This window comes from Solanum verrucosum, unplaced genomic scaffold, assembly GCF_900185275.1.
Source record: "Solanum verrucosum unplaced genomic scaffold, falcon-dt-bn FXZP01000278.1, whole genome shotgun sequence".
Lineage (NCBI taxonomy): Eukaryota > Viridiplantae > Streptophyta > Magnoliopsida > Solanales > Solanaceae > Solanum > Solanum verrucosum.
Genome location: NW_026020332.1, coordinates 6,345,352 through 6,417,440, shown reverse-complemented (window position 1 = coordinate 6,417,440; position 72,089 = coordinate 6,345,352). Strand labels below are relative to the sequence as shown.

Genomic DNA, 72,089 nt, shown 5'->3' with positions numbered 1-72,089 from the left:
CTTATTCTATTTTTTAAAATTCGATCTCGAGCCACTAAACTAAATAACCCATTTAATTTCAACCTATTTGTAAAAAACATTTCGCTCGTTTCTCAACATGAGAAAGGAGAAGAGAGTTGTCTGTGAGTGAATATCACCATGCTAATATAATTTATTTTTAACTCGTCTAATTAAATATTGTAAAATTGTCATTTTCTAATTATCTCTATTCGATTATGTGTAGTTCTGTTCCTCTCTTATAAGATTTTTGAATATTAATGTGTTAATTAGGATTTGGGGTTTAACTTTTTAAAGGATTTCTATGTTATTTTTCGTCTAAAAGTTTTCATTTCTTGCTAAATTTTGAAACACCTGATATAAGTTGTTTTCTTAATGTGTTAGGATTCTCTATCAACTGCTAGCTTTAAGGTTTTCTAAGTTTGTTTTCCGAGTTAGAGTTTCTATTTCTTGCTAAATCTGACAATTATGTGTTAATATATATGTTATCCCTCTTTGATTATGTGTATTTTTGTTCTTCTGGTAAGAAATGTAGTATTTATAAACATGATATAAGTTGTTTTCTTAATGTGTTAGGATTCGCCATCAACTCTTAGCTTTAAGATTTTCTAAGTTTATTTCCCAAGTTAGAATTTCTATTTCTTACTAAATCTGACAATTATGTGTTAATATATATGTTATCGACTTATCCCTCTTTGATTATGTGTATTTTTGTTCTTCTAGTAAGAATTATAGTATTTATGTGTTAATTAAAATTTGGAGGTTAGCTTTTTAAAAGGTTTCTAAGTTATTTTTTTACTTAGAATTTTCATTTGTTGATAAATCTTGAAAACACTTGTTAAAATACCTTATATTTAGTTGTTTTATTTATGTGTTCTTTTTTATGTTAACTATTTTAGATTTTTCTAAGTTTTTATTTGTAGAAGTTAGATTTTCATTTCTTGCTAAATCAAACAATTATATATGTGTTAATACATATATTATTAATTGCATATTGTGTTGCGCTGCTATTTTTTTATCTTTTATTTTGCATACGTGACTGATTTTTATATGTTTTTGAGTCCTAATAAATTTATATTTAAGAGTATAAGGATAAAATTCTACATTTTAAGGTACAAGGAGCCAAGGCACTCTCCAAAGCCCTTAATCAACTTAATCACAAAGATGATTTCAAAGGATTTTCTATGAGCATGAATGGGCCTCAAGTCAATCACTTATGTTATGCTGATGATATCGTCTTGTTTTTCTCCATCAACAAGAAATCTATCAAGCTTATCATGAGAGAACTGAAGAAGTACCAAGATTCCTCTGGTCAGGAAATCAACAAGGATAAAAGTTGTTTTTATCACTCATCAAGATGTCCAGTACAGAACTAACAAGAAAATCAAGACGTGGACTGGATATAATCATTCTACTTTTCCCTTTCACTATTTGAGGGTGCCCTATCTATACTGGTAAGAAGAAAAATAGTTTGTTCATTGATTTGGCTACTGAAGTCATCAATAAATCTAGTGGATGGCAGAATAACTTCCTCTCTCCAGGTGGTAAGGCTCTTATCATTAAGCATATTTTACAATCCCAAACGCTTCATACCTTTGCAGCTCTTGAACCTACAAAGACTATTCTTTATCAAATTGAGGACTATTTTTTCAAATTTATTTTGGGGAAAGAGAGACGGTAAGAACAAACATCATTGGTCTTCATGGAAAAATATGTGTTATCCTACCAAAGAAGGTGGTTTGGGCTTTAAAAGACTTTTATAACTGTAATGACCCGAAAGGTCATTTTGATAATTTTCGTGGAAATGACTATTTTTCCCTTTCGGTAGTTGCCCCGAGTCCCATGTTTTGTGGTTGTAAAGTTAGTTTGAGGAAAAGTTGGTAAAAAGTTGAGTTTTTGAGAAGTTGAGTTTTTATGAGTTAAAGTTGGTTAAGAAGTGCTTTTTCGAGTTATTTGGAGTTTCGGGACTCGGATCATATTTTCGTCGATTCGGGCAGTTTTAGAATGTCGAAACGGGTCTGTGTGAAGTTACGGAGTTGAATTTGGAGTTGAAACGAAGAATTGAGGTCCTAAGTTGCTAAAGTTGTGAAATTTTGATGAAGAGTTGACTTTGGTCAACATATGAGGTTCCGAGGCTCAGATTGAAATTCCGTGAGTACCGTTGGTTTCGGGAGGCGATTCTAAGTCTAGAATGAGTCTTGGTTGAATTTTTAGACGCTCCGTTTGAGTTTCGAATTTTTTTGGCGTTAAACTAGTTTCTTGGCATCTTATTGAATTTCGGGTCAAGGAGTCCTCGAATTCAAATTCTGACGGTTCCATTGAGTCCGGAACGTCGAATTTAGTGGGGGTACATATTTAGTTTGTGTGCACGAGATTCCGAACGAATCCCGAGGGTCCAACGGGGACTTAAACTTTGGTGTTATTGTTATTTCAGCTGCTGTGTTTTTATAGCTGCAACAACAGTTTTTTCTCTTTTTTTAAAGCCAAAATCAGTAGCTAAATTCCCACAACTTGAAAATACCCATTTCTCCATTTTTAGACTTTGAGAGCTCGAAAATAGGCGATTTCAAGTGGTTTTTCGCAAGGAATTCATTGGGTAAGTTATTTCCAACTTATATCTTTGATTTCCATCGATTATTTATGGATTTTAACATCAAAATTTGAGATCTCAACTGTAAAATTTGGGGGTTTTTGTCTAATCCGAATTTAATAGAAAATTTGAGTTTGTGAACTCATTTCAACTCCTTTTTCGAAACGGTTTTCACTATTGGATTCTAAATTTCTTGGGGAACATTTTTCACTAAAAATTTCCAGATTTCGAGAATATTTTCCGGAACGAGATTTTTTGACCATTTTACCCTTTTTCTCCAAATTTCACGATATTGGTGTTGTTAGATTCGTATTGATTGTGGGATTCCATTTATGAATAGATTGTGGTGATTTGGAGCGTGCTCGGAAAGGTAAAACTCAAATTTGAGTTACTAGTTGAAGTGTTTTGAGGCAAGTGACTTCTAAACTTTGTTAAACTCTTAGACTACACATGACTACTTTCCTAATTGTGTTGGGGAGTAATGGGGATTGAGGATGGGTTTTATTTGTTGATTGAAATTGTTGTAATTGAAAGATGGGGAATAAAACGAGCTAAATGTGTTATATGTGACTTGAATTTGTTGAATAAGTCATGTGATAACTGATATTGAGGGGATAGAAGAGCATGAGTAGGCTATGATTGATACAGACATTGATGTTGAGACAGATAATGTGTAATACTATGATGTGGTCGTGATATGGTTGTGATTGAGACAAACGATGTGTAATACTATGATGTGGTCGTGATATGGTTGTGATTGAGACAAACGATGTGTAATACTATGATGTGGTCGTGATATGGTTGTGATTGAGACAGACGATGTGTAATACTATGATGTGGTCGTGATATGGTTGTGATTGAGACAAATGATGTGTAATACTATGATGTGATCGTGATATGATTGTGATTGATGACATGTGCATATTCATTATTCATCCCATATGTGAACTATCTGTTGCATGAGTTCTGAGACACTGATATGAGGATGGATGGATATGAGACACAGTTGAGACTAGCTCCGACTAGAGATATATGAGATGGACTAGCTCCGGCTAGCGATTTGGATGCCAATGGGATCTGGTTCCGGCGGTGATACATGGTCCATGTGTGGCCCCCATGGGTTCTGATTTGAGTATTCAGCGCGGTCTGATTACGTCAACAGATGTGTATCTTAGGACAGACATGCATCACGACTACATGACATCATTATTGCATTTACATCGCTTTTGACTTCATCTTTGTCTATAGTGTGTAGATTTTTCCTATTTGCCCCTCTTCATGTGATATATGATCTATTTGCTCTTACATGAGGATATGAGGTTGATGTTGAGACACTGTTGGATATATCTGTTGATTATGAATTGTGTAGTATAGGTTGTTGGTTCGCTGTTAGAATGAAGTTTCGGTGGTTCGGTTGGGATTGAAAGGAGTTGTTTGTAGCTGCTAGTTTAGCTTAGTTTAGTGTTACTTGCGAGTACCTGTTGCTTTTGGTACTCACCCTTGCTTCTACACAGTTGTGTAGGTTGACAGCTCTATCAGATCTGGCTTATTACTCATCTTCAGATTAGAGCTTCCAGACTTACTTGAGAGGTAGCGGTTCATTCCAGACGTGCCCTCAAGTTATCTATATTTACTGTTCTGTTCTATTCTAGAACTTTACTATGAGACTTGTATATTTTATTCAGATTTCGTATTAGAGGTTTGTACATGTGACAACCAATTCTGGGGTTATGTTGAGTTTATTTAAAGACTTCCGCTTATCTTTCTATCTTATTCTTGTTTTATTAATTCCGTAACGTCGGATTTTTGGGTGTTAGGCTGATGTGTCCGGTGGGGTTTGGGCACGTGCCATCACATCCGATTTTGGGGTGTGTCAATAACATTTGCAAGGCCTTCAATGCCAAGAGATGGTGGAGGATGAAGACCATGAATAACTTGTGGTCCAACTTTATGAAGGCCAAATATTGTCCTAGAACCAATATGGTGGCCAAAGTTATTAACTCAAAGAATTCCAATGCTTGGAGAAACTTGCTTTATATTAGGCCAATTGTGGAACAAAGTATCAAATGGGAAATCAACGAAGGTAATGCATATTTCCGGTGGGATAACTGGCCTAATAAGGGTCCTTTAGCCAATAGAGTCCGATTACAAAGAAAACCTGGCAGCAACACGGTGAGAAAAAAGAACCTATGTATAATCAGATTTGGGGAAAAGAAATTCCATGTTCTTTATGTGGAGAGTTCTGAAAAGAAAACTTCCCATTGATAGTATTATCAGAAGTTTTGTATTCAAATGGACACGAGGTGCTCCTGTTGTAGGGATACTCAACTAGAGACTCTTGATCACTACTAGTGATTTGGCCATTATTAAAGTCTGGAACTATGTGACCAGACCACTTGGTATTACTCATAATGCCAATACTGTGCAGGGGGTTCTTGATTATTGGTGTCAAATAAACGCTAGGAATGAAGTACACAAGATGCTCCTACACGTAACACCATTTTTTACCTTGTGGGAAATCTGGAAAACAAGGAATGCCAAGAGGTATGACGGTAAAAATATCTCTATATATGTTCAAAATATATAATTAACCAAATTTTATTTAATGTGCAGGTGGCTATTTCCAAAAAATACAGCAAGATGGACAGTAAATGGGGATGGAGTACTATATGCTTGATTGCTGAAACTTATAAACCAAGAATCACTAGCATCCTGGTCTATTCGACAAGACCTCAAGGAAATATATGGAAATTGAATACAGATGCTAGCTGGACAAAGATTGGCTGGAATCGTTAGGGAAAAAAATGGAAAGATGTTCATGGCTTTTGCTAAATCTACCCAATTTTCTACTAACAACTCTTGTGAATTGCAGGCAGCTTTACATGGGATTGAATGGTGCCATGACAACTCAAATTCTCACATAATTTTGGAGATGGATAGTCAAATAGCAGTGAATATGATCAAAGGATTGACTCCAGTGCCTTGGACTCTAACGAAAACAGTGAGAAAAATCCAAAAGAAGATACAAAATATGAACTATCCATTGCTTCAGGGAGGCAAATTGTGTAGCTGACGCTCTAGCAAGACATGCCGCCACTACGAGGGACATGGATTATATATTCTCAAAGGAAGAAAACATGCCACTACGACTCAACTGTAAGACCAATGAGAATATATGGACAGACTCAATCTTGCTTCATTTAGGTTCAAAAAAGAAAAACACTCGGGATTTCATTTCTTGATTCCTTATTCAAACATTGAATGTAATTGTGAATGAACTCTGAATTATTTTTTTCAAAATGTGATCCAGATTTTATATTCTTGTTTCCTAAAAAAAAAAAAAGAAATAAAAGACGTGTAGATGAATCAACTCATCAATTCTCATTTTATTCTATTGTAAAGTCAATAGAATATATCATACATTTATTTTTATTTAATTTCCTCTGTTAAATAAACTTAACAAATACTCCCTATGTCCCTAATTACTTGTCCTGTTTTCCTTTTTTAGTTGTTACTAATTATTTGTTCATTTTGACAAATCAAGAAAGGACAATTTTTTTTACCTATTATACCCTCAATTAATTATTTTGAAAAAAGGTAGAACTTCTTGAAAATCTTAAATTTTTAATTCATCCACTTCATAATTAATAGGGGTAAAATGATAAACTCACTATGTTAATCATTATTTTCTTAATAGGTGTGTTAATTCAAAAGTAAACAAGTAATTAGGGACAGAGGGAGTATATCTTAATTCTAGGATCTCTCCCAAATGTGTACTCGACTACTCACACATTAAATTACCACTATGATTGAGTTTCTTTTATTTTCGAGTTTATATATGCTAAATCTAACAATTATTTATTTCTTGCTAAATGTGACATTTATATGTTGATACTAGGGGTGTACATGACAGAGTTAGTTTGGGATTTTCAAATATCAAATCAACTTATTTGTGTCGGATTTTTAAATTTATAAACTAAAACAAACTAATAAAACTCGGGTTTTTCAACTTCGGATTTTTTCGAGTTTTTCGGTTTTTCGGGTTGTTTCAGGTTTTTCCAGTAAAGTATTTATACAAACATATAATTTACTTGTACTTCAAATATTTCTTTAGTCCTACCAAAATACAACTATCTAAGGTATTTCTTAAAAAATTAACACAATATGATATGAATAATGACACTAAAATATCCAACAAAAATAATAATAATGAAATCGTGTAAAATAAATATTGCAAATTAACAAGTCATAGTGAAAATGATCATAACTTAAAAGTACTAAATCATGCTAAAATAAGTTTAATAAGTATTAGTTACATGACTAAATATTAAAGGAAATTAAAATTAGATTATGTATTTTAATTGTCTAAACCAATGTAAAATTAAAGAACAAATATTCAATGGTATTGTCATTCTTAGTGTTGAATTGATTTTCTTTTTGCATTAGTATTAATTTGATTTTGATTTAAGCAGTATAATAATTACCAACATCTGTGGACTATAATCTTTATTGGACCATTCATAATTCTAAGTTTCAAACTTGAAATAATATATTAAAAGATAAAAACTATGAAAAAGTATAAGAAATATTTAAAAATTATATCAAAGTAAATATTTGTATGTATAAAATAAAATTTTAAAATTATATATATAATGTCGGGTTGGTTTTTTTTAGTTAAAGCCAAACCAACCCAAATATAGTCGGATTTTTTTTTCAATACCAAACCAAGTCAAACCAAACCACTAGTCGAGTTTTTTTTCGGGTTGACTCAATTTGCGATTTGATTCGGTTTTCGGTTTGATTTTGTACACCCCTAGTTGATACATATGCTATTACTAATGTATTGTGATTGCTATTTTTATGTTTGTGTGTGTATGATTATTATTTTTTAGGTTTCTAAATCCTAATAAATTTGTAATTTAGGGTTTAAGGATAGAATTTACATGTGGTTTAGAATTTAGGGATGAATTGATTGACGATGTTAGATCTCTTTCCGTTATTGTAATGTGGATTTCATTTTTTGATGCTAGGACCACAACATTGCGGAAGCCTTAGGCGCTCAATTTGCGACAAAAATTGTGAAGGACAAGGGGTACGAGAAGTGCACCATTGAGATGGACTCCAAGATTATAGTTGATATGATGCAAAGCAGTAACTCTCAGAACCTTAATTTGAGGCCCATTATGGAAGATATTATTTGCCTCATTGATAAGAACGATATTAATTTCATTCACTGCTTTAGAGAAGCCAACAAAGTAGCGGATTATCTGGCAAAATGGGCCACAACGATTAACACAACGATCATCTACGACAATTTTAATGAAGTGCCGGAGGGTGAAAAAGGTCCATTCTTTCTCGACAAAGTGCAGATGCCTAGCTTTAGGTTCAAATATGACAAGGCCAATTTTTTTGTAAGCTAACTAACCTATGTATATTAGAGAATGGGTGGCCTTATTAGGTAAGCATTCTCTCTTTTGTTTTTTGGCTGATTGCTTGCAATCTAAGATGTAACTAAGGGGTAAGGCTTAGTCCCCCTCTCCATTCAATGAAATACATCTGCCAGGGATACTACCTGGAATTTTATTTTTAAAAAAAAACTCCCTCTGTCTCTAGCAACCTTACCGAACGAGACTTCAACCATTTTCTAGCTTACTTAATTCAAGATAATTTTTAAAATAAAATCGCCATTCATTTCCACGTCTAGTGACTACATTACTATCTTCAACTAATTTTTGCACCAATTATTGTTTATATATTTCAAAGAAGGAAATGATAAAAAGTGTATAAGTGATTAAAAATGAATAAAGTTGTCTCGGAAATATAGTGCTATGTAATCTCTATCTTTTCAGTTTCAGGCATATGATTATTTTAAAAAAAAATATTTATGGTCATTTTCTATGAGAGTTATTTTATTGTTTACCTTATTAAATTCAACTGTCCAATTATGAACTACTCCCAAATAATTTTATTTTTGTACATCCAAAATTTGATTACGAAGAAGGCATATCCTTTAAGAGAAGATTCTCTTTTTCTTAATAGTTTCTTCATTCATAAATATTCTAAAGTTCACGAGTTAGTATCTTCAATGGTCACTCAACTAAGGAGTTTTTCACAGAAAGTCACTCAATTTTTATTTTTATTCCAAAATCATTTTCTTATAAATATTTTATTTATAAAGTCACTAATAATTTATATACAATGATTTTAATAAAGTGTCAGATGGTATATATTAAAGGCTCATTCTTCCTGAACAAAACGTAGATACCAAAATTTAGAATCAAACATGGAAAGACCAAAAGTCACTTTCCCTTAAATTGCTTTACTCCACTATCAATCGAATCGCTTTACTTCACCATCAATTCCCTCTGTCTCTACCAACCTTACCCAACGAGATTCCAACACCTATCTAGCTACTTAATTCCTTAATGCAACTAGTTTTTCCTACTAATAATTAGCGTCCCCACTATTTTCCCCAACCCCATTGTCCACAATTTCTTCTCCATTTCCTCAGTTCTGACAGTAGTCAAGTCGTCTCACTTAATTTTTGATACATACACGATCCTTTTTCCGCCTCTTAAACTCTAAATTTGATATCAAGAATTCAAGTTGGATGGTATATACTTAACTTGAAAATTTAAGTGAGAATTTTCAATCAGTTATCCCCAAACCCTAAGATGTAAATAGATTAACTTTAACACATTATTGTTCAAATTTAATTAGCAAGCAATTTATACCCAAACTCGGAAATCCTTAAAATCGTCAACTAATCCTACTTTATTAACCCAAAGGCCAAAACCATTGTTGCCAATTTATAGGAAACATATTTATTTTTCCTCTGGTTTATATTAAGTGAATCATTGAGATTTAAAAAAAATTATAATAAGTGAATTATTCAAAGTTTAAGAGAATTGTTGAGACTTTTTTTATATTTAGTTCATCCTTCTTTTAGTGACGATCTTAACTACTTTATATTCTATCGGGGAATAGTTTGAAATTTATCATAAGAGCAATAGTGAAAAGTAGCATTTTGGTTATGTACTAAAATACTTTTCTTAAAATGTCCACTTAACATGGACTAGAGAAATATTAAGTTGGAAAAACTACATAATTACACAAATATTCCTCTCATATTAACTAATTATTTTCCCTATATTAAAACAATTACATATTGTCTCACTAAGTAATAATTTTACATTAAATTTCAAATCAAATATATTCAGATACATGATTTTTTGCTACCAGATATACTTTAAAATATAGATATGAATAAGAGAAGAACTTTGATTTCTATTCCTCTAGAATGAAGGAAATCTCCTTATAAGGTTAGACGAAAACTATACATGAAATAATAAACATGGTAAGTACTATACATGGTAAATAATTAAAGAAAATCTTATACTAATATTATGTAATCAACTATATATGGTAGATCGAAACTGTAATTGATGGTAATATGTAAATACATTTGGATATGGTGTATATGGGAAAAAATTACACCTAATTTTAAACCTCATGTATCTGAGATACATGTAACTAGATATACATGCATCTGATGACCGAAATCTGGCACGATGCTAATTTTGAAAAATCATGAAAATGCACGTATTAGACCCTAAACAAATAAAATTTGTATTGTTTACCCTATAAAATTCAGTAATGTTGAAAGTAAAAATCATCGGATAATATAACATTTAATATATTTGACCAATAAAATATAGTAGAAAAATACATTTAACCTTTTTCCTCTTTTTAAAGTGGTCAAAGAAAAGTTATGAATTTATAAATAACATGTGTCACTATTAAACAGTTACTTCTTGGGTTCAATTTCCAAAGTCCTTGTTAAACCACGTGGTCAGGCTATTCTTAGAACAATCATGTGTCACTTTTCAAGGGCTATTTTTTCATTTTACTAAATTCATGGAAATGAAATACCTCTTCACGTTTTTTCTACCTTCCCACCTAAAAAAATTCTCCTTTATAAGCTTCCAAATGGCCTAATAATTTCTCCACACTGAAACGAGTTTTTCTTTTTCCAGTTTATAATTTTTTAGTTTGAAATTCAATAGCTTTTTCAGTTTTTAGATTTTGCTAACATGGAGAAAGCTGAAGAAAACATAGGAACTTCAAATGTGGAGAATGAAAATGTGGAACTGAATTTAGGGCTTTCATTAAAAGGTAATTTTGATGTTCACTCGAAAAAAATGAATCGTTTTTTTGTGAATAACTAATGGAAAATATTCTTTGATATTTTCAGGTGGATCGCAAGGAAGTATTGCTTCAAGTGTAACTGAGGTTCAAACACAACAACCACCTACTCAAGGTATCAAAATTTTACGAATTGATTTATATAGCAAGTCAATTTGAATTTGTATCAAAATTAAAGTAGAAAATAATTTTTTTCCTTTAATTTTCGATGTGAAATCATCTTTCGTTGAACATAAATCATCTTTATATTACTAAAGGGAAGATCAAAAACTTCATGCTCAACCATATGACTATTGTTTTCACAAGAGGTGAAGGACAAAATGGAAAGAAGATTAAAGGACTATTATATTCGTATAAGAAGAAAGATGAAGTGGAGATAGTTTGTCTTTGTTATGGTGATCTTCTAAATGCAGCTCAATTTGTCGAACACGCTGGTGGAGGTTATGTAGTAAACCCTCTAAACCATATATTTATTTATGGAAAACAGATTATGCAGCATTATTAGTGATGTTATTTGATTATTCCTTTTGTTGTTGTACCGAATAAATTCAATGGTTATTGCCCAAAAAGGCATTAGCTTTTGTATCGTTGTTATTTCATCTTTCTTTTTGTTGTTCTACTGACTAAAATTCCTCCCATCAATGTTATATTAAGGTTATTTTCCAATGATTCGGCTTATTTTTTTCTATGCAATGCTTTTCTTTAAGTTTAATTAATTAGAAGCAAGTGATAGTTTCTATTCTAATAAATATTGATCCCTTATTTTATTTTATTTTTTAAAAAACAATCTCAAACCACTAAACTAAATTAACCTATTTTTAAAAAAGATTTCGCTTGTTCCTCAACATGAAAGAGGAAAAGATAGTTACGTGCGAGTGAATATCACCGAGCTAATATCATCTATCTTAACTCATCTAAATATTGTAAAATATGTCATTTTTTAAATATCTCTATTCGATTATGTGTAGTTTTATTCCTCTCTTGTAAGATTTTTAAATATTAATGTGTAGATTAGGGTTTGGGGTTTAACTTTTAAAGGGATTTCTATGTTATTTTTTCACTAAAAATTTTCATTTCTTGCTAAATACAAGTTGTTTTCTTTAAGTGTTAGGATTTGCTATCAATTGCTAGCTTTAAGGTAATTTTCTAAGTTTATTTCCCGAATAAAATTTCTATTTCTCGTTAAATCTGACAATTATGTGTTAATATATGTGTTATCCCTCTTTGATTATGTGTGTTTTTTTCTTCTTGTAAGAATTGTAGTATTTATGTGTTAATTAAAATTTGGGGATTAGCTTTTTAAAGGGTTTCTAAGTTATTTTTTCACTTAGAATTTTCATTTGTTGATAAATCTTGAAAACACTTGTTAAAAGACCTTATATTTAGTTATTTTATTTATGTGTTAGGTTTTGTGTCAACTATTTTAGATTTTTCTAAGTTTATTTGTAGAAGTTAGAATATTTATTTCTTACATATGTATTAATTGCATTTTGTGTTTTTTGTTTTTGCATATGTGACTGATTTTTATAAGTTTTTGAGTCCTAATAAATTTATCTTTTTTAGGCTATAAGGATAGAATTTTACGTAGGCAATTTTGGGTATGTATGAACTGACTGAGTTCCTTATTCAAAAATTGAATGTAATTGTGAATGTATTCTAAATTTTTTTTAAATGTGATCCAAATTTAATATTCTTGTGCTTTAAAAAAAAAGTAGAAATGAGGGACGTGTAGGTGAATCGACTCATCAAGTTCTCATTTTATTCTTCTGTAAAGTCAATAAAATATATTATACATTTATTTTTATTTAATTTCCTCTATTAAATAAACTTAACAAATAGTATATCTTAATTCTAGGATCTCTCCCAAATGTGTACTCGACTACTCTCGCATTAAATTACCATTATGATTGATTTTCTTTTATTTTTCGAGTTACGGCTTTTATTTTATGCTAAATCTAACAATTATTTATTTCTTGCTAAGTGTGACATTTATGTGTTGATACATATGCTATTACTAATGTATTGTGATTGCTATTTTTATGTTTGTGCGCGTATGATTTTTTTAAGGTTAAAAAGTCCTAATAAATTTGTAATTTAGGGTTTAAGGATAGAATTTTACATGTGGTTTAGAAAATTTAGGGATGAATTGATTGACGGTGTTAAATCTCTTTTCGTTATTGTAATGTGGAGTTCATTTTTTTATCCCCTATTTGACAATTAATTCCTTCTGTCTCTACCAACCTTACCGAACGAGACTTCAACACCTTTCTAGCTACTTAATTCAAGATAATCTTTAAAATAAAATCACCATTCATTTCCTCGTCTAGTGACTACATTACTATCATCAATTAATTTTTGCTGTTTATATATTTCAAAGAAGGAAATGATAAAAAGTGTACAAGTAATGATTAAAAATGCATGAAGTTGTCTCGGAAATATAGTGCTATGTAATCTCTATATTTTCAGTTTCAGGCATGATTATTTAAAAAAATAATATTTATGGTCATTTTCTATGAGAGTTATTTTATTTATTTATATTTATTTTAAAAAAAAACACTACAACCTAAAAGATATGATAATATAAAATATAAATATCATTACACTAATAATAAGAAAAATATTATTCAAGAAAAAATTCTTTTCAAACAATAAAATTCAAAATTAATATCCAATGCGTACTTTTTACACCTCAAATTCTAGGCATATGTATGTCCTATGAATCTACGCTTTCAATTTGAAGATTCATTCCGAAAACGTCTTTGAAAATACTGATTGTGAATGTGCATACCAACCTCAAGGTGCAAACTCAACTGTCCAATTATGAACTACTCCCAAGTCCCAAATAATTTTATTTTTGCATATCCTAAATTTGATTATGAAAAGGCCTTTAATTTATGTACAATAATTTTAATGAAGTGCTAGATGGTATAATATTAAAGGCTCATTTTTCCTGAACAAAGCGTAGATGCCCAGTTTTATGATCAAACATGAAAAGGCCAATTTTTTGTTAGCTAATTTTTTTTTGTATATTAGAGAATGGATGTTACTCTTCTTCATTCGTCTTTTGGGCCTCAAATAATTTTGACGTGAATTTTTTGACTAAAAAGGCCCTCAACATTAACCCTTCAGCTCATATTTGCCCTTTTTTAACAAATTTCCTAAGTAAAATCATTAAATATTTATCTATTATGTTTCCTAATTTGGTGAGTCCAAATTTAAACCCTTCTCAAATAAATAATAAAAACCACATAAGATTCATAGTTCTACCCGATACGCTTGAAAATAATCTCTAAAAAATTATTAATTTCATTATATCTTCCTATTAGTCTATATTAAATTAATCTCAATTTATTATAACTCAATTCATAACTGGGATCCAACTAAAATTCATACTCGATCTCTGTGATTGTACTCTATCTATCAATTATCCAATTGTCTTGTTCATTTCCTCTTTTTATTCTTTTTTTTAATCCATATTCTTAATTAGGATATGAGAGACTCAAATTTAAAATGAACTTACATATTCGTGTTCTTTTAATTTGTATTATTATCATGGTGAGGTGGGGGTATGGGTTGGGGATAGGAAAAAAGTTATTTTCATTCTTTTATTTTAAATTTTGGATACACACAAAAGAAAAATGTAATATATATATATATATATATATTATATATATATATAGTTGCTTAATTAAATCATTCTCTATTGAACTAATTATTTCTATATAAATGTTATTGTTATTTTTCAACTTTTTTCTCCCATGGTTTTTCATAAGTTGAAAAAAATAAAATTTAAAAATGGTGGACAAGGCACAACAAGGCAAACAAGTGAAAGATAGAGGAAGTGAAGGTGGTGGGAGGTGAGTTTAGAGAGTAGAAGACTAACACTTTTTTATTTTTAATTATTATGGAACTCAAAATCAGGTAAATCATATGAGCTCATGCATATATTAAGTAATTTCAAATTGTTTTAAAGGAGAAGGGTCTAAAATGTCCTAAGACTAGGGATTTGGTACAATATTGTTCTTCATCCACCTTATGAGTTTGGGTTGTTAGAAATAAGAGTATTTTTAGCCAAAAAGTTTATGTGAAGGGTATTTTGGGACCAAAAACCGAAAGGTGAATGTAGGGTAATTTTATACTAATTCAAATAGTTGAACATTTTAGGCTCTTCTCCATAAAATAAAATTAAAAAAAAACACTTGATATTGGTTGTTCTTTTTATTTGTTAGGGTTTGGTGCAAGTTTTTTTTGGGTTTTCTAAGTTCTAAGTTTATTTTTTGAGTTAGAATTTTTCTTTTTTTGCTAATTATGATAATATTTTATGTCTTAATATATATGTTGTTATTGTATATTGAGTTGGTTGTTATTTTTTATGCTTGAAAATGCGATTGATTTTTCCATGTTTTTGAGCCTTAATAAATTATTTGTAGTTTTAGGATTTAAAGGTAAAATCCTAAACTACCTTCATCAACGATGTTAGCTTCTTCTTTTCTCTTTTATTGTTATGCGTAAATTTTATTTCTTGCTTCCTTATTCAAGAAATGAATGTAATTAAGAATATGTATTATGTGATATATTTTTTTCTTGCCAGATTTGTAGTATTTACGAGTTTATTAGGATTTGGGGTCAATTTTTTTAAGATTTTAAAGGTTTTCTTCTTAACTTGGAATTTTCATTTCTTAATAATTTTGGAAAACAGGTGTTGAAACTCCTGATATTAATTATTTTCTTTACATGTTAGGGTTTATTGTTAATTGTTTTAGAATTTTTTAAGTTTATTTTGTTAGTTACGACTTCTATTTTTTTGTAGTGTTAGTTGTATATTGTGATGTGTTTTCTATTTTTGATGTTTGAATATATGGATGATTTTCTAGGTTTGTGAGTCCCAATAAATTTGTACTTTAGGATGTACGAGTAGAATTTACATATGCAGTTTAGATTTTAGGGATGAAGTAATTGACGATGTTAGATTTTTCTTTGAATTGTGATGTGAATTCATCTATTCATTCCTTATTCGAAATTTATATATATATATATATATATATATAAAGCTGAATATAGACAATTTGATGGGGCACCTCTTTATTGCCAGCATTTCTATTTATCTTTTTTTTCCTTTTTTTTGACATTTCATCTTTGTTTTGTATTTTTTATTTGTATTTAAAAAAAAACTGAAAGTATTTTATGTCATACCCAATTAGTTATGCCATTTATAACATCCATTGCACTAATATAGATTTAAGTAAATGGAAGATGAAAAGATAAAAACTATTCATTTTTCATAATTGTTTATAATTATTTAGCCTATAAAATAAAATAAAAAATTGAGCATTTGTAACAATTAAGAATAAATTTCTTCACTTTGGCTCTTCTTTTTCTGACGATGATGACGAATATATGGTATCAACTTCTGTCGCTAAGATGTCCATCAAATTTCTAGGTCATGTGACTTTTTTAACAAAGGAGAAAGAGAGAATATCTCATGATTCTTGTGAAGATATTGATGTAAAGAAAGAGATCATGTAACAAAAACTTCTCTTCAAAATGAAAGACTTTTTAAAAAAATGTTTATTCCTCCTACAAGGAGAGAAAATTCATTGTGGTTGAGAAATTTATAGAAAGGCTGATTAGTGTTTCAAAGGGTAAGAAGAATTATTTAGAGAAAAAATCAATCTATTTATGAAATTAGTATCAAATTAGGAGGAGAACAAGCAAAAATTTATTTTGTGATTTGAAAAGAGAGAAAATTAGATATTATTTCTTTCAACCTCATTATTCTTCTAATTTCTTTCTTCTTTTATTTTGTCTTGAGTTTTTTTTTTCTCTTATTTATCTTTAATTAAAGTTTATATATATATTCTTAAAAAAGAATTTAAAAAGATGATCATATTTAGTTCCTTTCCTCATCAATGTTATTAATCTCATAATTAGTGTTATTTATATTATTTTCTTAATTACTTTTTTTCTTTCTTTTAATTATTTAATTCAAGAAATTACTTATTATAACTTTATAAGAATTACATATGTATTTTTACATAATTGATTTGTTATTTTTAAAATTTGTGGATCATTCTTCATCTTAAAGTTTCTATCTATATGTAATAATAAAGCTAAAATAGAAAATGTGGGGTGACACCCTTCTTAGCAATAGATACTTATTTATTCTTATCAATGTTTCTGACATTTTTTGTTATCCTTTCCTTCAAATAATTGTTGCCTCGATTTTTAGTTTTAGTTTTATTTTTTAGCATTTTTTAATTTTAAAAGACTGAAAATTATATATTGAAAATTTATAAAATATAAAAAATAATTTATTTAACTCCTATCATCATCAATATTATTATTAATTTCTTCTACTTCTGTCCTTAATCTTCATTTCATCATTAATGTAATTTATATCTTTTTCTTATTTTTTTTTATATATATTGTGACATTTCTTAGAAGTTAGGATTACTATTTATCTAATTTTTCAATTTGAATTCTTTTGTCATACTAAATACAACATGTTTTATTATAATTACATTCAATATATTAATCAATATGTTGTACGAATGAAAAGAAAATTATCATTTCACAAAAATAAAGGTTATAATTTATTATGATTAAGGAAAGATAAAAATATTTTTCGAATATCCATAACCATATTTAATACATTAAAAATTAATTGAAAAGTTGTAAATGGAAAAGGAATCACCATTTAAGGAATCATTACTTTTAAATTTTTGGATCATTTCTTCTTCTAAAAGTTTCTATCCATATGTAACAATAAAGTTAAAATAGAAAATGTAGTGACACCCTTCTTAGTAATAGATACTTATTTATTCTTATCAATTTTTTCTGACAATTTTGGTTATATTTTTCTTTAAAATAATTATTGCCTCGATTTTTATTTTTATTTTTATTTTTATTTTTAACATTTATTTTTAATTTTAAAAGATTGGAAATTTTATGTTAAAAATTTAAATAATAGAAAAAATGATTTATTTAACTTTTATCATCATCAGTACTACTAATTTATTTCACTTTTTTCCTTAATCTTTATCTCATTATTAATGTTATATATATAATTTTCTTAAATCACTTATTTTTTCTTTTTTAACTCTTTTATATATATAAAGTTGGCTATGTAAATGATGATGTGACATTTCTTAGATGCTAAGATTACTATTTATCTAATTTCTCAAATTTTTGAGTTCTTTTGTCATACTAAATACAATATGTTTTATTATAATTACATTCAATATAGTAAAAAATATGTTCTAGGAATTAAAACAAAATTATCATTTCAGAAAAATAAATGTTAAATTATATTTTATTATGATTAAGGAAAGACAAAGATATTATTTCAATATTCCATAACCATATTCAATACATTAGAAATTAATTGGATATAACTGTAAATGGAAAATGAATCACCATTTAAGGAAAATAAATGGTTGCATGCAATACCATAATAATTAAGGAGAGAGTAAGATATTATCTTAATATCCTAATTCGGAACTTTTAATCTACTACTCAATTAAAAAGAAAATGCATTTAATAATATTTAAAAGTTATTAGTTTAATATTTTTTCCCATTCTACTAATTCAAATCAATCAAACTTAATTTTAAAGATAAAATAACAGCTCCATTTTAATTGTTATCAATGTATTTCAAAAAATTATCGTGAAAAAGCTTTTCTTGCACCTTATTTTAATTTTCATATACTATTATTATTTTTTTTGTCATTTTTCAATGATTTTTTATTTCGATTTAAATTTAATGTTCATTCTTAAAACTCTGATGGTACAAATTAAGGTGTAGTAGAATATAATAAATGATGATTATTCTACTAAATAAGAAGATATAACGAAATTGAAAGGGTGAAGTTTTTTTTTAAAATGGATAGGAAATTCTATTAAGGTATTATTACGTCATTATTCAATATATTTTTTAATATAAATTTCATTTGCTGATGCATTTGTTTAGTATTACAGTGTTATTTCACCTTATGAGATATTTCTTAGACATTTAAGGAGAATGGTACACCGGAATATATATTATATATTAAAGGATCAATTTCATGCAATGGAAGAATTTGTTATTAGCAAATATATTTTAACTTATTTGATAAAAAATATATTCTTCCTCATTTAATAGATGTACAATTTGTCAAGTTTTATTTTTTTCACAATCTTCATATTATTAAAACAAACAATAATATTATGATTAAACAACAGAATAAATATAAAATTAATCAAAAATATTTAATTTTTAATGATCGCGCGAAGCGCGGCCAAATTCTGTAGTGTAATTATGAATATGCACGACAATCCCAAAGTGCAAACCCAACAATCAGTCATGAGTCTCTCTAATAATTATATTTTTGAGTATCTTAAATTTGTTTACAATGAAGACCTGCCCTTAAGTTCAAGAGGTATGTCAAAATAGAAAATCAATTTTCAATAGAAACAAAAAATAACTCTTACCTAGTGAAATAAGAAAAATAACCTTTTTGTTAATGATAGGATTTAAGTAATTTAACAAGTGATTGGAATGCATCAAAGAAAAATTTCGTGAAAGGGACAATTAAAGTAGGAACTCCTTTTGCTAGACTAACAAAGTATTTATCAAACCTTATCGAATATAATAGTATTTTTGTATCCCCTCCCCTAAGTACTTAGACTAATTAGGGCACTCTGCCGATATCTTATAATGATGCATATTAGCTATTATTAATATAATACCCTTGTTTATAAAAAAAAGTTTATTGGGCAAACTAAAATATTGACAAACTTAAGGCAATAAAGGGTAATGAGTAATGACAAGGTACAGTTTAATGTCAATGTATGATGTATTATGTAAAATATTGACTGATCTAACAAATGAAAGTGGGATTAAACTAGTAAAATCTAATGTCGTTGATTTTAGTAGTTGATGGTGATAGAAAAATGTTATTTTATCACTTTTTTGTTGCATTTAAAACATGATATTAATGATACGATGGTATTTGTTTTTAATCTTAGATTTTTGCTTCCTTTTATGAAGAAAATTGTACATCTAATGTGTGTCTTTTTTATCAATACTTTGTTATTCTTATTTTCAATGCAATTCACTTGGTCCAGGTCTCAGACCCTTTTCTCTTTTGCTTGATGAGCCTATATAATTTATTATCATTGCCTCTATGCTGAAGTTTATTATACAAGTGTTCAAAAGATGTTTTAGTCATTTAACTACTCGTTTCACTTCATTCTTCGTCGGCTTATACAATTTCTTGTTTGACCTTTATATTTCTCGTCACTGCTTACCAACAACTCTCTATAAGCATTCTTTTTGGCTTTCACTTTCTCTTGAATCACTTTACTCCACCATCAATTCCCTCTGTCTCTACCAACTTTATCCAACGAGACTACAAATATCTTTCTAGCTATTTCCTTAATACAACTAGTTTCCACTACTATTAATAAGTGTCCGCACTATTTACCCCAACCCCATCATCCACAATTTCTCCCCATCTCCTGAGTTCTGACAGTAGTCAAGTTGTTCCACTTAATTTTTGATATATCATACACGATCCTCTTCTTCTCCGCCTCTTAAACTCTAAATTCAATCCCAAGAATTTAAGTTGGATTGTAAATACCTAACTCAAAAATTTAAGTCAGAAAATTTTAAATTAGTTATCCCCAAACCTTAAGATATAAATAGAATAACTTTAGCACATTATTTTTCAAATTTAATTAGCAAGCAATTTATAACCCAAACTCAAAGACCCTTAAACGCGTCCACTCCTACTCCATTAACCCAAAATCATTGTTGCCAATTTATAGGAAACTGTTAAATGAGACATTTATTTTTTCCTCTAGTAGGTCTATATAAAATGAATTATTGAGATTTTCTTACAGTTTAAAATAGGTGAATTATTCGAGATCCTTTTTATATTTAATTTATCCTTCTTTTAGTGATGATCTTAAGTACTTTACATCATATAGGAGAATAGTTTGAAAATTATCATAAGCAAAATACTAAAGAAGAGTTGACCAAAACAAGCTATTATTTGATTCAATTCACCAAAGTAATATGAAACTTTAAAATTTTACAAAACTAGTATAAACGTTGTTGATAGTAACGTATTAGGCTTTATTTCATTTTAAAAAAATAAACGGACCAAAAATAGTTGGGAGACGGCATTAAAGAAGATTTACGTTACTAGCAGTAACTTTTAGGCTTAAAACGTTACCATCAGTAACGAGTCTCTGCAAATCTGCCACTTTCGAATCTTTGTACCAAATTTCGTTATTACGAAGCACGTTTTAATGATAAAATGTTACTCCTAGTAACGATTCTGTCGAATCAAATCACGTCTCCCACCTGAGAATCTTTGTACGAAATCTGACGTTAAAGTCGTTACTATGAGTCACGTTTTAAGACTAAAACGTTACTCTGAGTAACGATTCTATCAAATCATGTCACGGGGCTCTGAAGATGTCTTATTGATTTGATCTACCAAAAAAATGTTACTATATGTTACGTTTTTAACTTTAAAACGTGACTGACAGTAACAACAAACTGTCAAAGTGTTCCTTTTATAATTTGACCACGGATCATTATAAGAAATAGTGGTGTAGAATGTTTAGCACATTCCAATAATTTTCTACAAAGCTTCTGTTTATGTGCCCCATTGTTGAATCAATACTCACAAAATTTTAATAGGTAAGTCTTGTCAATATGTTGTAATGTATTTATAAAAACATATTTTTAATAACTATAATACATCTTATTTTTGTGTGTAGGTTTTTGATGGCTAATTTTGAAGATAACGTGATGATTGCTTTATATTGGGGTGGTGAAATAATCACTTAAATGAATGAATTCCGATATAACGAATGTGCCAGAATGATTGTAAGCATGTCTATTTCGACCAACTACGTTGAATTAATTAAATTGTTGCATGAGAAAATGGGGACTGATGATGAAAATATTCAATTGGATATTTCTGGAAAATATTCATGCTCATTTCAAGGTAACATTACAAGATTTATTGAGTTCAAAATTGAGAATGACCAATCTTTGCTACAATTTTTTGCCATTCCTCAGAAATTTTTGAACAAGATTGATATAAATCTTTTGGAGATGTATATAAAGATTAGACCAATAAATCAAGATAATCTATTTCGAATGAATGATCAACATAGTTATCATATGAATTTATTGGCTCAAAATTATGGATTTGCCACAATCAGTCAGCCTCATTATGCATACAGTGCAACACATGGTATCCATCAATCATTTGGTGTAGGCCTTAACGAACACGAAAATCGATCATTTGGTGTAGGCCTTAATGAACACGAAAATCGATCATTTGTTGAATGCTTAAGTAGTCAAAGACATATGGAGAGTAGCCACAATCAATATGAAACCAAGTAGAGTAATCTTTTCATATAAAAAATACTAATTCTGTTTAGTAGCATGAATAATTAATTATTTTCATTTTATGTATTTCATGAAATTAACTTCGTTTTTCTACAGAGAAGATGAAGCTACCTTTGATTTGTGTAATGATTCAGATGCTCAAAGAAGTGATGATAATTCGGAGGAGGATGAACCTTCAAAAGATGATGGAGAGAGTAAAGCCATTGAAAGTGAATCCGATGAAGATATTGGAGATTTACCTCAAAATAATAGTGGGGTAAATCTTCAAAATCAATTTGATCAGGATGTATCTGAAATGCAAAATAATGATATACCTTACTTTACAACATTGAAGAACGAGGAAGATATTTTTATCTCTACTCGTGAATCCGAAATGAAATGTTGTTCTGTTTGATCCGAGGATGCAAAAAAAAAATTTAGAAAAGATATGTGTTTTAGCAGCAAAGCTAAGTTGAAACGAGCTGTGACAATTTGGAGTTTGCACAAAAATAAAGAATTCAAGATTGTAATATCAACTAAGAGCATATGGACTGTGAGATGCATGTTTTTTGATTCATTGGGTTGTCCATGATTTCTTCGAGGTCGGAAGGTTGGAGGTAGTCTTTGGAAGATATGAAAATATTTTAATAATCATAGATGTGAGACTGAAGGGCTTACAACAGGTCACAGTAACTTAGATATCAATTTAATTGCATCTTTGTTTTTAAATCAAATACGTAAATATCCCAAATTATTGGTCGTGGATGTCATTTCTAAGGTTCATGAAAAATTTGGTCATCAAGTAACATATAGAAAAGCGTGGCTTGGGCGTCAACGTGCATTTACATTGGTGTATAGTGATTTTCAGAAATCATTTAGTGAGCTTCCTAAGTTTTTTGCAGTTTTTCAATACTTTAATCCTGGAACAGTTGTAGAATGGAAACACGAAGAGTCAATGAGTTCGCCAGAGGCAAAAACTTTCAAGTTTGTATTTTGGGCTTTCAAGCCATGCATTGGTAATCGTGAAATTTTGTCAGCGAACATTTCATAACAGAGAATTATGTTGCAACATATTCTGGGTCATTCTCACCGATTGGACACAAGGCATAATGACCATCGCCAAGTTTTATAATGAGAAGTAATGAATTTTATCGGCATCCCAATCGATCAAGGACTACTAGAATTCCTAATGAAATGGATCGTGATCCTGCAACATATGGGCAGGCTTGTGGATTGTATAGACAGACCGGGCATGACAAACGTCGATGTCCAACTCGAAATCAAACTTAAGTGGGTAGTCTAATTATGTATTTCTTACTTTCAAACATCTCTAATTATGTTTTTTTTTTTAACTTTCAAACAACTCTAATTATGTATTTTGCTTCATTTCAATTTGTATTTTCATGACTAAGTTCATAGTTCTGAAGCCTTTTAAACTTATACCTTTTAAAATGGCAACACCTTTTAAAATAGGCAATGTAAACTTACATCACCATTCGAAAGCCTTTATACTTTTGAAATTAATGTAATCTATTCACAAAGTGAAAATAAATACCTAGATCAAAAAGTGCAGTGATTATAATGTTAAGTTACTGTCACCATTCTAAAGCCTTCATACTTTGAGGACTGAGCATGTGGACCCTTAGGCAAACGAACAGGAGAAATAGTTCTCGCATCTCTCTGGGATACTATTTGATGACTGAGGACAGTGACTCTCTCCCACGCCCAAATCTAGGAGAAAGAGTTTTAGGATTACATCTTTTAAAATTTTCATCCTCCAATAACACTACGGAGACAAATTAAAGGAAGACTATATATAGGGAGAGAAAATATGATATGAGACACATATGTCCAAAACTAGTACCTGTAAGAAATATAAAAAAATTATTTGTACAATTGTTAGGTATATCTGAAGTAGTGGCAAACATTCGGCTATCTCATTTTGGGTACTCTATGAGGCTTTACAAAGAAAATGATATAAGTATGCCAAAGTCACACTCCCCCAACTATAAGACCCAATTTTATCGATGTCCTCAAGCATAGGCAAGTACATAAGCTTCAAATAATCACCAGATGTATCCGCCATCATCGTACCTACAATCATCCAGAACATGTAACATCTTGCCTTCTGATTGACCATGTCTTGTGCTACTATGTTCGGCAACTGTGGTTGGCTTAACATGTGTGCATTAAATGCAGCGACCTTGATGGAATTTGTTTTGAAGTCTTCACGAGATGGAACAAAACCTAATAATCTTTGACAAATATTTTTCCAATCCCCTATGGTCCTTATCATTTCATTACCATGTACTGGATCACCATTCACAGATAATCCATACAACACCTCTACATCCTGCAAGATAATTGTTGCTTCGCCTGTTTTAAAGTGAAAACTATGAGTTTCGGGACGCCACCGCTCAACTAGTGCAGTGATCAAACTACGGTCAATAGCAGGCCGATTAGATTTGTAAACACCATATAATCCAGATAATCTAATTACTTCAACAACTCGTGGATGGATAGGATATTTCTCTATGAGCTTCCAAAAATTTCCATCTTCTCTCCTCATATTAAGAATTATATTAACATTTCTTTCCCATATATCTTGTGATCTATGAGTAAGTTGTCCCGTTAATACATTCGATTCCAATGGACCAGGATCCAACTTGTATTCACTATTATTAGCCATAAAAAATATCTATGGAATACTCATGAAAGTAAACTTAAATGTTAGCCCGAATTATTGTGTAATTTTTTCTTGGCAGCACACTTCAAAAGTAAGGTAAAGTTAACAAAATCACATTTAGAAGTTTTAAGGTCATCCTCTTTAATTTTGAAGTGTATTGATATAAGATTAAAAGATTAAATTGCTTATTGAGAACTTCCGAGTCACCAGTAAGCTGGATCTGAGTGATGTTGGGTCGTTGGTATTCCGATCAATCGCCGCCAAGGGTGACTACCTCGCTGCAATGGTTACATACATCATATTGATGCAGTGGTTACAAATTACTACACCCAATCTAGTTACCTAAGAGCAAATACAGTTTTGTATTGTTCACATTACGAAAAGGAAGTCAAGTCTTACTGATAGAGCTAATGAAACACTTAGCTTAATAGTGCAACAATGCAACTCTTACAATTTAGACTTCTAAGCTGAATCACTCATTAGCTACAAAAAAAAAAAAAAACATAAGGGTCTCTCTTGTAAAATTGTCTCATATCAAAATTTTTAGAGGTAAGATTGATATTTTTTTTCCATATAAATTAGAGCAGCTGACAGCGGCAAGAAATTTTGAAATTACTGAGTTAACGATGATAATATATGTGAGATACATAAAAAAAATAGACATACCTCATCCTTTTAACGATAAAGATGAGACATTTACAAAGAAAAATAATGACCCCTAACCCTTTATAAAATTAGATTTCACCTAATCAAATCTAAAAGGACAGAATTATGAACTATATGTCATCTAAATTGTGGGAATATTAAGATGATATCCAAGCATTTATTCTACTATGTAAAGAGAAAACATGCCTCAAGCATAAAAAAAAACACTATGTTCTATACTATTCGAAAGATTTATGATAGTAAAGTTGTCTTGAATCTTGTTTTTCCGACAACACCAACGGCAACAAATTAGGCACAGAGCAGCAAGGGTCAGGAACGTCAATGAATCTATTGGGGAGGCTGCATAAAGGATTTGAAACGCATAGCATGGTGATGCGAACAACATCGTTTGTTTTAGTTTGGGGATAAGTTACTTTTTAAGCTTAAAACGTTACTGTCAGTAACGTTTTCAGTCTGTTTACTCCGTCAAATGTTTGTCCTTTTGTCATTTATTTTTTTAATAAAATAATACCTAATACGTTACTGTCAAGTACGTTTATACTAGTTTTGTAAAAAATTCAAAAAACATGCTATTTTGGTGAATTGATTTAAATAATGACTTATTTTGGTCAAAAATTCAATACTAAAAAGTAGCATTTTAGTTATGTACTAAAATATTTTTCTTAAAATGTGTGTCATACCACAACAATTCGTTTAACATGGACTAGATGAAATATTAAGTTGGAAAAACTATATAATTACACAAATATTTCGATCATATTAACTAATTAATCTCCCTATATTGAAATAATTACATATTATCTTACTAATTAATAATTTTATACTAAATTTTAAATCAGATACATCTAAATACATAAAATTTTGCTATTAGATACACTTTGAAAAATAGATATGAACAAAAGAAAAATCTTGATTTTTATTCCTCTAGAATGAATGACAGTATTTCATTATAAGGTTACAAGAAAATTATACATGGTATACTAACCATGGTAAGTAATATACATGGTAAATACAATTAAAGAAGATCATATACTAATATTATGTAATCAACTATACATGGTAGGTAGAGATTGTAATTGATGGTAATTAACATCCCTCATAATACTGGTCAACCAACAGTTTGTCATTAATGAACTCGTGTTATTTCTTTGTTTGAGAATTGGTGAAAAAAAATATGTCAATTAATCTCTAGAAGATCAAACATGAGGAAAAAAAATATCACTGTCATCAATTTTTTTCGAACAAAGTGACAATCAATCTCGATGTCTTGGTTCATTCATAAAAAAAAAGAATTTGAGGCATAAATGTCGATAAAACATGGAGTTCTTGAAATACAATGTTGAACCTTTTTTTTATAAAAGCAAATCTGAAACAGAAAGTGCTTAAAATCTGATATAAAATATATGTCATCTCAAAATCAAGGGATGAGTAGATCTTAAACAAGAAATCACCGTAAAACTATCAAACACATGCTCATGCGTCGTATTACTAGACTTGATGGCCGAAAGTGGTCACTATCTGAGAAATAAAATTATATGAGTAGGGTCTGATTGATGGCACGACCCTACAAAGAGAAATTATATGGACAGGGTCAGAATGATGGTACGACCCTACACAATAATAAAGTAGTCACAAAAAAAATGGCATGGTGCTACATAAATCAGATATGAGAAAATAGTCACCGAAAAGATGGCACAGTGCTACACAAATTGGATATGAGAAAGTATCACCGAAAAAGATACACGGTGACTCAACTTTTTTGCGTACATAACTATTAATCAGACGGACGGCATCTATGGGTAATAGTCACAATTGGCAGTGAAAACTCTTTGATTCTTTACCAAGATTGAAAAAGCTCTGATACCATATGAACAAGAGAAAAACCTTGATTTTTATTCCTCTAAAATGAAGGAAATTATCTCCTTATAAGGTTATAAGAAAATTATACATGATAAAATACTAAACATGGTAAGTATTATACATGGTAATCCAATTAAAGAAGATCATATACTAATATTATGTAATCAACTATATATATGGTAGGTAAAAATTGTAATTGATGGAAATTAATAATAGATGCATGATAATACACTTGGATACAGTGTTTATGGAAAAAATACACCTAATTTTGAACTGGATACGTCAAATACATGTATTTGGAGACCAGAATTTGGCACGATGATAATTTTGAAAACTCATGAAAATGCACATATTAGGCTCTAAACAAATGAAATTTGTATTGTTTACCTTATTAAATTCAGTAATGCTGAAAGTAAAAATCATCAGATAATATAACATTTAATAAATTTGACCAATAAAATACAGTAGAAAAATACATTTAACCTTTTTCTCTTTTTAAAGTGGTCAAAAAAGTTATAAAGTGAATTTATAAGTGACATGTGTCACTATTAAACAGTTACCTCTTGGGTTCAATTTACAAAGTCCTTGTTGAACCACGTGGCCAGGCTATTCCTAGAACAATCATGTGTCACTTTCCAAGGGTTATTTTGACATTTTACTAAACTCACGGAAATGAAATATCTCTTCACATTTTTTCTACCTTCACACCTAGAAATTCTTCTTTATAAGCTCCAAATGGCCTAATGGTTTCTCCACACTGAAACTTTCATAGGGTTTTTCTTATTCCATTTTATATTTTTTTTTAGTTTGAAATTCAATAGCTTTCTCGGTTTTTAGATTTTGCTAACATGGGAAAAATTGAAGAAAACATAGGAACTTCAAGGAATGTGGAACTGAATTTAGCTTCATTGAATGGTAATTTCGATGTTCACTCGAAAAAAATGAATCGGTTTTCGTGAATAACTAATGAAAAATATTCTTTGATGTTTTCAGATGGATCACAAGGAAGTGTTGATTCAAGTGTAGTTGAGGTTGAAACCCAACAACCACCTACTCAAGGTATCAAAATTTTACGAATTGATTTATATAGCAAGTCCATTTGAATTTGTATCAAAATTAAAGTATGGAATAATTTACTTTTTCCCCTTCAATTATCGATGTGAAATCATCTTCCACTGAATAGAAATCATTCGTGTATGCAAAGAAAAATATTGCTAAAGAGAAGCTCAGAAACTTCGCACTCAACAATATGGCTATTGTTTTCACCAGAGGTGAAGGACCAAATGGAAAGAATACTGAAGGATTTTTATACTCGGGTAAGAAGAGAGATGAAGTGAAGATAGTTTGTCTTTGTCATGATCATTTTCTAAACGCAGCTGAATTTGTCGAACATGCTGGTGGAGGTGACGTAGAAAATCCTTTTAAACATATATTTATTGACGGAAAACAGATTAAGTAGCTTTAATATCAATGTTATTTGATCTTTCCTTTTGTTGTTGTACCAAATAAACTCAATGACTATTGCCCAAAAAGGCATTAGCTTTTGTATCGTTGTTATTTCATCTTTCCTTTTGTTGTTGAACTAACTAAAGTTTCTCCCATCAAAGCTATATTAAGTTTATTTTTCAATCATTCGATGTGTTTTTTTTGCTATGTGATGCTCTTTTTTTAAGCTTAATTAGAAGCAACTAACTGTTTCTATTCTACACAAATATTGATTCCCTATTTTTTTTTATAAAAGAATTCAATCTCAAGCCACTAAACTAAATTAACCTATTTTTGAAAAACATCCTCAACATGAGAGATGAGAAGAGAGTTATATGCAAGTGAATATTACCGGACTATATCATCTACCTTAACTTGTTTAAATATTGTAAAAATGTCATTTGTAATTATCTTTATTCGATTATGTGTAGTTTTGTTCCTCTCTTATAAGATTTTAAAATATTAATGTGTTAATTAGGATTTGGGGTTTAACCTTTTAAAGGGTTTCTAAGTTATTTTTTAACTTAGAATTTTCATTTGTTGATAAATCTTGAAACACTTGTTAAAATGCCTTATATTTAGTTGTTTTATTTAAGTGTTAGGTTTGGTGTTAACTATTTTAGATTTTTCTAAGTTTATTTGTAGAAGATGGAATTTTCATTTTTTGCTAAATTAACAATTATGTGTTAATAGTATATATGTTATTAATTGCATATTGTGTTGCGTTGTTTTTTTTGTTTTTTTTTGTTGGGGGGTTCCGCAATATCAGAAGAATTTCTTCCTTGATTCCTTTGACCTGAGACTGCTACTTGTATTTCCTTTACCACTCTTTCTCTCTCCTCAGTTGCTTCTTGAGCCAACAAAGTTTTTGCTTGTCTTTCCTTGCTACTTTCAATCAATCAGAAAAGGAGGATTGAGCAGTGGCTTGGGAAATAAGACAACACTTGATGGGAATTGGGAGAGAGAGCTCGTGGCTGTATATTTTTTATCAAATTGATTCCTAACAGGAACAGGATTGGCAAATGTCACTGTGCGTAACACATTTAATTGGAAGTGGAATGAAGATAATGCGCTTTACTCTTTCATTTGTAGCTGGATTAGTCCTTTGGTTGGGCTAACTTGAATCAGTTTAGTTTTTCACTAAGCCTCATCTGAGTGCTATATACTATTAGCTCCTTGATTACTTATCAAATAAAATGAACATTTTTGAATCACCGCCTACGGCCGTTAGAAGTATTCAAATCCATAAATTCACTACGAAACAAGGCCGGAACCAATTTGAGACTTTGGAAAACTTCAAATAGTAATATCTGATTTATTTTTATTGGCTAATTTACATTTTAGGGTATAATGATAGAATTTTACATATGCAATTTAGGGTACAGATGAACTGACTGAGAGTATTAGATTATTATTTTTATTGTGATGTAGATTTTATTTTTTGATTCCTTAGTTAAATACTTAATGTAACGTAACTGTGAATGTACTCTGGTTTTTTCTTCAAAATATGATTCAAATTTTATATTTTTATGCCCTAAAAAATAGAAATAAGAGATGTGTAAGTCAATCGACTCATCAAGTTTTCATTTTATTCTTTTCTAAAGTCAATAAAATATATTATACATTTATTTTTATTTAATTTCCTCTCTTAAATAAACTTAACAAATATATCTTAATTCTAGGATCTCTCCCAAATGTGTGATCTCTGATCTCATATTAAATTACCACTATGATTGATTCTCTTTTATTTTTTGATTAACGGCTCCTATTTTATGTTAAATTTGACAATTATTTGTTTCTTGCTAAATGTGACATTTATGTGTTGATACATATTCTATAAATAATGTATTGTGGTTGCTATTTTTATGTTTGTATATGCGCGTATGATTTTTTTTAAAGGTTTCTAAGTTCTAATAAATTTGTAACATAGGGTTTAAGGATAGAATTTTACATGTGATTAAGAATTTAGGGATGTATTGACTGACGATGTTAGATCTTTTTCTATTATTGTAATGTGGATTTCATTTTTTGATTCTTTATTTGAAAATTAATTGTGATAGTGAACAATATCTTAAAAGGCAGGGATATGAGGTGATCGAGGTGTTTTACACATGAGATAAGATGTAAGCTTCGAGGCATGGGGCATAAGTTCATAGATCTTCGGGGTGCATGTCTCATGGATCTTTAAATTTATAATTTTATTACTAAGAAACAAATAAAAGTACAATTTTCAATAATTCTGTAATTTTTAAAAATAAATCAAATAACATGGAAAACATATTATAGTTATGTATCTAAGAAAGGTAACAACACAAAAAATAATAATGCCAAGATAATTTTAAAAATAAAATCATCATCCATCTCCACATCTACTGACTTCTAGTCTTTTCTATCCACAACTAATATTTGCACCGACTATTGTTTATATGTTTCAAAAGAAGGAAATGATAAAAAGTGTAAAAGTAATGACGATAAATCTATATTTATATATAATATAAAGCTAGATATTAAAAAAGTGATGTAGCACCTCTCTTTGGCTAAGGATCCGATTTATCTTTTTTCTCAATGTTTTGTAATTTTTCATATATTTCTGCTTACTTAATACTTATTATTGTACAAAAAATAAATATATCAATAACTACTTCTTTATTCATTGTTATACTTAAATGTCTCAAAAATTATTTCTACTCATTATTATTCTTTATTTTAAATTATTATTTGTTAATGTCAATATTAACTACTCCACCCTTTCAAGATAAGTTTTTTTCCATTTTTTTTCCTTCTTCAATTTATTAAACACAATAGAGTAATACAAAAAAGAAGAGACGGATTTGCTTGCTTTTCCTAATAAAACTTATACATCCAACAAACGTTGGATAGCTCATGAGTTTTTTTTTTGTCTTCATTATTTATTTTTTCTTCTTTTATTTATTTTAAAATTTGCACCTCCATAACTTATACCTATTGAACTTCTACATTTAATAATATCATTAACTCATTTTCTTTAAGTTTTCATATTCATAATTCCCAACTATTTAATTTCAAAATTTAAGATACTTTATTGTATTCCTTCAATTTTATCTTATCTAATTTCACATTTTTTGTTTCATAAGACTCCCACCCAATATTATTATTTTTCCATATTTGAAGTAGCGATGTCCTTATATTATTGTGGTAGCATCAGATTTATGTTTTAGTTTGACTTCATGAAAAAGGCTCTTGAATATTGATAAAAGGAGAGTCGGAAAATAGCTCAAAAAATGTGCATTGATTATTATTTTTTTCATCTATCTTTTTATTATTAAGGTCTTAGAAAAATGTGCTGGTATTTTTTCATTTAGGCTCAAATTAATTATTTGTAACTTTGTCAAAAATCTGCAAACTACGCTAATCGATGTTTAAAGTTTACTATTGATGACTAAAAAAAGTGCATATTAAATATTAAAATATGCACTTCTTAGATCTTTCTTATGGTGAAGAATCATTTACATTTTCTTTAAATTTGTTCATTTCTTCTATTTTACAAATATTGCCAAAAACAAATATAGAAGATAAAGATAAAAATTAGGATAGAGATTTATTTAGTTGATGATAAAAAAGAGGAAAAGATTTATTTAGATGAAAATGAAAAATCAGATTAAAAACAAGGACAATGAAAGGATAAAATATCAAAAAGAAAGAAATAGAAATGTGTATCGCTTTTTCCTCCTATTTTTAGTTTAATCATTTTTTGTTTCTTTTTTTCTAAAAAAAGGGTCAGAAATATATCGGCATTTTGATCAAAATTATTATAATAATTCTAGCTGGACCTATTACCCCTGTACTATTTAAAGTAGTGTATTTTAAATATCATATCAATTTTAACTATGTTTATATTTAAAATTATTATCTTTGTTTAAAATATCTACCAATAAATAATTTACAAATACTTGAGCTTTGAGTACGTAAGTATAACATTATAAATAATGAGATTATATTGAGACACTTCTAAAATTTAAGCTCTAAAATAATAGTATGAAGGTTAATAAAATAAAAGTATGAAGCTTAATTATCATTTTTTTAAAAAAAAATCAACAGAAAAAAACGAAGAGAAAAGAGACGTATTACTTTTCATTACAGTACAAAACATCATTACTTAACATTTTCATTGCCAAAAATATGTCATAATTTATAAAGGCATTTGTTATTTTAAAAATATATACATATTTATCACTAATTTACATTTAAAAGGGTTTATTTTTCTATTAATAATTTAATTTTAAAATATCTATTTTATTCTTAATAAAATAATTTAAATCCACATGAATATCTATCCTTATTTCAGACTACAAATTTATTTATTTTTTACTTTTTCAAAAAAAAAAAGTGTCAAATAAAATTAACTCGTACAAAATGAGACGGGAGAGAGTTTTAAAATAACATGCGTTATGTGTAGGTACGTAATCAGAGAGAAATTAATTAGTAGGACCCATTCGTCGTTACTTGCAGCTCTTCTTAATCCTGATTCCTCTTCCTTATCAACGTCACACACTCACTGGGAACTCGTAATCGTGTTCATAGGGCTAACCAATCGACAGAATTCAATCAACCAAATCAGATCGAACCGTCGGCATCTCGCCGGAAACAGATCTCCGTCTCACGAATTCCGGCTCTTTCTACTGGTATGTATTCTCAGTCTTCATTTTCGTTCTCCTTCACCTGAACGCGTCGGTGTATATTGGTGTGAGGACAAATTATGTGTATAATTTCTCCTTTCGCTAGATATTCCTTGTATCATCACTACTTTTTGTTGTTTTATCTGTATTATTATTGTTATTATTAGTCGTAGCTTGTTTTGCTAGCTCATACCATGTGCTTACTCGGCTTCGCTCTTCTATTGTTTTTATTACTATTATTCAGTTTTGTTGCTACTGCTTGCACTTTTTTGAGTTCGCTTATTATTGCGTTTCTTTCTGAATTGATTCAACATTAAGAAAATTTGATCGTTGAGGGCTTAGGACTGTTAATTTATTGCTTATTTTGTTACCAGCTATTACCAGTTAGAAATATGTCCGATTATGTTAGTTCTATAATAAGGTAAAAGAAAATTTGCAGAATGTGAGTTTTTTGAAATGTTTCATAGCAAGTTCTTTTGGTGAGTTGTGCGTTAACTGCAGGGTGCTGATTGGCAAATTGAGACCATGTATGCCCCTAAACATTAGCTTATTCCAGATAGTCTTATGGAGTTCCCTGGCTTAGCAGGATACTTTTATTATTTGCATCTGATAGATTGCCAAGTTGTATTTTGTGATCTGTATATCTCGTGCATGCATTGGATGACTGTGAGTGGATATTTATTAAATTGACCATTAAAGGTTGTTTCATAGTGTGTGTTGCGGCAAGCTTTTTACCTTTTCATGGAATTCCATGCCATTAAAATTTCTAATTTCGTCGTTACATTCAGCTTTTTGTAAAGTTCATATAATCCGGGTTTACTTGTTCTAGTGCTTGCTTTGATTTATCAGGTTGTTTTGATAGTGTCATTAGAAAATGAAGACTCCTTCTGATATTAGTAATTTGACATTTGACACATTTATCTCCAGATTTTATCAGTCCATGTTTTTATAACGGCATAAGCAGAAACAAGGCTGGTGCATTACAATCATCTTTAAGGAATGAATACAGCCGTTGAGCTAAATTTTCACCTCGTACCTACACAAATCTCCTAGATCCGAGTTTATTGATTTTTGGATTTGAGAGAATTACATTGTAATATAGGGAGGTGGAGCCATTTTAATCGCCAAGTGACTTACAATGATGATCAGCAAAGAGCTTTTATTGACTTACTTTTATCTCCTTGTCTATATCGTGCTTTCATCAGGAGTTATTTTGTATAACAAGGTATGTGTCTTTTTCCAAGTATTTCATAATTGTCTTCGACTTCATTGGATTCATGGATTGTTCTTTGTCAGTTAGAATATGTTAATGTCTATAGCTTAAATGCATTTAAGCAACCTCAGAAATAAAAGAAATAAAATAAAAAAAGGGAAAAAAGAAAACTACAATTATATTAAAATTGTGGTTCAGGCGATCTCTGGGAAGAACAACCAAAGTGACAAGCTGCTATCATTTATTGCCATGAGCTTCCAAGGAAACTTAGAGGGGCCAAGGGTCACTTACATTCTTAGGAAGCCAAAAGGAGGATAGTGAAACATGCAACTATCTGCTGCTGGTCCAAAATCAATTGTCATAGCCATTCCTAACTGAATGGAGAAGGACACAAGTTTCATTATTTTCCATTCAACTAACCAAACACCATGAAGGGAAGAGCAAATTCTTTATGAGGAACCAATGTTTTTCATTTGGGAAATTATCTGAGACCGATGTCAGTGTGAGCAAGCTCTTACACGAGGCGTTTTGTTAATAAAAAAGAAATGAGTAATAAATAGGGCGATATGAAAACCAATGATGTAGACGCTGAGCATTGTTGATTCAGATTTGGTCTCATTTGGTAGTAGAAGGTAGAAAATTCTTGTTCAACTGTTTTGCAGTGTTTGTTTGTAATGCATAAACTATGAGGCTATATTATTCCTGTAGAATAAGGTGCACATGTTTCAAATTTCCACTTCCTCACTCCACTGCTAAGCAGACTACTGTCTTGGCTTTTCCAATAGCATGCATTATAGGAGTGAGCACACAGCAGGGCTTGACTTACAAACTTCATTTGTTCAAAACACATCCCAATTGATTTGTATGTATCTGGCCTTCTACTCCACCACCACAGCTGGCACAGGTCTTGGTGGGTGTTTGTTTTTTTCTTTTTCTTTTTTTACCAGTCTGTATATGTTGCATTGTAAGCTTCGGGAGAAGTTTCTGTTCGATACATTTTATCTCTGACTTAGTTGTAATTCTTTTACTTTTAAATATCATCAATACAAACTAACGATTTTCTTCTGCCATTTATATTATGTTTTTGCAGTGGGTACTTTCACCAAAATATTTCAATTTCCCACTCCCAATTACACTTACCATGATACATATGGGCTTTTCAGGCTTAGTGGCTTTCTTTCTTATCCGTGTCTTCAAGGTATGGTAGTTAAGAATTACTGAATTACGTTGACATTTTTCTTGTACACTCTCATATTTGCTCTTCTGGATGATGACTTCTTGCTACTCAATTTTTGTTGACATTGTTGTCGAAATGCTTGCTATTTGAGATTGCTAGGTATAAGTTGCATTTCTACCAGGTTGCTTTCAGTAGGCTAGCATGTTATACACAATTGATATGATCCATGTGTTAAAACTTAAAAGGTCCAGGATTTTCTTCAGATCTTGTCACAATATTATTTTGTTTTGATGTTGTTATTTCATTGATATTATTGTATCTATAAATACACCATGATCATTCAGCATCCTGATAACATCATATTGTCTAATCAAACTTTAGTCATAGCAGCACAAAAGTCTCCCACTCCACCCCTACCCCCACCCCCCATATACACACGCAAAATACTTTTGGCTTCTTCATTAACTGCTGAATGACTTGTAATTTCTTGAGTAGTTATCAGATACTCCTTTTGGTCCTTTTTATCTTTCACTTCAGGTAAAAGAATTTAGTCCAAAATATTTGTCACTTCGGAAAACCAAGAAGACATTAATTATTTTCTTCCAATTGGGCCCTTACTACTCCAATAAGGCATGCAGTCATTAATTACTCAAAGATAAAGGTAATTTAGTCAAATACCCCTTATGATTAATGCTATTAAATAGTTTTCTTAATGAGTGTGCTAATACCTTAAATGTCAAAGAAAAAGGACTGTAGGGAGTAGAAGATAAAGGTTAAGCATTTCCGTCTCTCTCTTTAATGCATTTGTGTTGCCCTGCGAGAATAGAAATGCCTTGCCTAGTGTCTTTTCCTATTAAAACATTCATAATTATTATCAGCAGCTTGTTACAATACTTTGACAAGTAGAAAAACTATTTCCATTGAATTATTTTTAGGGAGACAAGAAGCCTGGCAATTGATTTACTCTGACTTGGCAATTTGGTGATCCTATATAAATCTTACACGAGTAATTTTTTAGCCAAACAAAAGCCAAGCAACTCATGGAATTAGGGTCTAATGCTGTATGCTAATTTGAAAGAAAAATTCTTGGACAGATTTTGACTACGTTAGATTCATCTGAGCGCTTATTGGTCTATTTTGAGGTTCATCCCTAGTCACTCTTCATCAGGATCTTTAACAATGTTGATGAATTCAATCTTTGTTTGAGGAAACTACTGTGCTGGTGATAATTTATCCTCTTTTTGCACTGCTCTTTGGCCTTGGAGAGATGCTTGTGGCCATGCAAATGAACTTCCATGGAGATTTTGTTAAGTCTGTTTGTGTACTAAAAGTATTATGGGTGTATGGTCGTCTTTAGCTTCTGATTTTGGTTCATTTCTTACATTGTCTGAATTGGAAAATTAATTTTTCATCTCTGATCTTAGTGCTTTGATTCTTGTATTAAGTTTCATCTAGTTGTTCCTTTTAATTCATGATTATCTTTTGCAGGTTGTGTTGCCTGTCAAGATGACTCTTGAAATGTGAGAATTGCCTACTTTAACTGCTTTTACTTTGAAACTTATCATTGTTCTCATATCTCGATTTTTTATCGAATTTGCAGATATGCAACGTGCGTTATTCCAATCAGTGCTTTCTTTGCTGCAAGTCTTTGGTGAGCTCTCTATTTTGAGGAGCTAGAATACTTGTTGGCTTTTCTTACGGATTCTGTCTTTCATGATCACTTGTGACTCGTTGGTATTTATTCGTTTGAAAATTGGAGAGATTCCTATTAGACACACACTGTTATATTTTTCTTCATATTCAGCTACAGCTTAATATAATGTGCTACTAACAATGTTTTGTCATAAAGTTTGACATCTTCCATACGTAGATACATCACTATTTCACTCTGGGTTGGTCAGGTGGAACGGAGGTCAATAATCTGAACTAATTGAAGATTTCCCCTAATTATGAAAGCTTCCATATCTGCAGTGCCATCCTTTACATGGCTGATCAGTTTCTCTCATTGTCTGATCAAACCTAAAATTGATGTTTCCTAACCTTTGGACATTGCTTGAGCTCACATTTCACGTTATCCCCATAAAACAAGAACAACATGCACATACTAGCAGAAATGTTCAACATTAAGAACAATGAGATTTTGAATCTTTGGCTTAAATTGCTAAACTGCTTTACATGCTGAGAGTGACCTAGAAATAAAATGAGACTTTCTCTTTGTACTGGATATCTCCTGGATGCTTTCATTAATAATAATTTACAGTTACAAATAGAAAAGGCCCATATCTGCTCAATTGTTATCAATACAGATGGAATCAATCTACTCACACTTGTTATTGTTTAGTTCTCTTTTGCTGATAACACAAAAGTCCTTTTTTTGGTATCCTTGTAGCTCATTTTTAAAACTGTGTTAAAAAATGTAGGCATTTCATATTTCAGGTAAATGTGAATAGTAATAGTTGATTTCAGATTTCAGAATTTTCCTACACCTTTCTACTTGTTTATGTTGGTGGGTGGATTATTTAGCTTCTCGTGATCCTTTCTTTGCCACTTCTTATTTCTGTACTAAAAGATGAAAGTAAACCTAGGCCAGAAATTGGGATGATGATAAAAATGGTGGACAACTCCATCTGTGGGTCATCACTTTTTTAGAGATGACTATAGGATGGGTAATATGCATGCTCCCTGCCCTGCATTGTACCCGCCTCATACCACAGCGAGAATTTTCTGCTAACCTCTGCTGACCCTGCAAGCCCATATGGGGGTTTGTCTTATAACAGAGGGGGTAATCTCTTCTTTGATGTGCGCTATATTATTGTGTCCTATTCCTTAAGGAGTGATCCGGGAATCAGCCAAATGGCGATACCCGGCAAAAGAAAGGGGCCTTTTCATACTCAAATGCATATAACCCAATTGAGACATTGTAGAATAGGCTAAACCTCTCTTAATGTCTTTTTTGAGCAAGAGCTAAAGTAGCTCCTAATAATACTGTTATTGTTCTTATAACCGAGATCAATTACATTGTGTAAGGTACAAATCTGAAAAAGAAGAAGAAGCCAACCTACAAGAAAAATTCCCGGTGCTTTTAATTTTTTATTTATATTTCTTTTTCAATTTTGATATTTTTCTTTGATCTTTTCTAAATCTTCTCCCACAAATAATTTTTCCAATTTCAAGGCATTTTCTTAAAAGATAAAGAACTGTATGCTTATGTGTTTAGGCAAACCATGTACTGCATTACCTGCCCCACGAAGCACTTTTCATACCTATTGTATCCTGCCCCCAGAAGACAAAAAGAAAAGAAAAATGTAGCATCCTGTGCAATTGCCATCTATTGTTCTCTGTCTGGCAGTGTAATTGATCTTTAACTTCCTTGTCTCCTTGTTCCTCACACTCGAGGTTCTTAATTTCTAGGAGAGAATTATGGTTGCGGATGATTTCTGTTTCAGTTAGTGAGTTGAGGCTATGAGGTTAAAATAAGTTTATCTCTGAAAGGTGCATATTTTGTGCTCACAGGTTTGGCAACACCGCATATTTGTTCATTTCAGTGGCCTTCATCCAGATGCTCAAAGCTCTGAGTATGTCCATATACTGTATTCTTTTCTAGTTACAAATTCCTGTGCCTGGGAATCTACTGAATGGCTGTAGCTTTCTCTGTATTGAAATGACAGTGCCGGTGGCCACCTTTTTCATGGCTGCTATTTGTGGAACTGACAAACTAAGATGCGATGTATTCTTGAACATGTTTTTGGTCAGTGTTGGTGTTGTAATATCCTCCTATGGGGAAATTCATTTCAATGTAGTGGGTACAGTTTACCAGGTGACTGGGATATTTGCTGAGGCTCTTAGGCTGGTGTTAACTCAAGTTCTTCTCCAGAAGAAAGGATTAACACTCAATCCTATCACCAGTTTATATTACATAGCTCCATGCAGGTATTCTTCAATCTTCTAAGGTTGACTTATCTGTTTACATTTGGTCAAGCCCGTGCTTTGTTCCAGTCTATATGATGAGTGAGAACTTGGCTGTAAATGATTCCAAGCCTCCCCCGTGTTCACCACACACTCTGGAATCAGAGGGAAAAAGATAGCAGGGAATAGGACCTTCCTTAGATTGGTATCTTTTAATGGGTTAGAGTAACTTCTTGATTGCTCCCGACTACAGTAACTGCTGATACATTCATATCATCCTACTGCCCTAAAGTCTGTTGAAATGTGAATCACATTATCTAAAAGCTTAAGTTGTTAGAGGAAGGATAATTTTATAAACTTATTTTATTTATTTTAGTTGTGCAGTAGAATCAGATATAACAGACGTTGAACCTTGACATTAGACCGGATCATTCAATTGTTACAATCAGCATAAACAATTGTAAACAAAGTTGAAAGGTCTTGTGTCATGGTTGGTAGTAAACTTGGTATAGAAAAATGATGGATTTTATTATTAACTGTCATTTTCTGCTATCTTGCCAAAGTAGATATATTATATGTGTTTATTAACAACAACAATGTTAAAACTTTAATAGATCGTCTGGTTCCAACAGCATGTGTGTGCTACTTCTGGGTGACTATGGCACTCTGCCTCATAACTTTTTACCGCATTTTTTTCCTATTATCTACATAGGAACATATAAAATAAGGCAATCTAATATTTTCTTCCTTTATTTCTAAAAGGATATGGTTTTACATTGCTTTATTCACTTTAGAACTCCATGCTTTGTGATGGATAGGCTTGCAACAATAGGGTTATATTTCTTATACCATAACTTGGATAATATACTTTTAAGAAACAAGAGATATTATCATTAAATTTCTGTTAATATGTTCTCCTGTGTATATATCTTTCCTGCATGCCATGCATAACAGCATAAGTATATCTTGGCATTTATGAAGTCAAAAAAGTGTTGATGTTGACAAGGTGGATAGCTACTTGCTAGTTTGATTGTTGTAGTTTTGGTAACTGTCATGTGAATGGTTTCCTCTATTCATAGAGATAGAAGGTTTATCTGTATGCTGTGATATGCAATGGTTGTTTTATATATTTGCTTACATTTTCCTCCAAAGTGAGGTTGTTTCTATAAACTACAGGTTTCAAAGGCAAACATTTTATGTTTTCGCAATGAGTGAGTAATTCCCTGTATTTTAAAATGTCTGTCTTCAGTTGTCTAGAGTCTCATGCAAGTGAATATTGGGTTATTTATTGAGGTACTCATCATTTTATGTTTATTATGCAGCTTCGTCTTTCTTTTTATTCCATGGTATCTTCTGGAGAAGCCTGAAATGGAAGTCACGCAGATCCAATTCAATTTTTGGATTTTCTTTTCAAATGCACTTTGTGCCCTTGCTTTGAATTTCTCAATTTTCTTAGTGATTGGTAGAACTGGTGCTGTAACCATTCGAGTGGCTGGTGTCTTGAAAGATTGGATATTAATTTCCCTTTCGACCTTAATTTTTCCGGAGTCAACGATTACCACTCTTAACATTACAGGCTATGCCATAGGTAAGCTTATTTTTCCTTATTTATGGGAACTTTATGCTAACATGCACCATATTGATGAAATTTTGTTTTGTATAGCATTATGTGGTGTCGTGATGTATAACTACTTGAAGATCAAGGAAGTACGAGCATCCCAGCTTCCTGTAGATACTATGTTAGATCGAACAGCTAAGGTCAGATTTTGTTCTGACTTTCAGACTATGGCTTCGTTTTTCGGTTTTTGTATTTCATTTTTTTTCCATTCCTGGTTTGTTTTCTGATTCTCCAATAGGAACATAAGCATATCTGAATGCTTCTTTTGTTTCTTAGGGAGTTGGTGTTTCTTGTTTCAAGCAGCAAAACTGAAATTTAAAACAGTTAACATCCTATTGTGTTTACAAGAGAAAAGCTGCATTATAAATATTTCATATGTAACAGATGCTTATAGTCACTAATGGCAGCAAAGGATAAGCCTACTATATATCTTTTGCATCTCCCACTTTTCCCCCTTCCTGATTGAGGTCAAGATTATTATTGGCTTCCTCTATTGTTTTTAGGCCATATCAATTCATGTTTTGTGTGGGTCAAGGGTGGATTTTCTAACCCAATTGTTTGCCGTGCTCGTCATATTTGAAATGAAAGAAGCTGAAAAGAAATGTATCTGATTTAGTCACATGCATCCTAGGGTGTAGCATAGCAGTCAATGAAGTTGGTGAAAACTATGTGAGATATGAGTTCAAGTTTCAGCAAAGAAAAACACTAGGTGATTTCATTCCGACCTGCCTCAGTGTTGGTACACAGAGTTCCAGTATACGTAGTAGTGGGAGGTAGTATGTACATAGTTCCTGGTGAAACAGTTGAGGTGCACTATTGAATATTTGACGGTACATTTTGGGTGTTGGCCTGGACACCAACGTTATTAGAAAAGGAGGTCACCTGACTGCTTAATTGACTGTCTTTCAGTGTTGTTAAAGGATCATTTAAAGCTGGCTTAAGCCCTGAAGTTCAGAAAGCTCGGATAAGACATTGTGTCGTTTAAGCTGTGCTTCAGTGTAGGCCATGCACTAAGTCGTGCCCATGAGTTCTATCTTGAATTGAGCATACTGAACAACAAATAAAATTGGTAACTGAGTGTATTAGTTAAGGAGAACAGTATAAATGCATTTGTTACCTTTTTCTTGAACTACATATATACTTCTTTTTTTTCCCCTTCATTGCACCTTTTCTTACTAAAGCCCACGCTTGATTGTGCTTGAAGTCCCAATAGACCTAGAATGCTTCTTAGAGCTTTTCTCCTTTGACAACGCTGTTGTCTTTGTTAATCGTGAGAGTGCGACTTTCATATGATTTTCCGTGGGAAGATTATTGTACTATTATAAGTATGTCTTACCTGTACTTAACCTTCTACAGGAGCTTAAGATGGAGAAGAAGTCATCTCATCTGTACTTGCCAGATGACAATGCTGATCTTGGGGGAAACAGTACAAAGAGTGACTCTTCAGATCCAATGGTGGATGAGGAAGCACCTTTAATACCATCAACTAGGATCTCTCATCTTGGGCGAAGCAACCTCTCGTCGTGAGCATTATAAGTTTCTTCAAATCACATTTTTTGGTGCAGTTTCAGTTGTCAGATTATAGATCAAACAGATTGAAGAGAGCAGGTCTTGTATACACCATCCCACCACTTTGCCAGGAGTTGCATTTCTTTGCAAAGTGTTAGTGCTATTAATACTTGTAAGGTCATATGTTGTAATATTTTAGGGCTATTGACGTTCAACAAACTGTTATTCTTTTATTCACATTACACACTCAAGCATATATGCATATTGTCTTCTTGGCAATCTAAAATTTGAATGTGTTTCAGCTGAAAAGCCCAGTAATTACTGTCATATAAGACAGGCCAGCCAGTTGAGATGAATAGAACCATATTTTTTACAATCTCTCTACATGGCAAAATTAGCTCATAAAAATATGACCAGTCTGATTCATCCCTACCTGCTCATTTGACAACCCTTGTCAATGCTATTGAAAGTGTGATTTGAAATTGTCATTTATCTTTAAATGCTCTTTTTTTCTTCTAGTCAGTAGTCACAAAATTTTAGCTAGTATACTTTTTCAAGAAAACTATAACTATTCAAATACAACTATAACTTTCACAAATTTCTTTTCGTTGCAACTTCAAAGAATCTTTTCTTCTTTCAGCTCGACTTTCGTTAAGCAGCATTTTTCGTTTTTTCATGTAAACAACCATTAGCGGTTTAGCATCAGTTGTAGCACTGGCCTCTTTTAGGCATGTCTTAGAAAGATGGTCAATGTAATGGAGTTTCAAATTCCACGATAATGTTCTCAGTTTCACATGTGAAATTTAAAATTCCATGACATTCTCAATTACATGAGTTGAAAAGTGGCTATTTGTGAATTTTAATGTATATGTTTGTAGCTTTGTCTCATATGGATTAAATATACTGGGTCTGGGGCCCAGAATCTCCCAATCCTGTACATGACTGATTTAGAGAACACAGGAACAGTATGGATATATATAGATGAGGCTGAAAACCATTATCTTATCTACTATCATCTCATCAAAAAATTTAAGAAATGCAACCATTCTGATATGTTGTTAATAACTAGTCATTATTGTTCAAAAATAGCAACTCATGGAGGCACAATTGTGGTGCAATAAAACGTTCAATTGTATAGGTAAGTTCCCACTGAAATCCTTGCACTTCTTCCTATTTTTATGTTGTCAAAAGAATGACTTTTTTTCTGTAATATTGATGGTGGAATAACTTTGTACTTATGCAACAAGTTAGAATCTCCATATTGATTTTGGAAATGGGTTGTTGTCTCCAAACTCGTCGATTTTTTTTTACTAGATATGAATTCATAAATCACAAGTAAAATGAAAAGATCGGGTATAATATGACAAATGACCCTTGGTATTATATTGATTTATTCAATTTTTCACTTCTTCAAATCTTGACACCATTTATGGAAAAATTATGTCTATGCCACTAATTGTGATCTCTTGCTACGCGTAGCAATCTTCACTATCTATGCTTAGCCTTTTGAGTTGAGATGTATCTAAAGTTCGTTTTCTTGAATGTTAAGACACATTCCTATATATTCTTGAATTTCGAAATGAATTATTATCTAATTATATGATCTTGAGATAATTCTCACTTTGTTAACATCCCAAAAAATGAAAAAGGACCTTTTAGTAAAGTAAAGTACACAAAATGGTTTAGTACTTGTTACTTATATTTCATTGCAGGGACAGAGACATGGAGAGTTCAACATCCACTCCAAATTTTAAATACAAGTAATTGGCAGCAACCTTTTAATTCCTCATTTTCCCACAGTGTGACTTGTAGACGCATCCACCTCAATGGAATAAAGGTATCTTTGTCTAAAGTACGCGAAATTCACAATATTTGTCTTTCCTTAATAGTTTGGTTCAATCATATTTTTATCGTCTTTTAATTGAGTTAAAATATCTTTATTTCACGCGAAACTTAACCGAGCATAGCCAAAAGACTAATAAGAACATATTTGAACCTACACACATATTATTAGTCCAATTTAATTCCTAAATGCAACTACGCAACAGCTTGTGAAGTTGTATTTATGAAGCAACTTGATTATATTATAGTGAATTTTCTTACCAATGTAAGGCATAAATCACATAGATCACATTCTGAGTAATTTTTAAATAACTTTACATGTCATTTTGTACCATTAAATTAGAAATTCTACCTAAAGATGTAACAAACATAATGTCAATAAGCAAGAAAATACATTACATTGCTTCAAACCACAAAATATCTTTATATTCAATTAAACCACCAAATTCCATTAGATTCCATCAACTCCCCTAACACGCTCTTAATGTATTATTTAAAACTTGGGCTTCTATTCATCTATCTATTATATATAGGTTAAGCAACACTTCACTTTCTTAATTGTCTCAAATTTTTTTTCTGTGCAAAATAAAATAATCAGACATTGGCTACAAGAAGGAGAAGATCAAACATAGAGACAGACACTTATGTACTAATGGAACCTGGAAAGTCAGAGGAATTTGTTACTGAGGAAGAATTAAGAGACAAGTTAAAGAGTTGGTTAGAAAATTGGCCAGGCAAAACACTGCCACCAGATCTTGCAAGATTTGAAGATACTGATGATGCAGTTGAATACTTAGTAAAATCTGTTTGTGAACTTGAAATTGATGGAGATGTTGGTTCCCTTCAATGGTACCAAGTTCGTTTGCAACAAGACATGACATGACTAGGGACTATTTCTCGATTTGTGTGTGTAATCCTTTTGTGCGAGGGTCATACTAATCTTCTTTGTAACGTTTCAATTTTATCAGATGTTTCTGAAGGAACACATTACTAGTCAATAAACTCAAACATATAGATATTGTCAATGCAGAGATTAGTTATATTATGCAAGATTTAGTTATTCATATAGTATTATGTAGGATTGTAAACTGGTAACAAAAATATCGAATTTAATGTGCTGAATTTTACATAGCAACTAAAATGCTACCAAATATGATAGACTGATTTAGTACTTGTTCATTAGTCATTGGAATGGAAGCTTAATATAACTAATTGTTGCTATATATATGGGGGAGATATTAACTAATTCTCTTGTTAGTTCTATTACTTTCTGAGTTTACATTTATTTACTCAGTGTATTAAAAAAAATATTTTTTTACTTGTTTTTTTAGTAAATTAAAAACTAAAAGGGGATTATTTTAAAAAAAAATTATACCCTTAGCATTTGATAACCATTTCCCAAACTTACTGCTAGACTCGATTATTAATAGCTAAATTTGGATTTTCAAATCATAGTTAGTAAGAAAACTTAGTAAAATAAGTATTTAGTTATTATTCTTTTAAGGGTGCGGAAAATATAATTAAACAAGTAAAAGGTAACAGAGGGGAAAATAATATTTTGAAAGAGCTTTTTTGGTTTTATCGTCTCTGTTGAGATTTGCCCCACCGCATGAGATTTGTCTAAACTTAGCATCGAAGTTTACCTCGCTTTTCCAAGATCTGCAGAAATCCAGTTGAACTCTGACTAACTATCGACAAGGTTGACACAAAATTAGTTCTGATACTATTTTTTTCAGCTCAGCCCATCAATGATATTGTCGCTCTACGCCTAAATTCGCATAACTTTAAAATGTGTCATTATGGTGTAACTCTTATCATAAGCTAAAGTATCACATACACCCCATCTTATGGACTCGGTGTTCTCACTGAGGTTTGCCCCACCACGTGAAATTTGCTTAGACTCTATACTGAGATTTACCTAGTCTTTCTGATATTATTTTATCTTGTCAAATTTTATTTTATTTTTATGGTAATTTTGATTTGATGCATAACTATTTGGCATTCAGTAAAATAAATAAATCTAACAAATGCATATAGTTTAATTTAATTAACTTGACATTGAAAGGTAATCTTTGTATTTCAATTTATGTGGCATATTTTTAAAAAAAAATCTATTTCAAAAACTATATCACCTATTTAGAAATTTAAAAGTTTTTACCGTAGATGAAATCATTTATAATTACACATATATTTAAGTTTTGTTTTAAATCATAAATTTTAAAAATTGTATCTCATTTGTTGTAATTTACATGACAAGTTCTTTTTTACTCTATTAAAAAGAATAGAGATAAATGTCAAAAACACATTTAAACTATTCTCTTTTTTTTAGTTCATACCTAAACTATTGAGAGTGCGAGTTTCATACCTAAACTATCACTTATTAGACTGGGATATCACTTATTAGATTGAGAAACACACTTTTCTCTTTTATTACACTATTTCCATGATGTGTGTACTACACTCTCTCTTTATTTTAAAAAAAATTACATCACACTACACCTTGACAAAAGTTAAATAAATTATTAGTATTAACTAAAATTAACGATTAAAGGATTATTATTCAATAAAAATATATATTTATTTTTTTAAATAATAAAATGTAAAATATTTTTCTTACCCCACTCCACCACTTCCTCTCACCGTACCCCCCTCCTCACATTTCTTAGATTTTTTTTTTTTGTTTAAATTTCTTTATAAAAGTATTTAAATTTTTTTCATTCATCTCCCCCCTCCCCCCCCCCCCCCACCCAAATAATAATTTACATATTATTTTATTTTTAAAAAAAAAAAAGATTCTACCCCACTCCACCTAACCCTTGCTTCCAAATTTTTTTCCCGTTTTGTGTTATATATATACTTATCTTTTTAGGAAATTATTTTTTACTTACCACCGCAAGACTTTATTTAAAATAATTTTTTTATTTATGTTATATTCGATACACAAATAGAAAAAGAAAATCCTAAAAAGAATGTACATATCCAACATAAAAACAAGAAAAACGTAAAATAAAATAAAATTAGGAGTCGGGGGTTAAACAGGATGGGTAGAATTTTTAATTTTTTTAATAAAATAATATCAATTTATTTTGGGAAATGAGTGGGTGGTTTGGAAGGGGAGGGTGAAGTGTGATTTTTTTTTAAAAAAAAATTATAAAAGAAAAATTTAAAAATAAAAAGATGGAGGATTGTCCGGAGGTGGGGGTACGGGGAGGAGGTGGTGGAGTGGGATAAAAAAAATAATATTTTTTTGAGATAATAATACTTTAATTTTTAATTAATAGTAATAGTTTATTATTTAATTTTTGTCAAAGTGAAATATTTTACTCAATATTTTATCCATGTGAAATGTCATATGTCAAAGTTTTTCCCAAAATAAGAAGAAGAGAGAGTGTATTACACACACCATGTTTCTCAAACTAATAACTAATAGAGAAAATATATAAAAATCTCCCTGAACTTGATCGGATAACTTACTTTAGCACTTAAACTACACAGACGTTTAAATATTCCCTTTAACATTTTTAAAGTGAATTAAAAATCACCCTGAGATTATTATACCAATCTCACTTACCACATTATAGTCATGTAAGTGCCACAACGTAGCCATATCAGCACCAATGAATAGAACATAGCTAGATGTTTCTAGACAAAGAGTTGACACTCCCCTTTCATCCAACGGCTCAGATCATGCCAAGTTTTAATCGTAAGGCCACTATATTTTACTATATTTATATTTTATACTCACAAAATTCTAAAACCCTACTGCTGAGTACTGACTGAGCTCACCAGGTTTAAGGGGAAAAAAAAATCTTCAAACTCAAGCGAGGTACATTTTTTCAGAAATTCTTACTATATCCATTTCCGATTAGCTTAATCTTAAAAAGGGGTTTTATTTTATAATATAGATTGTTATTATTTCAACTTGGTTCATTGATTACATTTTATAAGGTTAGGGTTTTGATCATTTTCGTTCTGTTTCTTGAATACCATTATTACTACAGTAAGTTATAGTTATGGGTTTTACATATGATCGTGGGGTTTTACTGCTCCAGTTTTCTTATTTTTTGTATCCATTTGAGCTGATGGTCTTTCGGAAACGGTCTCTTTATTGAATCTTTTTGTTTTGGAGATCAGTAGTGAGCATATTGGATGCTGATTGCTAATAAAAATACGGTCTTTACTATTTTTTGTTGATGGGTTTTGATTAATAGCGCGATTAGTTTTTTTTTTTCCGATAGAGCGATTAGTTCTTGGTCTGTTTATTTTGGTAATTTCCGCCGGAGGGAACTGCAGGATGGGTAATGCCTGTGTCTTGTGCTCTATAGTTGTATGCTAAGTTGTGCGGACTCTTCAGTTTTGATGCCGCACCCGTGTCGGATCCTTAAAATATACACTTTTTTGGAGAATCTGACATGCACCGGTTGACATTTTTGAAGAGTTTGAGCAATAGAGGTTGCATGACAAATATGGAAGAGTAGATATGTGTTTGCTTTGTGCTATTTTGTATGGCTATGTTTGACTGAACATGTTTATTGGGCTGAGTTATTAGTAGATTCTTTTAAGTGGAAGGAACTATTAAAGAAATGGGAAGTTAGTTTGAATGTGTTTGATATGAAAATGAATTTGAATTCTTTGAAGTCATGAAATGGTGAAAGTTGTATTGAGTAATTTTCTTGATGGGATGGTTCACATATTTTGGAATGTCACTGTTGTATAAATAGGGACGAAATATGAGCTTGAAGAAAAGGAGCCATCTTTTTCTTTTGTTTTACGCTGTTTCACTACATCTAGTGCCTTTCAGCATTATGGTGGAACTATGCTATATTTGAAGATTTCTTCTGAATCTAACATCTTTAACATTTATTCTCATGTTGTTTTTTATATGGACTCCTGTCATTCTGTTCTTTTCATAGGTTTAAAGATGGCTTTGTTCAATAGAATTGGAAATATGCTTAAACATAGTGTAAGCCGACACACGAACTTGGAATTGTGTGCCTCTAGGACCTCACTTTACCAGGCTATAAGAAGTATGTCTTCTTCAAAGCTTTTTGTTGGAGGTAAATGATTTTGTTCCCAGCTGTACGGGGTTCCTGTGTTCTTTTTCCTTCTTTTTGTTTCTCTATAATGGCCAACTATCCGCTGCAGGTCTCTCATATGGCACTGATGAAACCTCTCTGCGAGAGGCATTCTCCCAACATGGTCAAGTGATTGAAGGTACTTGACTTAACATTTGAGCTCTGATAAAATAAAATTTTGCAGCTTACTCCATTTATGTGGTTCATGGAGCCTATAAAATTGATGTGCCCTAAACAAAAAAAGAAATTAACTAAACAATAATGTGTAATTCGTGCAGCTAGAGTTATTTTTGATCGTGACACTGGGAGATCCAGAGGGTTTGCTTTTGTCACTTATACATCTGCTGAAGAAGCATCAAGTGCCCTGAGTGCCTTGGATGGCCAGGTAATGATGCTCAGGTTTCTTTGTGGAGCACTGGTGTCAGTTCTTCTCGAAGAGTGACAACTGCAGCCTTCAAGTCTTTGTATCACTTTGTGTAGTAAGACAAGTTCTGTTATTTTCTGAAAGATGTATCCGTGTTATTCCACTCTGTCAATGGTGGTTTCCATCCAGTCCCATTTAATAGGTTCTATTACATGAAAATTTTGTGACTTCATGTTTTTGTGCCTTTCTTAAATACTAAGACCAAATTTCTTTTATCACTTGCCATTAAATGAGATGAAATATTTGAACAACTTTTTAGAACCAGTATCAGGTGATAATTTCATGTTATTGTCCCTTCCATTTCATTCACTATATTACACTGTCAATTACTGCAAGAAATTGATTAGCTATCCTTAGTGACAAGGTGGTGTTTCCATCTGGTGCTAACTGATAAGGTTCTATTGGGTCAATTCCATCAGGACTTCATCTTGTTTTCCCTTTCTTTTATATCATGGGCAAATTAGATTTTGTTACTTTCTTCCGTCATTTGAGAATGAAAACTTGAAAAGTTTTTTGGGACTAGTCCTGGCTAAAATTTGTTGCGTAATTTTGCAGGACCTCCAAGGGAGACGGATAAGGGTGAATTATGCCACAGAGAAGCGTCCTGGAGGATTTGGGCGTGGTTCTGGTGGTGGAGGTGGATTTAACTATGGTGGGGGAGCTGGAGGTGCTGGAGGCTACTCATCTGGAAATTATGGAGGTGGTGGTAACTACGGTAGCAACAACAGTTACCCTGCAGGTGGTAGCAACTATGGTGGGGATAGTTTTGGGGCTGGATCTACTGGTGGGAGTAGTGGAAATTACAACTCTGGTGTTTCCGGTGGTGGCAACTATGGTGGGGATAGTTTTGGGGCTGGATCTGCTGGTGGGAGTAGTGGAAATTACAACGCTGGTGTTTCCGGTAGTAATGATTTCTTCAACAACTCTGAATTCGGTGGGAGCCCTGGGACCTCGCACAATGGTAGTGAAGAACAGCTTAGTGCAGACCAATCTGTAAACAATGATTCCACACCCGGTGCAGAAGGAAGCCACACAGATGACAATGATGAGCCAAATGACTATGCCAACTCAAGGAGTTGATAATATGCTATTCAAGAACTACTTAGGCTTTGATGAGTACATGTTCACAACATGTGTTAAAAGGCAAAGAAAGTATATTCGGATTCAAGTAGGATTGCTACTGGTTGCATGCTTCATCTAGTTTAATAAATCTGTAGGATTATACTGTACTCATTTCATAATTTCTTCTTTCTTTTGAAAGTGTGTTTATGTCATGGATCCTCTCCAAGTACTGATTTTGTGCAATGTATAGTACTGAATCTTTTTCTACTCGTTCGTTCTTTTAAGGCATTAGTGATAACTTTCTTGACCTTGTGGCTAAAATGTAGATTATGGCATTTGCACATTTACTTAATAGGCAGTTAGAAACAAGAAAAATGTGCGTTAAACTGACTAGAACCCATAATTAGGAAGTAGAAGTGCTTCCTTACATTACATTCGACAAAATCAATAAACACTCAATGGCTTGCTAATTGCCTGAGTTTCAAATAACTGCATATTGATTCTGAAACAAAATAGTAGGTTAAACTGCTGGCATTTCTTTGTTTTATAAAGACTTCAGAGTGAAACTACAAGCCAGCAGCAAACAACTTCTGGTTTCAACTTTCTAGAGGAAAGAATAATGGAAATACAAGGTTGCGGAATCTGTACAAGTCATTTTACATAGGGCATCACCTACACTCGGGTATTATCAACTTGGCACAATACTACAGAACTCTCCTTTCCTCTTTTCCTCCATTTGGTGCTCCCCTCATCTTTTTGCTGGGGTGGGGAAGGGTGCATATTATATAGTTCACAGCCAATTCCAGGTCAATTGAAATCAACCATTCAACTTCTAATGCACATTCAGCTGTTGCCAAAATCTTCAGAGATGTGCAGTGATCATTATTAAACAGCCCAGAATGGCTTTGGAGTTGCTACCGCACTCGAGCTACTTTTCAAAGGTCCGTCAATTGCTTCATCATTATCATCGTCGTCGTCGTCGTCATCCCCATATTCCATTAGCTGGACTAATGTATCTGAGATGCACAAATCAAATCAAACAATTAAATACACACACTCTCATATTTCTCAACTGTAAAAATGGAATAGACAAGTTATGTCTGATAACAACTACTACAAGGCCTCAATCCTAAGCTACTTGGGGTCTCTTATATAGATCTTCAGTGAACTTCCACCCATTTAAGCTCATCTCATACTGATATAACACAAAAATAAGAAGTGGAAGATAAAAATGAAAAGTAAAAGAAGTTCTACTATGTTAATTGGACTAAATGGATTTTCACACTTCCACTTAGTAACAAGAAATGCAAGAAAAAAAGGGGTAATGAAGATAGGTAGGTCATCACTAATAGACAAACCAAGCAAGAGTTTATTGAAATCTTGGGACTGAAAAAGCTTGAGTGATGGCAAATACCTGGAACAATTTTACATGGTGCTTTATTAACCACATTGTTGTCCTGCACTTTCTGTGAGGATGATTGAAACTTTGGTGGCGGTGGCGGTGGAGGCATCATTCTAGGAGGTGGCGGCGGCAGCATTGAACTGGGTAAGGGCTGAACCAACTTTCTGGGAGCCGGAGTACCAATTTTGTCTCTATCACCTTTGTCTGACATTCGTTCCTGAAGCATTAGAAGCTCCGTACCCTGCAGTGGATTCTGGCAACCAAAAGGGGGAGGGAGAGTCCATCCAGAAAACTTAGAAATTCCAGGAAAAAAGGAGGTAAAATTTTTAAGTTTTTCAAGAGCATACTTTTAACATTCTTTTACTTGTATAGTAGCAGGCAAGGGAAGTTTAAAATAAATGCATGATCCTAAGAATTATTGGTTGACATGAATAAATTGGACTCATAGTGTAAGCTATGCAGCTTGACTTTTTTTCTATCACTTGCTACAAGGAGCTTAGATCATCATGTTTAGAAAATGCATATATTGCAGATACCAATAGAAAACATTTTCTCTTCTTGAGTAAAGTTGAAACAGTTTGAAAGCCTCGCAGGCAGAATGTATTGTGAGCTCGATCTCATTACCCTTTTAGTACTTGAAGCAAAGGTGATTAATAATGTGCATTTCATATTAGCATATTAACATTTGACAGAATGCCAAAACCAGAAGGGGCATGGTATCTTTGCATCGGCACCATCAAACTGAAATAGCACGTAGCAACCCCATGCCTCCTCCGTATCCAGAATCCTGTGAAACATACAAAGGTCCAACAGAGTTCCACAGCCTGTTAGCTTCATACAAGGTCAGAGAAATTACCTGGAATATCAAGTAGAAAAGGTTAGACCAGAAATAAAAATATGTTTTTAACTGAAAAATAACTTAAGGGAAGGAAATTTGAGAAATTTCAAACACTCCATTTACAACAGCAATGTGATAAAAATTTAAAATGAGAAACAACGAAGTCTTTTTTTAATAGAAACTAAGATGTAGGATGAATGGTAAACTAAGTTCAAAAGAGACCCAAAAATAGGAGAATCTGATAAATCCCAATTTTGCCAGTCATCATGCTACACAAGCTGTACTTCATCCTTCTATTAATACCATTTATATAGTGGAAGGTGAAGTGAAGAATCTATCATAATTCATATACACAGCATATTCCTGTGCAGAAGATCACTCAAGCAGTGAGAATCAATTAAAGGCAATTAAGGGACCCAACTTCAGATATAACGAGGCAGATGCACAGGCTATAGATATGCCACATAGCACCACAGTTTATGAAGGCTTTGTTTCAGAGCATAAATTTGGAGAAATCACAGGAACTTCGTATTTTGGTGGAGGCCCTCCAAATGAGGAATGGGAAACAATACAACTTCAGTGACCTCTAGTCACAACTACTAGGGGAAACTTGTCTCACATTAACCAACATTTTTCTTCGGTTATATTGTCACTCTAGCAGTCGATCTGATAGATACCACATAGTGGGTGGTCAATGAATGGCTAAACAGATGTACTTAGATATGCTTTTGATCCATTCAGATTAGTGATATATGTACCCCTCAATCTTCCACTAAATTGAGTTGGAACAGTAGCAATGGCAGTAATAATATATCATCTACAGTTCCCCCTTTTTTTCTTATTTCTTTTTTTTACATGATATCATCTACCATTTTAGTTCTCTAACAAGAGATGGGCTTATTTTGGAGGCTTGGAGCAAAACTTTTTGCACAGCCAGTGCCCTATTGGATACTTCAACAAGCAGATAGCGATAATAGAGGAACTTCTGGATACTCAAGTTTAGGTTCATATGCCAGAAATTATATCATGAAATGCTTTCAATATTCATTCCCCATCTCTAGTCAATCATGAAGCTTTATGTACTTCTCTCGAAGATGACCATTATAATTTTCTCATCAAAAGCCAGTTAAGGGCAATTGCCTGGAGATACCTTCGTATAGGTCAAGGAGACTAAGCACATACCTGGTTTACAGTTGCTTGGCCTCTTCCACCAGCCGGCAATTCTTGAAATTTACGCTTCTGTGCAGGGCGCTTGTCCTTCTCAGAACCTGTACTTTTCTGTGAAGTGATGCTTGGTCCCGTTGTTGCTGGAGGAACTGTGGTAGTGACTGGAGAAGTAGATTGCCTAAGAGCCAAAGCAACTTGCTGCAAAGCAGTGGCTTGGGGATATATACCATCATAACCAATATAGCTTGTTCTACTTGTAACTAATTGATGAGGATAGCAACTGGTGGGAGGTTGAGATGGCACAGGATTCAGTGAGCCTAGAGATTGAGGTACTGTACCCTGAGAAACAACACCAGTCACACCTGCAGCTGTAGTCACGGGAACTGCTGCTGCTGTTGAGGAGCTCAAAATCTGTGCAGCTACATTGGCTGTGGGTATGTTATTGACTTCTGATTCACTTCCAGAAACCTGAATGCTGGCTAACGGTTGCAGTGGAGGCGGAACAGCTCCATAAACCTTACAAGACGAGACTCTGCAGATCGACAGTCACACATATGAGGATTCAGGACTCAGCCCAACAAAAGAAAAAGAACCATAACAAAATAATAGCCCACATAAACCTCTTCTGAACGAAAGTTAACAGGTTGCAATCACATTTCATATACTCAGAGCAACATGCATACCTAGAAGCACCACACTCTGCACAAATAGTATCCAAAAGATTTTCTGCCAAAAGCTTCGCACGCTCAAGACTTGCACTGTTATTGCTTGATATGAGTAAATGCAGAGGTTGGTGAACATCTGCACATTAAAAGAGTACATTTATGAGGAATAACTAATCTTTTTTCATAGCTGAGAAATCTAGCCAGTGGCACACTATTGATAACCATTCTTATCATGCTATGGAGGATGGGAAAATAATTGCATCTTAATCAACACATAGGCACCTTCTCCCTGTCCTTCATCTGAATATCCCGAACCACGTCCTCTTAGCAAGACAGTTGCTCCAGTTTCATTCATAATGTGATTTATATACTGATCCTGCACTTACAAAAAGCCAACCACCAGCACAGAAGAAAATCTCTCCAAATGGACGGAGATGTCAGAGAGAGCTCAGAACATTAGAATCTCTTGGCTTTCTATCAATAAGAATAAAGTTTAAAGGAGCACATCAAGCATCATAATGCCAAAAGAGATTAATAAGATAATTAGCCAGGCAGGGTGGAGAATGGACTACACCCAAACTACTGGAAGAAACATAATTACTCAGATCAGAATCTGATCAATAAAGAGAATAAATGATGCCAATATCTGATCAATAACAGAGAAGTAACAGCTGAATGAACTTCCCTGGTATCTAAATTTGCCAGCAAATCACAACAAACAGGGAAAAGAAATTGATAAGGCAAATGGATAGTAAACCACAAAAAAAAAGGATCTTATTTTTATGTCGTTAAATATGCGAGAATTCATAAATCGAAAATTTTATCAGGAAATTAACCCTTGATAGGCAACATACCACAATAACTCAATAAACCAGGGGAAATGAGCAAAGTTAGATTAAGGGAGCTCACATTTGGTCCACGAATGCGCACAGTAATATTTGCTGATGGATCAGCCTCAAAGCCCAGGTACACACAGGTACTCAGCAGATGATTAACCTGATGATAAGAGAGTCAGAGGTTCCAGTAATTTTCTGGCTTCCTGTCCTGTCAAACCTCAGTACATACTACTTACCTTTAATCCATTGTTAACAGGACCTTGCTTAAGCATTTCCTCCACTACAGCAGCAGCACGATCAACTGCTCTGATCCTCTCAAGTGTTGTTTCTAGCTGAATCAACCACAGTACATGTAAATACACCATAGCAATCACTTCACCCAGAAAAGTAAAAGGTCAAAATAATAAAACTTGAAAGGTTACAGAGAGAAGTCCCACTTTAATGAATAACAATTTTTTCTTCATAGTGTGACCCAAGATAAGTACAATTTCCCTATGGGAAAGAGTTTTATAAAATACAACATAGCCTAAAACTTGATGAGACATTTCTCCACTCAACTTTTAAGATAGCATCCCCAGACCCCACTTTGTGGGATTTCACTGGGTAATGTTGTTGTTGTTGTTCCTAAGATAGCAAAAGGTTATTAGTGGATTTCTAACCTTAATACTTTTATGCTTTCAACTCTCGCTAACTTTGCCAAGTCAAACATGTACACTAAATTTTGGCTGGATAGATGAAAGGTGTAGACATTTTTAAAAAAAAAAGTAGAAAAGGTTCAGAAGATAGGAATATGATTTGGGTTTTGCGTTTTAAGAGAAAAGATATTTCCAGATTCTCCAGTCATCTGTAGTATACATTGGATAAAAACGGGAAAAAAAATTAGCAGTAAATGAACTCTTAACTAGAGAAGAGGAGCAGAAGAATATTGGTGGTAACCACTTCAATGGTTAGAAAAAACACAGAAACCAAACTCAGAGAAACAAGTTGACACTAAGGCAAATGTATTGATTAATTAAAACTGCACAGAAAAATGATTCATCTATGCAATTTAGTGATGGACAAAACTTATCAGCAATCTTCCTGAACCAAATGGTGCATCCAAACGCAAGTAACTAAAATTGCTTACATGTGCCCCAGCAGAAATATGAAGGTATAGGGGTTTTTCACCATCAGATGGTGCGCTTGGAGGCTTGTATTTACCCCTGCAATAGCCACGTTAAATAAGTATCACACTGTAAATAAAGGCTAAACAATAAGCAATATAATAAGACTTCATGGTGTGCTACCTAGTTATAACCACAGCACCCGTGCTCTTCTGAATCTGCAGAAACAGTGATAATTGATCAAGAAATAATGAGCATAACCTTAAGATAATCACATTTGCTTCTCGAGTCATCTTTAGTCTTACAAAACCCATTAACAATATTCACCTCTTCCTGTGTTTGGCGCTTTGTGAGCCTGTAGCGAACAGACGGATCAGCATCATTAATGACAATTTCCCTTGCTATCAACTCATCCTGAATTTTCGGCTGCAATAGCTCATTGGAAAATCAGAAGTGATCCAAATAAAAAATAGAACTGATTCTGAACAGCATTTCGTAGAAGGGTAATGGAAAAATGGCACAAAGAACATGCCTGATTCAGTATAATTTCCTAGGATGGGTAACACACATTTACTGTTAATTTGCAGTAAGACAACTGCAGGAAGTGACCAGAGAACTTTTTCTTTTGATGATGATATAAGGAGGCAGATAATTGGGCAATGCTTACTGACAACAAACACAATTTCTTCCACCCACAAAGAAAAGGAAGAAAAGCAAATATTGGAAGAATGTAAATCATGCATTTGGATAATAACTACTAGAGCTAGGTGACAACCCTCATGTAATAGGGGAATACTTCCAAACAAGAAAATAATAAGCAGTATCTTCTCTGATGATCTTACTTGAACTGATTTTTGGGCAATAATTACGGGAAGCTGCTGCACTGTAGTAGTACCAATAGCGGTAAGAGGATTCGTAAAAGCAGCACCCAAGACTGGAATTACGCCAGGTAGTGTGATACCAGCAAGAGAACCAGTATTTACCAATGGAAAAATCCCAGATACCGGTACCCCTTCTGGAACAAATGTCTCCGCAGGCTGATCCCACTTTCTCCGTTTCCTGGAAGATGTTGAAAAGTTATACCACAAGAAGAGCTTACTCTTCTTATTAGACTACAAAGCTGTCTCACATCATTTTTCTAATATTAATTAATCAATCAATCAAATTGTGTATGTTGTTGTTTCTTATTTTTCTTTCCTCTTCTGCAGCATAATGCAAACAATCCAGCTAATATTTATCATGTTAACCCAGATTCTCTAAATGCCTAAAAAACAGCTAACCTTCCCGGTGAAGATACTACTACTGCCATTACCTCAATACTGGTTCTTCCCACAGAGTAACAATTTCATCTCAACAAAGTACTAATTCAGTTGCCGAACTTTTTCAATTTAGCATCAGAGCAAAAAGGACACTGACAAACTCACGGAACCAATAATACATCAAAAGGATTAAAATCGTGGGAGACAGTCATGCGAAACCTCGAACTCAATAAACAATAATCCAACTCCAGCATCAGCCAAAAAGTTTGGACCAAAGTTAATTACTGAGTTAGGTCAAACCAGTATCTAATCATGGCAGCTTACTTAAAACTACGTGACTGTTCATCTCTACTTTTTGGAAAGAAATCAAAGTAGTATTCTACTAACATATTATACCAGCGGAGCTAATAGGGTTCAGGAAGGGGATTCTCAGCAAAAAAGTTGAGGGGACCAATCAATGTATGAATCAAGTAGGTTCAATCCCAAACTATAGAGACAATGAATCAAAATATTGTTCAGTAGATAACGAACAAAATTTAATCATACGTGATAAAGTATTTCAATTTTGACCTAAGCCAATGATATTAAGGGGAATTTAGATCTTCAATTGAAGTGGTTTGCGTACATAAAACTAAGATTAAAAACTGAAAATTTTATGCACCTTTGCTTCGTTGATGAAGAATTGGAGTCTACGGTTTCAGAAGATGAAACTCTAGGGCAATTATCCTCCGTCATTGATGAAGAAATTTCTAGTTCGTGCAACTGCAATGCTTCTTTGGATTCAACGGAGCGGAAGAAGGATTGAATTTTCAGGCAGACTGAGATTTCGGATTCGTCTAATTGTAAGAATTTGTGGTTTCCAGAATCCGTAATGGATTTGGATTTTGGTGCGAAGGTGAACGGGCAAATGCTGAGAATTCCTTGTGCAGGGAAGGCAAGACTTGTGACATGCACGTGCAGGAAATGGTTTGATTGATAATATGATTATTTAAACTAAATATATGAGAAATCAAAAGCTGGAATAGCTCAGTTGGTTAGAGCGTGTGGCTGTTAACCACAAGGTCGGAGGTTCAAGCCCTCCTTCTAGCGTAGTTATATTTTTTTTTAATTTTTTTTTGTTTCAAAGTGGGTTAGTTTCACGTAGGTTGTATCGGTTAGGTTTATTGGTTTTTGGTTTTAAATATGATAAACTATTAACCAAACTAATAAGATATTTTTTATCGGTTTTGGTCTTTAACGGTTCGATTTTTTGTTTACCCAATAAGAAAATGTTTATAAAATAAATATATGACTTCTTCAATAATTTGACACGATAAGACAATAATGTAACTTTACAAAATTCTCATAAAATAAAAATAATAAGAATTAATTCAAGAACTATACAAGTGCAACATAAAGAGAAATTAAGAGACTATGGTTCTTACTTTAGGTTTTGAAATTTTGTATAACGTGAAGTTGTGAACTCAAAGTCAGTGTAAAGTGTGAATTAAACGCTAATGAGCAAAGATAGTAACCAATAAGGTACTGAATTAATATTTAATATTTATGTATAGATAAAATAGTAAATCATTGTTATCATCGTTTTACCTAATAACCCAATATTAAAAACCAATATCAAACTGATAACCTGATAATTTCTTTTTCACAAAACCATTAAAAATCTGTTAATCCAATAACCCAACAAGAATAAACCAATAACATTTTTTTCGATTCAGTTTATTGATCGATTCAATTTTCACACACCCCTTTCATGTTCGTTACACTTTCGTATCTCAAAACTATCTTTTTACTAACGGTTGCTCTAAAATAATAATAAAAAAAATTGGTCAATTTTAACATTGAACTAATCTTACAACTAGATGCATTTGAAATCTAGCAAGTGATGTGAAATTTATGTGAATATATATGATTTGTTTTGCACAAGGCAAGTAAAGAACACATTCTTTGAGGCGTTAAAAATAATGTGTTTGAGGCTTTTATTCATCCTTCAAGGAAGGAATGAGTTGATTTCTCCAGTACTGGACTTGACAAAACTGAAAATTAATATCGCAAGCAATACATACATCAATCTCATTAATTTAATTTTTATTCTACAAACTAAATATTCTTTTTTTTGCATTATTAATTTTTGAAACTTGCTCATGGAAAATGGAAAACATGAACATCAATATATTTTGCAGCTATGGTTTGAGCATCAATAAGCCAAAAAAGTAAAATACAAGAAACTTTAAAGGGGCATTCCGAGAATTGAACTCGGGACCTCTCGCACCCTAAGCGAGAATCATACCACTAGACCAAATGCCCAATACATTCTCAGATGGCAACGTTTTAAATGTATAATTGTCCTCCAACTACACTATGAGTCTATGACAGAGAACTAGAGCAATTACTTATTCGGATAGTGTGTTTATACCAAACAAATGCAACTTACCACAGTTAAATGATTTAATGGAGTGGATATAAATATTATTATTTAATCATAATTAGATTATAGTTGTGTATGTTCAACAGTTCATGTATTCATTGATTTAATTAGGTTTAAACACACACAAATTTTTATTGTACTTGTGGTAATAGTAAACCTCTAGTAGTCTAGTTATTTGGTGAATATCTAAGATATATACTCTTTAAGCTTCGTTTATTTGCACTCAGTGAATTTCTTAATCTTAATCATTTAAATTATAATTACTGAGTATATTTATTTTCAAGTTTGAATCAAAGTGTTTTTTTTTTTCTTCTTTTACAAGACCATTTAATCGGTTTAAATATATTTGAATAATTAAAATCTAAAACAAATTTGATATCATTAATACATAATCACCCACTTTCATCACTAATCATCGTCACCGTTTATCATTATCAACTATCACCACCTACAATGCAATATTCTCAATCACAATTACCATCAGCCGTCAATTACCATAGTTAATATTTATCATCATTAGCCACTATTTACAATAATTGCTACCAACACTAATATCATACAACTATCTATCACTACATATAATCAATCATTATTATATAATATAAACTACTGTTATAAATTATCATCATTAGCTATCACTATCATACACCACAATTACTTGTTTGCTCCCGCATACTATCTCAATCATTGCTACCATAATCTACCACCACCCTAGTCAATACCCACAACATCGCAAATTAGTAATTACTATCACCAACTTTACTATGAGGATAAGTAGTAATTTGTAGTGTTTTTTTTACTAATAAAAGTGAGTATATCACTACGATACCACTTTCTTTAAATTAGTCACGAGGAGCCATGAAAGTTGGAAACTATAAAGCATATCTTTTATAGATTTGTGAAGTTCTCTTTTACTTCTCGTGATGTCCACACTAACATTGGTAAAAGCACATACCTCTTGGGTGTGTTTGGTACGAAGGAAAAATGTTTTTCAACTTTCTCATGTTTGGTTGGGTTAAATATTTTGGAAAATGTTTTCCAAATCAACTCATTTTTTTCAAATTTAAGGAAAATGACTTCCCTTCAAAACTTAAGGAAAACATTTTTCAAAACTCTCTTCCAACTTCAAATTACAATTAGTTTTTTGTTGAAAAAATCAATTTATTTTGTTCCTACCCTCAAACCAGCCCCTCCCCCACCCCAAAAAATAATAATTTTAAAGCTTGTTTTTTAATTCAATTTTTTTACCCCACCCTCATCCCTACCCCCATCCCCTACCACCACCCCCTCCCAAAAAAATATTAAAAGTTGTTTTTAAAAGATATTTCTAATTTCAGTTTTTTATTTTTTATCCCCCCACCCCCTACCCTCCCCCCCCCCTTCAAAAAGAAAAAAAAATCAAGTTTGTTTTTAAAAAATATTTTCAATTTCAAATTTTTATTTTTTCATCTCGATCCTCGATCCCCCCCACCCCAAATTGAGTTTGTTTTTAAAAAATATTTTCAACTTCAAAATTTTATTTTTTCACACCTACGCTCAACCCCCCCTCCCCCAAAAAACATTTTAAGTTTGTTTTTAAAAAATATTTTCAACTTCAAAAATTCATTTTTTCACCCCTACCTCGACCCCCCCCCACCCCCCAAAAAAAAATTAAGTTTGTTTTTAAAAAATATTTTCAACTTCAAAATTTCATTTTTTCACCCCTACCCTCGACCCCTCCCCCCCCTCCCCCCCAAAAAAAAATTAAGTTTGTTTTTAAAAAATATTTTCAATTTCAAAAAAAAAATTCTACTCTAGTAAAAATAAAAGATATTTCTCAAAAATATTTTTCATTCATAAATCAAACACTAAAAATCTTTTCCGAAAAATATTTTCTACTCACCAACCAAACATGAGAAAATAAGTCAAAAATCAACTTGTTTTCCAGAAAAATATTTTCCTTCATACCAACCACACCCTTAAAGTATTTTTTTTTTTTAAAAAAAGTATACTAAATACATAGATATATTTTATTTATTTTTATATGAGATAATAATTTTACTGTTTAAGTATAAATGATTGAAGTTAAAGTTGTATTTGTCGTTTGCAAAGAATATTTAGAATTTGATTTTTTTTTTTCTAAATATTATTTATACTCTCGATTTTTAAAAGTTAGTCTAATTGTTTAACTTGAAAATGACTAATCTGAAACATATAATCAATTTCTTCTAACTCTAAGACGTAACGTCATAGATTATAAGATCGCATATACAACCAACGATAAACTATTGCAAATATCTCCACTTTATTTAAAAATTTTGAAGTTGAAGATGAAATTGTGTTTGGTTATATCTTTTGCAAATAATATTTGGTTATTGAATATACTTTACCTAGAAAACATGAAATATAATTTAAATATTTTTATTTTTATAAAATTTGAAAAAATTATATATATTGTTTACATCCCTACTCTATTCAAATAGGGCGAAACATCGCGGTGACTGAAAAATAAACAATTGATTCAATTTTTTAAAAGAATTTTAAGAATAAACGAATTTTAAAGGAGTCGCCACCTAATTTTAAGAAAAAACTAGGAAACCATTAAGTGATCTACGAAACCAAGAGATTCTAGGTAAGGGGTTCAAGTTATTTTGAAGGGAAGGTGTTAGGCATCCTTCGAAATCCACAACTGTGGGTCCCGATTGAATTCATTTTTTTTCAAATTGAGGAGGAGGTAAAAATAATATACAAATATAACAAACATGCAATATACACAAGTAATAAAATAAACAAGTAATATGAGAAACGACTTAATATTTGCCTATCATCAACAATATACATAATAATGAATATAATATTCAAATGGCTTCGATGAGAAATGACTTTGGGGTACCTGTAAAGATACTTAGTAAAATTGTTAGTGGTAGATAAATAAAAATAAAAATAAATGAATTAAATAATAAATTCAAAATAAAAATATGTCTTATTAACATGGGAGGGCTTGGAAATCGACAAAAATTTCTTCATCGGCCTTTTTTAACAAATAAAATATATAAACTTAAATTAAATTTTTGTCTTATATAATGGGAAGGCCTCAAAAATTGACGGAGAGATTTTTTTCATTAACCAATTTTAACTAACATCTATTCGATATGAATTAAGAATACCACAAAAGGTATAAAAATGGCAAACTTTATCTAAGGAAAATTTCACATAAACACTAATCATAATGGAAATGAGAATGATATACAGATTGCCTTAAAATTTTAACATTATTATAAAAAGTAAAAATGGTGCAAAATAAATCAAATAATCTAATAGCATTAACATTGAAACTAAAAATAATATAAACAAACCATAACTATCATAATCAACTTAAAATATTCAAAATTATAGCCCAAGAAGCACAACTTTAATTGTAAAAGTGTAACAACAAAATAATAAATAAATATCAACACAATATGCATCACTGGAAGCAAATTAACTCACTGGAAAGTGTGGAAAAGAGAAACTCAATTCACTCAACAACAATATTCTAAAATAAGAAAACAAAGAGTATAAAGAAACCACCAGATTTGCCGGAAAAAGAAGAAAACAGTGAGGTAGGTTGGAATCTGGTTCAATGATCGTTCGCCGGAGACGGTGGTGTTGGTCGGATCTTGTTTGTTGCTACGTCACCGGAGATGGAGCCACGCCGGACAACGGGATACTTGCAAAATAAAGGAAAAAATCGTGAAAGGGGAGAGGGGAAGGGAACTGGTGTTGTTTAGCTCCATGTTACTTCGTCGGTGGAGCTCGTAGCTCGCGAGAGTGGGTGTTGTTCGCTGGTAAAGAGATAAAAATGAGGGAGTTGTTAGGTCTGGTTGCGGTGGTTGATCTGGGTTGTTTGGTTGCCGAAAAAATGGAAAAAAATGAGGGGGGTTTGGAGGTGGAGGACTTGTGGGGTTTTTGGTGGATTTGGGGTTGTTTGGTGGTTGTTCTCGACGGCCTTTTGGTTGTGTTTTTGGTGGTTTGGAGGTTGATTTTGGGTATGGGTTTTTGGTTGTTGTTCGATCTGGTGGGTGGTGTTCCGGCGAAACCTCGCCGGAAAAATGGAGAAGAAGGAGATGAGTGTGTTTGGTTTGTTGTTGTGCTGTTGTTTGGTAGCTGTTGGTTTGGTGTTACAGAATAGCTTGCTGGATATGGCAAATGAAAAGGAGAAAATGGGTGTGGGGGTCTATTGTTTGGCTGGAGCTTCGTCGGATTCTGGGGTGGTGGTGGCCGAAAACCCCTTTTCTGAATAAAAATCTGAAAGTTTATAACCATAAATTCACCACCCTTGACCTAATGAATAAACCATTGCTTATATAGAAAATAAAAAATTACTTATAGTACAATACCATATTTTTAAAATTGTGAACCTAAATCACTAGCCTTTAAAAATATTTGTGCATGAAATCTTATTCATATTTGAATGAATTTCTAGACTGCAAAATATCAAAATTAATATTAACAAATATAACAAATAAAATGATTATTAAAAAGTATAATGAACGTAGGTAATGACATGTAAAAACTACAATTTATTAGAACTAATGATTTATTCGAAATAAATAAATATTTGAACGTAGTCAACTGGTTGTGACAAAAAATAATGTAATTAAAATTAACTGATAAAAAAAAATCCTAATTTTTGACAAATAAGGATAGTTATCGATAAACTTATTCAAAATTATATAAAATGTATTTTAAACTATTAAATAAATAAAACTTAAAAGTTACGAATTTTGAAAATGTTAGGCACCTCGTTAGATATGATTGATGAAAGAAAACCGTGGACAACGAAAATTGACAAACCCGATTTTGGTCGAACACATGACCTTTATATAAAGTGTGGTTGGAATGTGGTGGAAGTCAATCCTCAACTTGCTTCCAAAAGGTTCCACGTTGTGTTGCGTCCTTGTTGAAGTAGTCCGCACCTGTGGCTCTACTGAGAATGCATCCTCTTGGATGTTCTCGAAAAAACAAAGATGAAACTCATTAGTAAAGATAAAATTACAGGAAAAAAGGTAGCATCTCTTACGATACGACAAATGAAGATGATCCATTGGTAGGATAAAAATGCATGTCCATCGGTAGGACAAATGAAGATAATCCATCGATAGGATATAAATGTATGTCCATCTGTAGGACAAATAACAATGATCCATCGGGAGGACGAATAATTAAAAAAAATTATCTATCGCTAGGACGAATAAAAAAGATGATCCATCGGTAGGATCCAAATGTATGTCCATCGGTAGGACGAATGAAAATGATGATCCATCGGTAGGACGAATGAAAATGAACCATTGATAGGATATAAATGTATGTTAATCGGTAGGACGAATAAATATCTTTCAACGCAAGTCTCCTCCGACTTGAACGCGAAACAGATAGGGTGCACATCCTTCACCTCCGAATAGATGCGACTTAAATGCAAATATCTTTCAACACAAGTTTCCTCCGACTTGAACGTGGAATAAATAGGGTGCACATCCTTCACCTCCGAATAGATGCGACTTAAATGCAAATATCTTTCAACGCAAGTTTCCTCCGACTTGAATGTGGAATAGATAGGGTGCACATCCTTCACCTCCGAATAAATGCGACTTAAATACAAATATCTTTCAACGCAAGTTTCCTCTGACTTGAACGTGGAAAAGATAAGGTGTACATCCTTCACTTCCGAATAGATGCGACTTAAATGCAAATATCTTTCAACGCGATTCCTCCGACTTAAACGTGGGAAAGATAAGGTGCACATCCTTCACCTTCGAATAGATGCAACTTAAATGAAAATATCTTTCAACGTAAGTTTCCTCCGACTTGAGAAAAGATAAGGTGCACATCTTTCACCTCCGAATAAATGCGACTTAAATGCAAATATCTTTCAACGCAAGTTTCCTCTGACTTGAACGTGGAAAAATAGGGTGCACATCCTTCACCTCCGAATAGATGCGACTTAAATGCAAATATGTTCCAACGCAAGTTTCCTCCAACTTGAATGTGGAAAAAATAGGGTGCACATCCTTCACTTCCGAATAGATACGACTTAATGCAACAGCCTTCTCGGCGAATGAAAATGCAATGATCCTCTAGGGAAATTAAAAATGCAATGACCCTCTTGGCAAATGAAAAATCAATGGGCCTCTCAGGAAATAAAAATACAATGAAAAATGTAAATGATAGATGACCCAATGATTTTCCACTGTAACGAGGTGGATGGCTCGATGATTATCCACTGTAACGAGGTGGATGACTCGTGATTGTCCAATTGTAACGAGATAGATGACTCGATTTTTGTCCAACTCTAACGAGACGGATGGCTCGATGATTGTCCAACTGTAATGAGGTGGATGACTCGATGATTATCCACTGTAACGAGGTGGATGGCTCGTGATTGTCCAACTGTAGCGAGGTGGATGACTCGATGATTGTCCACTATAACGAGGTGGATGACTCGTGATTATCCAACTGTAATGAGGTGGATAACTCGATGATTATCCAACTGTAACGAGGTGGATGACTCGTGTGTCTTGAAAATGTCATCATCTTGATGCTTTCAGCTGTCCTTGTATTCGAAAAGGAACAGTTAGTAGACATAATGTCGCTTTAGCTAGCAATATGATAAAGAAACTTTAAAGAAATATTCACAGGAGAATATGTACAAAGTGCTTGATCACTTTGACACAAGTGAGCAATCATCATTTTGCTCTTGAACACTTTGTGTTCATTGTAACTCATGTTTTATTGGTGATTTGTATGAGGAGTTATTGTCTTGCCATGACAATGCTGGATATTTGCAAGTTGACTTTGAACTTCAAGCGATGATGGATCATTTGAAGTCGACTATCAAGCTTCTGATAGTACTTGTTGGAATTTTTGAGGAAGACCTCAAAAATTCTGTCCCAGTTAGAACTTTTGACAAATCTCAAAATGATCTTCAATCTTGACTTGCTGAAAATAGCACCTTTACTTTTTGAGATATTCTCAAAAAATTTGTCCCAGTTTTTGTTACAAGGAGAAAAAAAATCACACTGGGTATATGACCGAGCCGTCGTGGCGCCTACATATCCTGTCGAGTCAGGAATCAAGTTAAATGTAATTCCAATCCTGCAGATGATGAATACTACAAAGAATTTGAGACAAGATCATCAGTAGATATATGAGCATGATGAAATAGGAAAATGATATTTTTTTTGGTCATATTCAAAGCCTAAAGACAAAAGATATGTCACATTATTGGGACGGACAACCCAATGAAATAAAATAGGCGTCTCACACTGACAGGATTAACCTAATGACACTTTTTACAATGAACAACCCAAAAAGGATAGGCAAAATCTTTTTTTTTAATGGAAAGAATTTAAAAAATGTTTTGGAAAATATAGAGTGGGTGCTTGCCCCCCCCCCCCCTCCTTCCCCTTTTTTTTTTTTTTAAAAATAAATAATATAAAGAAACAGTCAAATCTAGACTACAATTGGTACCAGGAGTTAGGATCGCATGTAATTTTATTTTTTTAAAACTAAGATTGAATTCAAGGTAACTCATACAGCTTCAAGTGGTATCTCAAACATACTTAAGTATCAACAAGATTTGTTTATCTTTCTTCAAACAAAGATTTGAATTGTATCAATCTTCATGTTTCAAGTGCCCTCACAAAAAGAAAAGTCATATTTACACATATTTGAAGCATATTATTTGAGAACGTTTTTTGAAGTGCACTCACACTCACAAGAATGTTCAATGCATGCAACTATGATACCATATGCTTGGCCGTTATGTAAATCTCCACTAATAAGAACATTTGGAATGAGATCATGTAGGACTTATTATTGACTTGTAATGTAAGCTTAGGGACGGGTAAGATATATATTTGGGATAAAAGTGACTTAATTTCTTCTTGAACGTCACAGTGAATTTGTGTTTTTGATGATTGATACACCTTTGACGTCTGATCATCTTTATTGTCTCCTGTTATTTTTTTCGACTTCTTTTGAATTCTTATTTGTTGGAGCTTTTCCTTTTTCACCCTTTTGTTTTGAAATTTTCTCCTTTTTTGTTGGAGTTTTTTTTCTTCTTCTCATCTTTCATTCATCTTGTAGGGGTATTTTTGTCTTTCTTTATTTCTTTCCACCTTCCCCCTTTTTTTGTTTTTTTTCTAGAAGTCATTTTTTGTTTCCTCGACTTTGGGCGACTTTGTATGCTTTGCCTTTGGCAACTTCAAACATGGATCTTCTCTTATAATTTGCACACTCTTGGTGCACTCAAGAAAGTTGGGCCAAGATAGGGATAGTGCATGTAAGCACTAAAAAGGGGTACCGACTAAGATGTGATTGTCCAAAGAAAGACTCCAGGCTCAAAGTGGGGAAAACTAGGGATTAATGTCATTTGGTAGGTTTTGAAAGGCACAATCGGATTAAAGAAAACCTACAATCCTTTCCCAAACCAAACATAACTCAGAATTTCGCCTCGATAAACATTCAAGCCAAGTTCTAGATCAACAGTGCGATATAATTGAATTTTTATCTAAAAGTTCACCACACAATGCACATGAAATCGTGATGTTGATTTTATTCTCATCTTAAATGTATGCAAGAGAATTTTCAAGCATCACAAAAGTATAAATGAGAGGTACCAAAAGAATCTATAGTTTACCACAAGGTCAGTCCTTTTCATCATATCAAATATTTTTACATGCTCCTAACTGCGTTGATCCCATTTGAGTTGAAAACATGACTCTTTTAATATGTACAAAATGATTTATTTTTTTTGAAAGCATGAATAAATATCAAACCCAAAAAGGGTTGCCTACATATCTCATCAAGATGAGAATCAGGTGTGCGTAGTTCATGCAAATATGTCTTTGAAAATATGCACAAACTATTTGATTTTTTCAATTTATTTTTTAACTTAAAAGAATGAATACCAAACCCAAGAAGGGTTGCCTACGTATCTCACCGAGATGAGAATCAGGTTCGCGTAGTTCATTCAGATAAGACATAAAACAATTTAAAAATTTAGACAAATTCGAAGCGATTCCTTGTATCCTCTTTAACTGTCGACCTTTGTACTACCTGTTGAATGTGGTCTCCCATTTTAGTGTTTTTTTGTCACAGTAACCACTTGTTGTCGTATATTTTTTTTGAATGTCTCTTAGTACTGTGTCTTCTCCCAATTATTTACAAGAATCACAAATTGTTATGACCATCCCCGACTGTTGTCGGGGACGATTTTCCTGAAAAAATATGAGAATGTGTGAAAGTAGGGACATAATGCAAAATAATAAAAAATAAATGAGTGTGACCTTATAGTCAAAGATTCGCATGATTTATCTTTTTGACTTGATACTAATGTCTTATGAAATACAAAGACTCAGATTTCACGAGTCCTCTTCTCCCTTGCAACTTTGGATGAATAATGACTTCTAAATTTGAAAATAAATCAATATCTCGATTAAATGAAAAAAAACTCAAACAGTAAAAATGTTAGATCGTGTTCATAATGAATAATGCAAAATATCACACAAAGAATTAATTATTAAACACATAAACACTACTTTGATTGAAGACAAACTGGATTATAATACATAATATACAAATAGTTATTACGCATTTTATACAAATATGTGACCCTTTTGTGCCAAGGGTAGGCTTACCGATCTGAAGGATGTATTAAGCCATTTGACAACATTGTCCCAAAGATCCAAATTTATACAAACTTTATGAATAAAACTGAATGAGAATACATAATAGGGAAAGTGGAATACAAATAATCAGTCCCACGCTAGGGTATCATCCTAAGATATGCTTTTATGGACGATCCTTCTGTTTGAATTCTTGTCATCTCCAGATGTCCATGTTTTTGGATGAAATGATAACTTGATCCTTCTTCGACTCGAACAAACTATTAAACTTCCTAACCAAGGAACATTGTTTTGTCAAATGACGTATACATCCTTCAAATTTAAACACATACGCATGATTGTCATTTATTGACCAATGAGCCAAATAAACACAAGGTGGGCTTCTAATGAGCCCAACACGCCTTGAGTGTTAGGCTGACTTAGTTCAAAATGCGCTAAATTCAAGATTTAGTTTTACTTTACGTTAATTGACTAAGAGTGGATTTTGAAAGACTGGGAACCCAAGCAGACAACTTAGGCTAGAACTCACGACAACCATTGGACGCATGACGAACCAATAAATTGTCGATCATTCCAGAAAAGGGTTGAGTATAAAAAAGTTCGATTGTGGTTCCGTAAAACCGTTCTTTAATATACTATATATACATGTCGGAAAATGTAATGAATGCAATGATAGTTTATATACAGTTTAAATAAATAATGAATAAATAAAAAGTATAATATACAAATAATCAACAAAATATACAAGATATAATGAATAATAAAGAATAACTTCTCAATTTTAAAAAAATGAACTCATAATGGTTAGAACCTCTATATCCCCAGCGGAGTCACCATTCTGTTTGCATCCCTATTCTATTCAAATAGGGCGAAACATCGCAGTGACTAAAAAAAAGCAATTGATTCAATTTTTAAAATTTTTTAAAGAATAAACGAATTTTAAAGGAATCGCCACCTAATTTTAAGAAAAAACTAAGAAACCATTAAGTGATCTACGAAACCAAGAGATTCTATGTAAGAGGTTCAAGTTATTTTGAAGGGAAGATGTTAGGCATCCTTCGAAATCCACAACTGTGGGTCCCGATTGAATTCATTTTTTTTCAAATTGAGGAGGAGGTAAAAATAATATACAAATATAACAAACATGCAATATACACAAGTAATAAAATAAACAAGTAATATGAGAAACGACTTAATATTTGCCTATCATCAACAATATACATAATAATGAATATAATATTCAAATGGCTTCGATGAGAAATGACTTTGGGGTACCTGTAAAGATACTTAGTAAAATTGTTAGTGGTAGATAAATAAAAATAAAAATAAATGAATTAAATAATAAATTCAAAATAAAAATATGTCTTATTAACATGGGAGGGCTTGGA

General features: G+C 32.0%; 4 protein-coding genes and 3 non-coding genes across 9 annotated transcripts; 4 read left to right on the top strand and 3 right to left on the bottom strand.

Moving 5' to 3' along the window:
- Window positions 1-33,363: 33,363 nt before the first annotated feature.
- Window positions 33,364-43,228, top strand: LOC125836292 (probable sugar phosphate/phosphate translocator At3g17430). The gene is made up of 10 exons (XM_049515466.1): window positions 33,364-33,539; window positions 34,461-34,758; window positions 35,837-35,944; window positions 37,412-37,443; window positions 37,524-37,574; window positions 39,437-39,498; window positions 39,592-39,853; window positions 41,152-41,417; window positions 41,493-41,587; window positions 42,804-43,228. The coding sequence occupies exons 2-10, from the start codon at window positions 34,672-34,674 to the stop codon at window positions 42,972-42,974; spliced, it is 1,134 nt and encodes a 377-aa protein (XP_049371423.1). The 5' UTR covers window positions 33,364-33,539; window positions 34,461-34,671; the 3' UTR covers window positions 42,975-43,228.
- A 750-nt stretch (window positions 43,229-43,978) lies between these two features.
- Window positions 43,979-45,816, top strand: LOC125836265 (protein CHLORORESPIRATORY REDUCTION 7, chloroplastic). Its single transcript, XM_049515436.1, has 3 exons — window positions 43,979-44,094; window positions 44,669-44,793; window positions 45,397-45,816. Exons 1-3 carry the CDS (start codon window positions 44,052-44,054, stop codon window positions 45,679-45,681), a joined length of 453 nt encoding a protein of 150 aa, XP_049371393.1. The 5' UTR covers window positions 43,979-44,051; the 3' UTR covers window positions 45,682-45,816.
- LOC125836796 (U6 spliceosomal RNA) lies at window positions 45,678-45,782 on the bottom strand. The gene has a single exon (XR_007443488.1). It is a non-coding gene; the product is annotated as a U6 spliceosomal RNA (small nuclear RNA).
- A 3,879-nt stretch (window positions 45,817-49,695) lies between the features above and the next one.
- Window positions 49,696-51,624, top strand: LOC125836258 (glycine-rich RNA-binding protein 2, mitochondrial-like). The gene is made up of 4 exons (XM_049515431.1): window positions 49,696-49,855; window positions 49,944-50,012; window positions 50,152-50,258; window positions 50,853-51,624. Exons 1-4 carry the CDS (start codon window positions 49,720-49,722, stop codon window positions 51,375-51,377), a joined length of 837 nt encoding a protein of 278 aa, XP_049371388.1. The 5' UTR covers window positions 49,696-49,719; the 3' UTR covers window positions 51,378-51,624.
- Window positions 51,625-51,977: 353 nt separating this feature from the next.
- LOC125836127 (protein RIK) lies at window positions 51,978-59,526 on the bottom strand. 3 transcript variants are annotated; one of them, XM_049515208.1, is made up of 12 exons: window positions 59,291-59,526; window positions 58,213-58,429; window positions 57,698-57,796; window positions 57,554-57,588; window positions 57,394-57,469; window positions 56,504-56,599; window positions 56,341-56,427; window positions 55,714-55,807; window positions 55,450-55,567; window positions 54,782-55,298; window positions 52,774-53,014; window positions 51,978-52,375 (listed from the first exon to the last, which is right to left on the bottom strand). In XM_049515208.1, exons 1-12 carry the CDS (start codon window positions 59,362-59,364, stop codon window positions 52,245-52,247), a joined length of 1,785 nt encoding a protein of 594 aa, XP_049371165.1. In that variant the 5' UTR covers window positions 59,365-59,526; the 3' UTR covers window positions 51,978-52,244. The 3 variants fall into 3 exon arrangements, with proteins under 3 accessions (XP_049371165.1, XP_049371166.1, XP_049371167.1); XM_049515209.1 differs by lacking the exons at window positions 51,978-52,375; window positions 52,774-53,014 and adding an exon at window positions 53,064-53,617; XM_049515210.1 differs by lacking the exons at window positions 51,978-52,375; window positions 52,774-53,014 and adding an exon at window positions 53,224-53,548.
- A 118-nt stretch (window positions 59,527-59,644) lies between these two features.
- Window positions 59,645-59,718, top strand: TRNAN-GUU (transfer RNA asparagine (anticodon GUU)). The gene has a single exon. It is a non-coding gene; the product is annotated as a tRNA-Asn (tRNA).
- Window positions 59,719-60,861: 1,143 nt separating this feature from the next.
- On the bottom strand, window positions 60,862-60,933 carry TRNAP-AGG (transfer RNA proline (anticodon AGG)). The gene has a single exon. It is a non-coding gene; the product is annotated as a tRNA-Pro (tRNA).
- Window positions 60,934-72,089: the final 11,156 nt, after the last annotated feature.

Excerpts from the sequence above, each read along its gene's own strand:
- LOC125836292 (XM_049515466.1), top strand. The coding sequence starts at position 34,672 with ATGATGATCAGCAAAGAGCTTTTATTGACTTACTTTTATCTCCTTGTC. Across the intron at positions 35,945-37,411 it reads TTCTTATCCGTGTCTTCAAG|GTTGTGTTGCCTGTCAAGAT; the intron begins GTATGGTAGTTA and ends TATCTTTTGCAG. Across the intron at positions 39,499-39,591 it reads CCAGATGCTCAAAGCTCTGA|TGCCGGTGGCCACCTTTTTC; the intron begins GTATGTCCATAT and ends TTGAAATGACAG.
- LOC125836265 (XM_049515436.1), top strand. The coding sequence starts at position 44,052 with ATGGAGGCACAATTGTGGTGCAATAAAACGTTCAATTGTATAG. Across the intron at positions 44,095-44,668 it reads TAAAACGTTCAATTGTATAG|GGACAGAGACATGGAGAGTT; the intron begins GTAAGTTCCCAC and ends ATTTCATTGCAG. Across the intron at positions 44,794-45,396 it reads TCCACCTCAATGGAATAAAG|ACATTGGCTACAAGAAGGAG; the intron begins GTATCTTTGTCT and ends TAAAATAATCAG.
- LOC125836258 (XM_049515431.1), top strand. The coding sequence starts at position 49,720 with ATGGCTTTGTTCAATAGAATTGGAAATATGCTTAAACATAGTGTAAGC. Across the intron at positions 50,013-50,151 it reads ACATGGTCAAGTGATTGAAG|CTAGAGTTATTTTTGATCGT; the intron begins GTACTTGACTTA and ends TAATTCGTGCAG. Across the intron at positions 50,259-50,852 it reads TGAGTGCCTTGGATGGCCAG|GACCTCCAAGGGAGACGGAT; the intron begins GTAATGATGCTC and ends GTAATTTTGCAG.
- LOC125836127 (XM_049515208.1), bottom strand. The coding sequence starts at position 59,364 with ATGACGGAGGATAATTGCCCTAGAGTTTCATCTTCTGAAACCGTAGAC. Across the intron at positions 57,797-58,212 it reads TTGCCCAAAAATCAGTTCAA|CCGAAAATTCAGGATGAGTT; the intron begins GTAAGATCATCA and ends GAGCTATTGCAG. Across the intron at positions 55,808-56,340 it reads TGCGCATTCGTGGACCAAAT|GATCAGTATATAAATCACAT; the intron begins GTGAGCTCCCTT and ends TTGTAAGTGCAG.